The sequence below is a fragment of the Hypanus sabinus genome, unplaced genomic scaffold (genome assembly GCF_030144855.1).
Source record: "Hypanus sabinus isolate sHypSab1 unplaced genomic scaffold, sHypSab1.hap1 scaffold_375, whole genome shotgun sequence".
Classification (NCBI taxonomy): domain Eukaryota; kingdom Metazoa; phylum Chordata; class Chondrichthyes; order Myliobatiformes; family Dasyatidae; genus Hypanus; species Hypanus sabinus.
In genome coordinates, this window is record NW_026781268.1 from 384,771 (window position 1) to 454,181 (window position 69,411).

General features: G+C 47.0%; 3 protein-coding genes across 3 annotated transcripts; all 3 read right to left on the minus strand.

Annotated features, from left to right (window-relative positions):
- Positions 1-12,628: 12,628 nt before the first annotated feature.
- Positions 12,629-14,644, minus strand: LOC132388663 (ribonuclease inhibitor-like). The gene is made up of 4 exons (XM_059961040.1): positions 14,523-14,644; positions 13,728-13,814; positions 13,406-13,573; positions 12,629-13,241 (listed from the first exon to the last, which is right to left on the minus strand). The coding sequence occupies exons 1-4, from the start codon at positions 14,609-14,611 to the stop codon at positions 13,130-13,132; spliced, it is 456 nt and encodes a 151-aa protein (XP_059817023.1). The 5' UTR covers positions 14,612-14,644; the 3' UTR covers positions 12,629-13,129.
- A 202-nt stretch (positions 14,645-14,846) lies between these two features.
- On the minus strand, positions 14,847-22,387 carry LOC132388662 (NACHT, LRR and PYD domains-containing protein 3-like). Its single transcript, XM_059961038.1, has 4 exons — positions 22,140-22,387; positions 21,990-22,040; positions 16,134-16,582; positions 14,847-14,903 (listed from the first exon to the last, which is right to left on the minus strand). Exons 1-4 carry the CDS (start codon positions 22,243-22,245, stop codon positions 14,847-14,849), a joined length of 663 nt encoding a protein of 220 aa, XP_059817021.1. The 5' UTR covers positions 22,246-22,387.
- Positions 22,388-46,060: 23,673 nt separating this feature from the next.
- LOC132388658 (zinc finger protein 420-like) lies at positions 46,061-49,053 on the minus strand. Its single transcript, XM_059961029.1, has one exon. The coding sequence runs from the start codon at positions 48,668-48,670 to the stop codon at positions 47,003-47,005; it is 1,668 nt and encodes a 555-aa protein (XP_059817012.1). The 5' UTR covers positions 48,671-49,053; the 3' UTR covers positions 46,061-47,002.
- Between the last annotated feature and the right edge of the window lie 20,358 nt (positions 49,054-69,411).

Consider the following 69,411-nt stretch of genomic DNA (forward strand, 5'->3'; position numbering starts at 1 on the left):
CTGACCCCGGGAGTGAGTGATGGGACGGTGTGGAGGGAGCTTCACTCTGTCCTACCCCGGGAGTGTGTGATGGGTCGGTGTGGAGGGAGATTCAATCTGTGTCTGACCCCGGGAGTGTGTGATGGGACGGAGTGGAGGGAGATTCACTCTGTCCGACCCCGGGAGTGTGTGATGGGACGGTGTGGAGGGAGATTCACTCTATGTCTGACCCTGTGAGTCTGTGATGGGACGGTGTGGAGGGAGATTCACCCTGTGTCTGACACCCGGGTGTGTCTGATTGACGGTATGGAGGGAGATTCAATCTGTGTCTGACCCCGGGAGTGAGTGATGGGACGGTGTGGAGGGAGATTCACTCTGTCCTACTCCGGGAGTGTGTGATGGGTCGGTGTGGAGGGAGATTCAATCTGTGTCTGACCCCGGGAGTGTGTGATGGGACGGTGTGGAGGGAGATTCACTCTGTCCGACCCCAGGAGTGTGTGATGGGACGGTGTGGAGGGAGATTCACTCTGTCCGACCCCGGGAGTGTGTGATGGGACGGTGTGGAGGGAGATTCAATCTGTGTCTGACCCCGGGAGTGTGTGATGGGACGGTGTGGAGGGAGATTCACTCTGTGTCTGACCCTGGGAGTGTGTGATGGGACGGTGTGGAGGGAGATTCACTCTGTGTCTGACCCTGGGAGTGTGTGATGGGACGGTGTGGAGTGAGATTCACTGTGTGTCTGACCGCGGGAGTGTGTGATGGGATGGTGTGGAGGGAGATTTACTCTGTCTGACCCCGGGAGTGCGTGATGGGACGGTGTGGATGGAGATTCACTCAGAGTCTGACCCTGGGAGAGTGTGATGGGACGGTGTGGAGGGAGATTTACTCTGTCTGACCCCGGGAGTGCGTGATGGGACGGTGTGGAGGGAGATTCACTCTGTGTCTGACCCCGGGAGTGTGTGATTTGACGGTGTGGAGGGAGATTCACTCCGTGTCTGACCCCAGGAGAGTGTGATGGGACGGTGTGGAGGATTCAATCTGTGTCTGACCCCGGGAGTGTGTGATGGGACGGTGTGGGGGAGATTCAATTTGTGTCTGACCCCGGGAGTGTGTGATGGGACGGTGTGGAGGGAGATTCAATCTGTGTCTGACCCCGGGAGTGTGTGATGGGACGGTGTGAAGGGAGATTCAATCTGTGTCTGACCCCGGGAGTGTGTGTTGGGACGGTATGGAGGGAGATTCAATCTGTGTCTGACCCCGGGAGTGTGTGATGGGACGGAGTGGAGGGAGATTCACCCTGTGTCTGACCCCCGGGTGTGTCTGATTGACGGTATGGAGGGAGATTCAATCTGTTTCTGACCCGGGGAGTGTGTGATGGGACGGTGTGGAGGGAGATTCACTCTGTCCGACCCCGGGAGTGTGTGATGGGACGGTGTGGAGGGAGATTCAATCTGTGTCTGACCCCGGGAGTGTGTGATGTGACGGAGTGGAGGGAGATTCACTCTGTCCGACCCCGGGAGTGTGTGATGGGACGGTGTGGAGGGAGATTCACTCTATGTCTGACCCTGGGAGTGTGTGATGGGACGGTGTGGAGGGAGATTCACCCTGTGTCTGACCCCCGGGTGTGTCTGATTGACGGTATGGAGGGAGATTCAATCTGTGTCTGACCCCGGGAGTGAGTGATGCGACGGTGTGGAGGGAGATTCACTCTGTCCTACCCCGGGAGTGTGTGATGGGTCGGTGTGGAGGGAGATTCAATCTGTTTCTGACCCCGGGAGTGTGTGATGGGACGGTGTGGAGGGAGATTCACTCTGTCCGACCCCGGGAGTGTGTGATGGGACGGTGTGGAGGGAGATTCAATCTGTGTCTGACCCCGGGAGTGTGTGATGGGACGGTGTGGAGGGAGATTCACTCTGTGTCTGACCCTCGGAGTGTGTGATGGGACGGTGTGGAGGGAGATTCACTCTGTGTCTGACCCTGGGAGTGTGTGATGGGACGGTGTGGAGGGAGATGCACCCTGTGTCTGACCCCCGGGTGTGTCTGATTGACGGTATGGAGGAAGATTCAATCTGTGTCTGACCCCGGGAGTGAGTGATGGGACGGTGTGGAGGGAGATTCACTCTGTCCTACCCCGGGAGTGTGTGATGGGTCGGCGTGGAGGGAGATTCAATCTGTGTCTGACCCCGGGAGTATGTGATGGGACGGTGTGGAGGGAGATTCACTCTGTCCGACCCCGGGAGTGTGTGATGGGACGGTGTGGAGGGAGATTCAATCTGTGTCTGACCCCGGGAGTGTGTGATGGGACGGTGTGGAGGGAGATTCACTCTGTGTCTGACCCTCGGAGTGTGTGATGGGACGGTGTGGAGGGAGATTCACTCTATGTCTGACCCTGGGAGTGTGTGATGGGACGGTGTGGAGGGAGATTCACCCTGTGTCTGACACCCGGGTGTGTCTGATTGACGGTATGGAGGGAGATTCAATCTGTGTCTGACCCCCGGGTGTGTCAGATTGAGGGTATGGAGGGAGATTCAATCTGTGTCTGACCCCGGGAGTGAGTGATGGGACGGTGTGGAGGGAGGTTCACTCTGTCCTACACAGGGAGTGTGTGATGGGTCGGTGTGGAGGGAGATTCAATCTGTGTCTGACCCCGGGAGTGAGTGATGGGACGGTGTGGAGGGAGATTCACTCTGTCCTACCCCGGGAGTGTGTGACGGTTCGGTGTGGAGGGAGATTCAATCTGTGTCTGACCCCGGGAGTGTGTGATGGGACGGTGTGGAGGGAGATTCACTCTGTCCGACCCCGGGAGTGTGTGATGGGACGGTGTGGAGGGAGATTCACTCTGTCCGACCCCGGGAGTGTGTGATGGGACGGTGTGGAGGGAGATTCAATCTGTGTCTGACCCCGGGAGTGTGTGATGGGACGGTGTGGAGGGAGATTCACTCTGTGTCTGACCCTGGGAGTGTGTGATGGGACGGTGTGGAGTGAGATTCACTGTGTGTCTGACCGCGGGAGTGGGTGATGGGACGGTGTGGAGGGAGATTCACTCTGTGTCTGACCCCGGGAGTGTGTGATTTGACGGTGTGGAGGGAGATTCACTCCGTGTCTGACCCCAGGAGAGTGTGATGGGACGGTGTGGAGGATTCAATCTGTGTCTGACCCCGGGATTGTGTGATGGGACGGTGTGGGGGAGATTCAATTTGTGTCTGACCCCGAGAGTGTGTGATGGGACGGTGTGGAGGGAGATTCAATCTGTGTCTGACCCCGGGAGTGTGTGATGGGACGGTGTGAAGGGAGATTCAATCTGTGTCTGACCCCGGGAGTGTGTGTTGGGACGGTATGGAGGGAGATTCACCCTGTGTCTGACACCCGGGTGTGTCTGATTGACGGTATGGAGGGAGATTCAATCTGTTTCTGACCCGGGGAGTGTGTGATGGGACGGTGTGGAGGGAGATTCACTCTGTCCGACCCCGGGAGTGTGTGATGGGACGGTGTGGAGGGAGATTCAATCTGTGTCTGACCCCGGGAGTGTGTGATGGGACGGAGTGGAGGGAGATTCACTCTGTCCGACCCCGGGAGTGTGTGATGGGACGGTGTGGAGGGAGATTCACTCTATGTCTGACCCTGGGAGTGTGTGATGGGACGGTGTGGAGGGAGATTCACCCTGTGTCTGACCCCCGGGTGTGTCTGATTGACGGTATGGAGGGAGATTCAATCTGTGTCTGACCCCGGGAGTGAGTGATGGGACGGTGTGGAGGGAGATTCACTCTGTCCTACCCCGGGAGTGTGTGATGGGTCGGTGTGGAGGGAGATTCAATCTGTGTCTGACCCCGGGAGTGTGTGATGGGACGGTGTGGAGGGAGATTCACTCTGTCCGACCCCGGGAGTGTGTGATGGGACGGTGTGGAGGGAGATTCAATCTGTGTCTGACCCCGGGAGTGTGTGATGGGACGGTGTGGAGGGAGATACACTCTGTGTCAGACCCTCGGAGTGTGTGATGGGACGGTGTGGAGGGAGATTCACTCTGTGTCTGACCCTGGGAGTGTGTGATGGGACGGTGTGGAGGGAGATTCACCCTGTGTCTGACCCCCGGGTGTGTCTGATTGACGGTATGGAGGAAGATTCAATCTGTGTCTGACCCCGGGAGTGAGTGATGGGACGGTGTGGAGGGAGATTCACTCTGTCCTACCCCGGGAGTGTGTGATGGGTCGGCGTGGAGGGAGATTTAATCTGTGTCTGACCCCGGGAGTATGTGATGGGACGGTGTGGAGGGAGATTCACTCTGTCCGACCCCGGGAGTGTGTGATGGGACGGTGTGGAGGGAGATTCAATCTGTGTCTGACCCCGGGAGTGTGTGATGGGACGGTGTGGAGGGAGATTCACTCTGTGTCTGACCCTCGGAGTGTGTGATGGGACGGTGTGGAGGGAGATTCACTCTATGTCTGACCCTGGGAGTGTGTGATGGGACGGTGTGGAGGGAGATTCACCCTGTGTCTGACCCCCGGTTGTGTCTGATTGACGGTATGGAGGGAGATTCAATCTGTGTCTGACCCCCGGGTGTGTCTGATTGAGGGTATGGAGGGAGATTCAATCTGTGTCTGACCCCGGGAGTGAGTGATGGGACGGTGTGGAGGGAGGTTCACTCTGTCCTACACAGGGAGTGTGTGATGGGTCGGTGTGGAGGGAGATTCAATCTGTGTCTGACCCCGGGAGTGAGTGATGGGACGGTGTGGAGGGAGATTCACTCTGTCCTACCCCTGGGAGTGTGTGACGGTTCGGTGTGGAGGGAGATTCAATCTGTGTCTGACCCCGGGAGTGTGTGATGGGACGGTGTGGAGGGAGATTCACTCTGTCCGACCCCGGGAGTGTGTGATGGGACGGTGTGGAGGGAGATTCACTCTGTCCGACCCCGGGAGTGTGTGATGGGACGGTGTGGAGGGAGATTCAATCTGTGTCTGACCCCGGGAGTGTGTGATGGGACGGTGTGGAGGGAGATTCACTCTGTGTCTGACCCTGGGAGTGTGTGATGGGACGGTGTGGAGGGAGATTCACTCTGTGTCTGACCCTGGGAGTGTGTGATGGGACGGTGTGGAGTGAGATTCACTGTGTGTCTGACCGCGGGAGTGTGTGATGGGATGGTGTGGAGGGAGATTTACTCTGTCTGACCCCGGGAGTGCGTGATGGGACGGTGTGGATGGAGATTCACACAGTGTCTGACCCTGGGAGAGTGTGATGGGACGGTGTGGAGGGAGATTTACTCTGTCTGACCCCGGGAGTGCGTGATGGGACGGTGTGGATTGAGATTCACTGCGTGTCTGACCGCGGGAGTGTGTGATGGGACGGTGTGGAGGGAGATTCACTCTGTGTCTGACCCCGGGAGTGTGTGATTTGACGGTGTGGAGGGAGATTCACTCCGTGTCTGACCCCAGGAGAGTGTGATGGGACGGTGTGGAGGATTCAATCTGTGTCTGACCCCGGGAGTGTGTGATGGGACGGTGTGGAGGGAGATTCAATCTGTGTCTGACCCCGGGAGTGTGTGATGTGACGGTGTGGAGGGAGATTCACCCTATGTCTGACACCTCGGTGTGTCTGATTGACGGTATGGAGGGAGATTCAATCTGTGTCTGACCCCGGGAGTGTGTGATGGGACGGTGTGGAGGGAGATTCAATCTGTGTCTGACCCCGGGAGTGTGTGTTGGGACGGTATTGAGGGAGATTCAATCTGTGTCTGACCCCGGGAGTGTGTGATGGGACGGAGTGGAGGGAGATTCACCCTGTGTCTGACCCCCGGGTGTGTCTGATTGACGGTATGGAGGGAGATTCAATCTGTTTCTGACCCGGGGAGTGTGTGATGGGACGGTGTGGAGGGAGATTCACTCTGTCCGACCCCGGGAGTGTGTGATGGGACGGTGTGGAGGGAGATTCAATCTGTGTCTGACCCCGGGAGTGTGTGATGGGACGGAGTGGAGGGAGATTCACTCTGTCCGACCCCGGGAGTGTGTGATGGGACGGTGTGGAGGGAGATTCACTCTATGTCTGACCCTGGGAGTGTGTGATGGGACGGTGTGGAGGGAGATTCACCCTGTGTCTGACCCCCGGGTGTGTCTGATTGACGGTATGGAGGGAGATTCAATCTGTGTCTGACCCCGGGAGTGAGTGATGGGACGGTGCGGAGGGAGATTCACTCGGTCCTACCCCGGGAGTGTGTGATGGGTCGGTGTGGAGGGAGATTCAATCTGTGTCTGACCCCGGGAGTGTGTGATGGGACGGTGTGGAGGGAGATTCACTCTGTCCGACCCCGGGAGTGTGTGATGGGACGGTGTGGAGGGAGATTCAATCTGTGTCTGACCCCGGGAGTGTGTGATGGGACGGTGTGGAGGGAGATTCACTCTGTGTCTGACCCTCGGAGTGTGTGATGGGACGGTGTGGAGGGAGATTCACTCTGTGTCTGACCCTGGGAGTGTGTGATGGGACGGTGTGGAGGGAGATTCACCCTGTGTCTGACCCCCGGGTGTGTCTGATTGACGGTATGGAGGGAGATTCAATCTGTGTCTGACCCCGGGAGTGAGTGATGGGACGGTGTGGAGGGAGATTCCCTCTGTCCTACCCCGGGAGTGTGTGATGGGTCGGTGTGGAGGGAGATTCAATCTGTGTCTGACCCCGGGAGTGTGATGGGACGGTGTGGAGGGAGATTCACTCTGTCCGACCCCGGGAGTGTGTGATGGGACGGTGTGGAGGGAGATTCAATCTGTGTCTGACCCCGGGAGTGTGTGATGGGACGGTATGGAGGGAGATTCACTCTGTGTCTGACCCTCGGAGTGTGTGATGGGACGGTGTGGAGGGAGATTCACTCTATGTCTGACCCTGGGAGTGTGTGATGGGACGGTGTGGAGGGAGATTCACCCTGTGTCTGACCCCCGGGTGTGTCTGATTGACGGAATGGAGGGAGATTCAATCTGTGTCTGACCCCGGGAGTGAGTGATGGGACGGTGTGGAGGGAGATTCACTCTGTCCTACCCCGGGAGTGTGTGATGGGTCGGTGTGGAGGGAGATTCACTCTGTGTCTGACCCTCGGAGTGTGTGATGGGACGGTGTGGAGTGAGATTCACTGTGTGTCTGACCGCGGGAGTGTGTGATGGGACGGTGTGGAGGGAGATTTACTCTGTCTGACCCCGGGAGTGCGTGATGGGACGGTGTGGATGGAGATTCACTCAGTGTCTGACCCTGGGAGTGTGTGATGGGACGGTGTGGAGGGAGATTTACTCTGTCTGACCCCTGGAGTGCGTGATGGGACGGTGTGGAGTGAGATTCACTGTGTGTCTGACCGCGGGAGTGGGTGATGGGACGGTGTGGAGGGAGATTCAATCTGTGTCTGACCCCGGGATTGTGTGATGGGACGGTGTGGAGGGAGATTCACTCTGTGTCTGACCCTGGGAGTGTGTGATGGGACGGTGTGGAGTGAGATTCACTGTGTGTCTGACCGCGGGAGTGTGTGATGGGACGCTGTGGAGGGAGATTTACTCTGTCTGACCACGGGAGTGCGTGATGGGACGGTGTGGATGGAGATTCACTCAGTGTCTGACCCTGGGAGTGTCTGATTGACGGTATGGAGGGAGATTCAATCTGTGTCTGACCCCGGGAGTGTGTGATGGGAAGGTGTGGAGGAAGATTCACTCTGTCCGACCCCGGGAGTGTGTGATGGGACGGTGTGGAGGGAGATTCAATCTGTGTCTGACCCCGGGAGTGTGTGATGGGACGGTGTGGAGGGAGATTCACTCTGTGTCTGACCCTGGGAGTGTGTGATGGGACGGTGTGGAGGGAGATTCACTCTGTGTCTGACCACGGGAGTGGGTGATGGGACGGTGTGGATGGAGATTCACTCTGTGTCTGACCCCGGGATTGTGTGATGGGACGGTTGGAGGGTGATTCACTCTGTGTCTGACCCTGGGAGTGTGTGATGGGACGGTGTGGAGGGAGATTCACTCTGTGTCTGACCCCGGGATTGTGTGATGGGACGGTGTGGAGGGAGATTCACTCTGTGTCTGACACCGGGAGTGTCTGATTGACGGTATGGAGGGAGATTCAATGTCTGTCTGACCCCGGGCGTGTGTGATGGAACGGTGAGGAGGGAGATAAACTATATGTCTGACTCCGGGAGTGTGTGATGGGACTGTGGGAGGCAGATTCACTCTGTGTCTGACCCGCAGTGAGTGTGAAGGGACGGTTTCGATGCAGCTTTACTCTTTAGCTGACCCGGAGAGTGTGTGATTGGTCGGTGTGGAGGGAGATTCAGTTGTGTCTGACCCCGAGAGTGTGTTATGGGACGGAGTGGAGGGAGATTCACCCTGTCTCTGACCACCGGGTGTGTCTGATTGACGGTATGGAGGGAGATTCAATCTGTGTCTGACCCGGGGAGTGTGTGAATGGACGGTGTGGAGGGAGATTCACTCTGTCTGACCCCGGGAGTGTGTGATGGGACGGTGTGGAGGGAGATTCAATCTGTGTCTGACCCCGGGAGTGTGTGATGGGACGGTGTGGAGGGAGATTCACTCTGACCGACCCCGGGAGTGTGTGATGGGACGGTGTGGAGGGAGATTCAATCTGTGTCTGACCCCGGGAGTGTGTGATCGGACGGAGTGGAGGGAGATTCACTCTGTGTCTGACCCTGGGAGTGTGTGATGGGACGGTGTGGAGGGAGATTCACTCTGTGTCTGACCCCTGGGTGTGTCTGATTGACGGTATGGAGGGAGATTCAATCTGTGTCTGACCCCGGGAGTGTGTGATGGGACGGTGTGGAGGGAGATTCACACTGTGTCTGACCCCCGGGTGTGTCTGATTGACGGTATGGAGGGAGATTCAATCTGTGTCTGACCCAGGGAGTGTGTGATGGGACGGTGTGGAGGGAGATTCACTCTGTCCGACCCCGGGAGTGTGTGATGGGTCGGTGTGGAGGGAGATTCAATCTGTGTCTGACCCCGGGAGTGTGTGATGGGACGGTGTGGAGGGAGATTCACTCTGTCCAACCCCGGGAGTGTGTGATGGGACGGTGTGGAGGGAGATTCAATCTGTGTCTGACCCCGGGAGTGTGTGATGGGACGGTGTGGAGGGAGATTCACTCTGTGTCTGACCCTGGGAGTGTTTGATGGGACGGTGAGGAGGGAGATTTACTCTGTCTGACCCCGGGAGTGCGTGATGGGACGGTGTGGATGGAGATTCACTCAGTGTCTGACCCTGGGAGTGTGTGATGGGACGGTGTGGAGGGAGATTCACTCTGTGTCTGACCCCAGGAGTGTGTGATGGGACGGTGTGGAGTGAGATTCACTGTGTGTCTGACCGCGGGAGTGGGTGATGGGACGGTGTGGAGGGAGATTCAATCTGTGTCTGACCCCGGGATTGTGTGATGGGACGGTGTGGAGGGAGATTCACTCTGTGTCTGACCCTGGGAGTGTGTGATGGGACGGTGTGGTGTGAGATTCACTGTGTCTCTGACCGCGGGAGTGTGCGATGGGACGCTGTGGAGGGAGATTTACTCTGTCTGACCCCGGGAGTGCGTGATGGGACGGTGTGGAGGAAGATTCACTCTGTCCGACCCCGGGAGTGTGTGATGGGACGGTGTGGAGGGAGATTCACTCTGTCTGACCCCGGGAGTGCGTGATGGGACGGTGTGGATGGAGATTCACTCAGTGTCTGACCCTGGGAGTGTCTGATTGACGGTTTGGAGGGAGATTCAATCTGTGTCTGACCCCGGGAGTGTGTGATGGGACGGTGTGGAGGAAGATTCACTCTGTCCGACCCCGGGAGTGTGTGATGGGACGGTGTGGAGGGAGATTCACTCTGTCCGACCCCGGGAGTGTGTGATGGGACGGTGTGGAGGGAGATTCAATATGTCTCTGACCCCGGGAGTGTGTGATGGGACGGTGTGGAGGGAGATTCACTCTGTGTCTGACCCTGGGAGTGTGTGATGGGACGGTGTGGAGGGAGACTCACTCTGTGTCTGACCCTGGGAGTGTGTGATGGGACGGTGTGGAGTGAGATTCACTGCGTGTCTGACCGCGGGAGTGTGTGATGGGACGCTATGGAGGGAGATTTACTCTGTCTGACCCCGGGAGTTCGTGATGGGACGGTGTGGATGGAGATTCACTCAGTGTGTGACCCTGGGAGTTTGTGATGGGACGGTGTGGGGGGAGATTTACTCCGTCTGACCCCGGGAGTGCGTGATGGGACGGTGTGGAGTGAGATTCACTGTGTGTCTGACCGCGGGAGTGGGTGATGGGACGGTGTGGAGGGAGATTCACTCTGTGTCTGACCCCGGAAGTGTGTGATGGGACGGTGTGGAGGGAGATTCACTCTGTGTCTGACCCCGGGATTGTGTGATGGGACGGTTTGGAGGGAGATTCACTCTGTGTCTGACACCGGGAGTGTCTGATTGACGGTATGGAGGGAGATTCAATCTGTGTCTGACCCTGGGAGTGTGTGATGGGACGGTGTGGAGGGAGATTCACTCTGTGTCTGACCCTGGGAGTGTGTGATTGGACGGTGTGGAGGTAGATTCACCCTGTGTCTGACACCCGGGTGTGTCTGGTTGACGGTATGGAGGGAGATTCAATCTGTGTCTGACCCTGGGAGTGTGTGATGGGACGGTGTGGAGGGAGATTCACTCTGTGTCTGACCCCGGGAGTGTGTGATGGGACGGTGTGGAGTTAGATTCACCGTGTGTCTGACCCCCGGGTGTGTCTGATTGACGGTATGGAGGGAGATTCAATCTGTGTCTGACCCCACGAGTGTGAGATGGGAGAAATGGAGGTAACTTCTCTCTGAGTCTGACACCAGAAGTGTGTGGTGGGACGATTCAGAGGGAGATTCACTCTATGTCTCACAACGGGAGTGATGTTGTGATAGTGTGGAGAGAGATTCACTCTGTGTCTGAGCCCGGGAATGTCTGATGGGATGGCTTCAAGGGATCTTCACTCTGTATCTGACCCCAGAAGTGTGTGAAGAGGCAATGTGGAGGGTGATTCACTGTGTGTGTGACCCTGGGAGTGGTCGATGGGAGAAGTTGTGGGAATATCTCTCTGTCTGTACTCGGGTGTGTGTAATGGACGATGTGGAGGTAGCTTCATACTGTCTCTGACCCCGGGAGTGTGTGATGGAACGGTGAGGGGGGGGGGGTGGAGATTAAATATATGTCCGATTCCGGGAGTGTGTGAAGAGACTGTGGGAGGCAGATTCACTCTGTATCTGACTCGCAGTGAATGTGAAGGGACGGTTTCGATGCATCTTTACTCTTTGGCTGACCCGGAGAGTGTGTGATTGGCCGGTGTGGAGGGAGATTCACTTGTGTCTGACCCCGAGAGTGTGTTATGGGACGATGCGGAAGGAGCTTCACTCTCTGTCTGCCCCGGGAGTTCGTGATGGGATTGTTTTGAAGTAGCTTCACTCTGTGTCTCACCCCAAGAGTGTGTGATGGGACAGTGTGGACGGAGATTCAATCTCTGTCTGACCCCGGGCGTGTGTGATGGGTGGAGTGGAGGGAACTTCTCTCTGAGTCTGAGAGCAGGTGTATGTGATTCGACGATGTGGAGGTAGCTTCAGACTGTGACTGTGCCAGGACAGTGTCTGATGGACGGTGTGGAAGGAACTTCACACCAGGAGTGTGTGATGGTACAATGCAGAGGGAGATTCACTCTGTGTCTCACCACGGTAGTGTGTATTGTGACTGTGTGGAGGGACATTCAGTCTGTGTCTGACCCCGGGAGTGTCTGATGGGACCGGACATCTTGGCCCTTCTCGTCCGTGCTAAACGCTGACTCTCTACCATGTCTCACCGACCTGCACTCATCCCATAACCCTCCATTCCTTTCCTATTTTCCTATCCCGTTTTGAAGAAACAAAATCGAACCTGTGTTTCCCACTTCTACTGGAAAATAATTCCTCACTGCTACCGCTCTCTGAGTAAAGAAGTTCCCCCTCCTGTTACCCCTAAACTTTTGCCCCCTATCTCTCAACTCGTGTCCTCTTGTTTGAATCTCCCCTACACTCAATGGGAAATGCCTATCCACGTCATCTCCATCTATCTCCTTCATACTTTTAAAATCCTCTATTAAGTCCCCCCTGAACCTTCTACGCTCCAAAGAGTAAAGACCTAACTTGTTCAACCTTTCCCTGTAACTTAGGTGTTAAAACCCAGGTAACATTCTAGTAAATCTTGTCTGTACTCTCTCTGTTTTGGTGACATCTTTCCTATAATTCGGTGTTAAAAACTGTACACAATACTCCAAATTTGGCCTTACCAATGCCTTGTACAATTTTTACATTACATCCCAACGCCTATACTCAATGCTCCGATTTATAAAGGCCAGCATACCAAAAGCTTTCTTCTCCACCCTATCCACATGAGATTCCGCCTTCAGGGAAATATGCAGCATTATTGCTAGATCACTCTGTTCTACTGCATTCCTCAATGCCCTACCATTTACCATGTATTATTTCAGTTCATCAGGTACAGGGGGCAGCAGTAACCCCAGGTCACTGTTTCCTCTCGAATGAGACCAAAGTCTGACACCAAGACAGGAAGTTGCAGCGGTTTATTGATTTCATCATGGCAAATGTAAATCGATTCACTCAGAGTCACACACAATTAACTGACCGGCGACAACGAGTGACAGGTTGAATAATCAGTCCCCTTTCTCACCGTCATTCTGCATCGGGGAACCGAAGATTATAAAATCACACTGCAGGGCCGTGTCCGAAATCGCTGCAGATCCAGGGTCACTACCGAGAATTTTTCAATTTAACATTATGATATTAGCTGGACTGCCGAAAGCACCGTCTTCTGTCCAAACTGAGCAACAAGGATTCTCTCCCCAGATAATCCCACCCTGGAAAACTGGTGTCTCAGATTGCGACCCGTCCCCGGGATATTCCTGTCTGTAATTCCACAAGCTCTGATTTGGGGGAGCTCAGAACCCGGTCACCCGGAGGAAGAAGCGCCACTGGGCAGGAGGCCAACCTGCGTCTGACGTACCAGAATGCTCGGCCGGCGCCAAGGAGTCCGTTAGAACCGTCGTGAAGTAAACCTGGAGAGCAGCATTAAAGGGGAGGGCGGGGAATAAGCCAGAATGTCTCCATCTCACGGGCTGGTATGGTCACACATTCAGATGACCACAGATCCACTTTCATTCAGAATCACAGTCAGTCGGGGTCTTTGTTGCTGCAGAGATCTCAGTTCCTTCATCCCGGTCCGACTGAACCGATTGTCCCACAGGCTGAAACAGATGGAAGAATAAAGATGAAATAAACAGATTACACAACAGTCTCAGTAACAAGGGCCTGGGGTTAATGTTTCAACAACACTCACAGACAAATATCACCAGAAAACCCGCGGATCCGCTGATATTTTATCACATTGATCATTAAAACAAACACTCACCCGATGCGCTCCAGACTCGGGAGAGCCAATATGAGGTGGTGGAGAGCGGGGACAGATCGGTCCGTGAGCGAGTTTGATACCAGGTCTAGCAACGTCAGTGATCGGCTTGCAGTGAGAGTGGAGAGGAGATCCTCGGCACCAGAATCTGTGAGACCGACATTGTCCAGCCTGGAGGGAGAGAGAGTGAGGGTGAAGGACACAGAGAGACAGGAGGCGGTACAAATCCCCAGAGTTTATCAGTGACACAATTACTGATAACATTAATGTTTAGTGTCAGACACCCAGTGACTGTGAACACAATCTCCCACAGTCTGGTACTTACCACAGTTTCTGTATTTTACACTCCGGGTTCCTCAGAGCCGCAGACACCAGTTTCACTCCTGAATCTCCCAGTTTATTCCAGTCAAGTCTAAACAGAAAACAGACAAATTTATAAATAGAGTGATTCAAACGTTGAGTGTGAGGGAATATCTCTCACTCGGATAATTCAGGAAACATTAATCCATTTAGTAAATCACTGATCGGAGTTCCCATCACTGTCAATGTCCCTCACTGACCAGCTCCAGGATATTCACCGAATGTCAGTAAGTTAGTCTGTCGATGTGGCCCTGTAAACTCCACATATTCTGTCCCATTCCCGGATGGTTAGAAAAGTACTGACTTGAGAGTATCGGAAGGGGCAGGGTCAAATGCTGGGAGATTGTGGAATAGAATCCACCTGAGGAAAGGGGATAGGAACATAGAACTTGCAGGTACAAGGGGACTGGGGAATACAGATCCATCAGGAGGAAGGATTACGAGGATAAGAGGTCCCACAGGAGGATACCGATGGGAAAAGTTAAATAAGTAAAATTCAATAAGATGCGATGATCCAGAAATAGATAGCACCGGAGGGATGGGTCTGAACTGAGGCTCACAATCGGGAGAGGAGATGCCCCCAGTGGTTCTGGGTATCTGGTAGTGACCACAGTCACAGAGGTGAAGTGATGGTGATAGTCAAACACGGAGATGGGCAGGGGAGGACAATCTCTCAATGGTATTTCTCTCCTTCTCACTGGGACAGTCTGCTGACGGTCTCGTGTCCTTCTCGGGAAGGGGGTCTGAATCTCTGACCCACCTGCTGCAGTCAGTGTGGGTCTGGTTGTCAGTAACAGCGAGAAGGAACAATGTCAATGGACGTGTCACAGGCAGCGAGAAGCTCGGCATTCCTGTGATTTTCCACCATTAAACCAATGGCCGTTGTTCACTGATCTGATGAAGTCTCCAACATCCCTTCACAAGAAATCACAGAACCCTCGCGTGCTTGGGGAATGACTGACTGACCGGGTGGGCATTTGTCACATTTTTCACAATCTGATTTACTACAGTTTTACCCTAATTAATTTACATTGAAACAACACAATGGAACAGTTTCACAGTTCAGAGTGCGAGATAAGTCAAGTTACTTCAAATCCTGGCACTTGTGCAGCCCGGGTCCCAGCCGCTGAATTCCTTCGCACTGAAGGTGACAGTTCCACAGGTCGAGGTGTTTTATTGTATCACAGAGTCCGATGACATGAGACAGGACCGCGCAGTCAACCGGGGTCAGTTTCATTCCACTGAATGAAAGTTGTTCCACTGGTCCCAGCGCGGCCTGAGCCAGTCCACTATTCTGAGACTCAAACAGGTAGTGCAATGTGTTCAGGAGGTTCCTTTTACCAGCTTCGCTCCATGTGTTTCCACTCTGACGTTTAACCTCCTCCTTCACCCAGTCAATCACCCGGCAGGTTGTTTCATGATGAAATGGGCCCAAAAACTCTTCCAGGACCCGAGCAGTCATTGGGTTGGAGAGACCAGCAACAAAACGGAGAAATACCTCAAATCGCCCATCTGCCGTGTTGTGGGCTCCAGTGAGGAATTTCAGGATATCCCCGGGATGTGGATTCAGGAATTGTGCGACTGCAGCTACAAACTCTTGGATGGTGAGGTGTGGGAATGTGTACATCACACACCGGGCAGAAACCTCTCTCTCCAAAAGCTCCATCGGGAACTCTGACAGGAACTGGGAAGGCTGCAGATTGTTGTTGATCAAATCTCTATCTGTAAACACAATCCTCTTCTCGGTCACTCCGGTGAAGGCCATCTGACCACCCCTGAGAAACACATCACGGTGGTTCTCAATCTCAAGGCCGTGGTTTTTCAGGATGTTGTAAATATAGTAGGAGTACAGTTGAGTGATGGTCTTGGGAATTTGCTGTGAGTCACTGACTCTTTGTGTGAAGAAGGGGCCCAGTGCTAGAGCGAGGATCCGGCAGTAGGAGGGGTTGTAGCTCATGGTGTACAGGATCTCGTTCTCCTTCACGTGTTTGAAAACAGCTTCCGCCACTGTCTGATCTTCAAAATGCCTGCTGAAATATTCCTTCCGTTCCTCACCAACAAATCCCAGGATTTCAGCCCAGACACTGATCTTCGATTTTTCCAATAAATGTAACGCAGTGGGACGGGTGGTCACCAGCACTGAACACCCTGGGAGCAGCTTGCCCTGGATTAAACTGTACACAATGTCAGACACCTTGCACTGGAATTCAGGGTCTGTGGATGTGCATCGAGGTTCTCTGCATCTCCGACTGTCAGTAAAATTAATTCTGTCCTTGAATTCATCCAAACCATCAAATATAAACAACAACACCTCTGGGATCTTCCACAGTGATTCCAGAATATCCCTCAAGTAAGGATAATAAAACAGCACCAGGTTCGAGAGGGTTATTATACAATTGATCGTGTTTAACTCTCGGAATTTGAAACTGAAGATGAACTGGAATCGTTGGTATATTTTCCCTGTGGCCCAGTCATAAACAATCTTCTGTACCATTGTTGTTTTCCCGATTCCCGTGACTCCGGCCACTGCTGCCGAACATGCAGGCTTGGTATTACTCCGGGAAAAGCTGCTCTGGAATAATTGTTCAGGTGTGATTTTTTCCAGGAGTCCACAGAGAAGTTTTTCTCTCCACTCCTCGTGGTCTCTGCCTCTTGTTCCATGTTCCAGCAGCCTCCGATCTCGAACAGTAGAAATGATCGTGAGCTCAGCGTATCGATCAACCGGCTGGAAAAACTTCTCCTTCTCCCTCATCAGGATCGTGTTCACTCTCAGTGTTTCAGTTTGTGCCCGCAGGGTCTCCTTGTGTTTCTGTTGAACATCTGCCAAGGGAACAAATCGTGGTCAATCTGTTAGATGCCGCAAGTTAGCACTGAGCATTTAAGTACACAAGAGTTAGCACAAAGCTACTGCATTACATGAATTCATCTATGGATGTTGGTACTGTAAAGTAAATTTGGTTAACAGTGCCTTGACTGGACAGTGTATCATGGCCTACATGATTTGGATTTGGAGCTTCTTTCCGAGGAACGTGCTAAGACGCTAGCGCGATATTAATACGCAGCAGCCTCTCCGGACTCTGGATTGGGGATTGCCAAACGTTACGGGGATTGTCTGGTGTAGTTTGTTTTGTCATAAACTTTTGTGATATCATTCTGGAGGAACGTTGTCTCATTTTTTTAACTGCATTGCATTTGTGGTTTCTAAATGACAATAAACTTAATGTGAATCTGAATCTGAACATAAAGATCAGACCCTCACATTCCACTTTAACTGTGCTGTGAAAGTGAGTATTTCCCTGTTAGTCTGGTGACCGACTGTCCCGTACGGGACACCCTCCCATTGCAGCAAAGGCTACCGTTGTTCTTGTGGAAGCGTCTTCTAATCCCCCAACAACTCTCGGAATATCCCTCCCCACGTTGATTAATATAAAATACCTTGCTTGCCGATTAGCTCGTATACACGAGGGGGAGTCGTTGTCAGCATCTTGGAGAGAGTCAGTGTTTCTACATCACACTAAATCCAGGGCACATCAAACATTGATATTTCTTTCCCTTACAACAGCACAGATGCTGCACAACTCATTTAGTTGCTAAAATAGATAGTTTGACGCTGCAGAACTTCATCTCTTGTCTCCTAAAGGGTATGTGTAGAAATACCCAATAGGTCAGGCAGCATCTACGGAGAAAGAGACATAGTGGATGCTATCGATCTATGTGGCAAATGGAACAAAAAAATTTGTAAAGCAGGATAACTTCTAATCCTGACAGCACTCCAGTAAATCCCCTTGTACTCTGTCCAAGGCCGCCTCATCCTTCCCGTAATGTGGGACAGAATTGCCTCCATAATCCAGGTGCAGCCAAGCAGAAGTTTTACACAGTTGCAATCCAGTGAAGGGGGTTATATGGCAATGTCCTCACTGACGTGTTGTCACATTCACAGAACTATGGTGATTGACACCAACATTCCTCTGTGCATCTACTTATCCATTTCCGGTGATCGTGCATGACCTGCAGTGCTGCTCCAGCACTTTTTTGTGTGTGTTTCTTTAGATTTCCAGCATCTGCAGAAATTCTGAAGTTTAACCTTTTAAAAGTCTGTCTTCAGTTGTAATGTAGCTGCAAGTAACTGTTCTGACACTTCATCCAGACCCCGCCTTATATTGACATCTGCCTTCCGCTAATTCAGGACCTCAATATTCAGGGCATTTCCATCCATCCGAGGCCCATGATTTCCATGTCCAGAATGTTCTCCACAGACACTTCAAACACTTCAAGTGTTGTTTGTCCTGACATTTACTCCATACTTCCCCAATGCATTTCACCTGCTGAAGAGCAACATCTCACACTGTTCTACTTTGAACTCCATTTTCCAGTGCATATCTGAAACTGATTACATTTCGCTCGATTCCTTGTCCAACCAACTCATTCTCCACAACTCAGTCTCACTTTAGCTTAATAGACCCTTTCTTCCTTCTTCTGAGTACATTCACAACATCTCTCGCAAATCACAGAATGTTTCCGTCTTGTAATTAATCCCTGTTGGTACATGTAGGTCCCAAATTCTGACGAACTGGTATTTAGTCGATTCCCACATGCAGGGGGAAATTTGCTCAATAACAGCTGCTCCCAATCTAAACCCTATCATTTATTCTGCCTTCCCCCAATTTAACTTCCCCACAACCCCATACTGCAGACTTATTAATTTCCATATCCATCTCAGAACTGGAGTTGTGCTTACTGCTCCCAAAAGCTCTTCCAGTGAAACCCGAGCACCATGCAGGTTCATGTCCCAATACCTGCTTCAGGATGGCTTCCCCTCTCGTAAGGAGCAATGGGACATGATATTTTAGGTCCTCAGTCACACATGGAAAGTTAAAATTACCCACTACAATAAAATTGCCGCGTTTGTATCTTTCCAGACTTCGCCTACATATCAGTTCCTCTGTCCCCTGATGAGTACTTGGAGATGTTTAGCAAAAACCCACCAGTAATTGCATCTGTCTTATTGTCGACCTTTTCCCATATGTATAAGTACTTGAACTCCCCAGCGCGTCGTCTCTGAGCGCAGCTTTGAAATTCCCCAGGTCAGTTATTAAGCCTCTCCAACAACGTTATCTCACCCTCAAATCAAAAACATCAGAACTCTGGAATATCAGGCTGCCAATTCTGTCTTTCTCAACCAGGTTCTCATAACAGCACATTTGACTGTGTATCGCCACCCACAGCTCCAATCTACGCAGTAGTTTTATCGGCGAAAGTACAGTGGTTGGCCAAATCTCAAATAATAATGAAGCAGCCTACAGAGAAGTCATCACCCTGACATAGTGGTGTCAAGAAAACAATCTCTCCCTCAACATCGCAAAAACAACGGAGCTGATTGTGGACGACAGGAGAAATGGATACAGGCTAACCGCGATTGACATCAATGGATCCGGGGTTGAGAGGATGAACAGCTTAAAGTTCCTCAACATAAACATCACTGAGGATCTCACACGATCTGCACATACCGGCAGTGTGGTGAAAACGGCATAACAGCGCCTCTTCCAACTCAGACGGTTGAAAAAAATTCGTATGCCCTCCCTCCAAAACCCTAATTTTTTTTTATACGGGCACAACTGAGAGCATCCTGACTGGCTGCCTCACTGCCTGGCATGGGAACTGTACTTCCTAGAGTCGCAGGACCCTGTAGAGAGTGGTGTGGACAACCCAGCGAATCTGTAGATGTGAACTTTCCACTATTAAGGACATTTACAAAGATAGGGTTTTTAAAAGTCCTGAAGAATCAATGGGGATCCGATCCATCCAGGAAAACGTACCACAGCATAAAAATCAGGACCAACAGCTCTGGTACAGTTTCTTCCACCAGGCCATCAGACTGATTAATTTGTGCTGACGCAACTGTAATTCTACTTTATATTGGCTGTCCTGTTGTACATACTTTTATTATAAATTGTTAAAAATTGCACATTGTACATTTAGATGGAGATGTATTGTAAAGATTTCTACTCCTCATGTAAATGGAAGCCATAAGTAATAATCAATTCAATTCAATTCCATGTGCTGATCCACTCTCCAGGTTCAGCTCAAGTTTCTCTCCACCGAAACAACCGCAGACAGAACCAGAAATCCCATCGTGTTCATTCACCCTGCTCTGTTCATTAGCAGACCCTGTACCTTCCTACGACCCTACTTCACAGGAGATCATACAGCTGGACAAGTGTTTGAAGTGTCAGTGGAGAACATTCTGGACATGGAAATCATGGGCTTCGGTTATGGAAAAGGATGGAAATGCCCTGAATATTGAGGTCCTGAATTAGCGAAAGGCAGTTTTCAATATAAGGCGGGGTCTGGATGAAGTGTCAGAACAGTTACTTGCAGCTACGTTACAGCTGAAGACAGACTTTTAAAAGGTTAAACTTCAGAATTTCTGCAGATGCTGGAAATCCAAAGAAACACACACAAAAAGTGCTGGAGCAGCTCAGCAGGTCATGCACGATCAACGGAAATGGGTAAGCTTTCTGACAATCCAATATGTCAGGATCCTACCAGGAGTATGCGGCATCTAACAGTGTCTGAGGAACCTGTCCGGGTGGTGGTGTCTCAGTGTTTCAGACCCCGCCAGGGGCGTACGGGGTCTCACAGTGTGTCGGGAACCCATCAGGTATGTGTGGTGGTCTCACAGTGTGTCAGAACTCTGCCAGGTTTGTGTGGGCTCTTACAATGTGTAGGACCCTGTCAAGGGTGTGTGGGCTCTCTATTCAATGTATTTGGATGAGGTTGGGAGAGTAGGAAAACTATGATTTACTTTAGAGAACTACTTTAGACTACTGGAAAACTACTTTGGAGAATGTGAGTCATAAAAATGATGTTCTTCAACAGTCAGGGAGCGAATCTGTTTTGTATTGAGAAATAGGTGTTGGTGTTTCACTGCCGTGTCGCATCCCTTGGCAAACAACATGAAGAACAGTGAAGAAGAAGTCTGCTGGCAAATTGTACAGAATTACCAAATCCATGGTGCAGGGATACTGGGAGGTGGGTGGGTTATTGTCTGGAAGAGCATTTACAGAGGTGAGAGAAACATGAACAGTTTGTAAACTTCATGATTCATCTATCTCCGGTTCCATATGTAAATTAACATTTTTGGAAGTTGTTCTTGGAAATGTAAGGCGCTGAACCAGAGATCTATCCAAGGTTTTCTTTATGTATCTGTTCAAGAGCTTCAAATAATCAGATAAAACATGGGCTACTATAAGATTAATAACTTTTGCAATAACTGTCTTGCTTTCGCTTTTTCCTCTGTTAATTGTGCAGCTGAGTGATCCTACTCATTCTGCTATTATGACAAATTACAATCTCTAAGCCCATGCTCTGCCCTGGGCTCCATTTTCACCGACACAAAGTGCTTACGGTTGCAGTGAGTCTCTTATCCAGTCGACCACAATTTAATTAATTGCAATATTATTTATAGATATGTTGTCCTTTCCACCTTCCTTGCCGCAATTCCACAACACTTGGTTTCTCTGTCCTAATTCCCATCTATTATCCTTCCACAGGGTCCATCATACAAACTGGCAGACATGAACTTCAGATACTCTGGACTGAGCTGAGGATTTTGTCTGCTAGCTCACCCTCACTAATACCGTTTCCTGATGGAATTCCCAGGATTATTGAGTGGGATATTGAACTGGATAACTGTAGCAGTGTTTGCAGTAGGGGAGTGCAGGTGTGAACTGAGTGGGTTCATATGCTGCTCCGCGTTGAACAGACTAGTGTACTGTTAGCTGATTTTCAAATTAAATTGTTGCTATCATTGGTATTCTGTGAAGAAGACTTCAATGGACTCTCGGTTCGAAAAATGATTACCTGTAGGTTCTGAGGGATTTTAGAAAAGTGATTTAGGATAAGGGCTGTGCCGGGGGCTGGGTGGTTGTAGGAAAAGTGATTCACCTTTCGGAGGAAGAAATTTCCCATTGTTTCGCTCCTCAGATCGTCCTCTTCTACATTCTGACCCCTGTGGAAGGATCGGTAGTTGCCGGACTTAGAGAGGAGTGATCCCTTTCAGCAAACTCCCACAAATCTCTGCATTGCTCTGTATAATGTCCTTTGAAAACTCTCACTCCACGAAAACATTTCCCATGTCACGCAGCCAACATTTTACTGGTGGCACAACAACGATATGACCCTGCATAGGATCAGCCATTGATGGAAACAGCGATTTCTCACTTACCCTTCAGCTCTCTGGGAATCTCTGAAACGCGTAGACGAACCGGAACACAACCTGTTCGGATTTAAACAATTTGAGGAATTGAAATGTATAAACTCATAAAGTGTGTAAGGTTTAAATCCAAAATTAAATTCATCTGTGATACTATCTCACCATGTTCCTGTATTTCTTTCAGAATTTTGTCAAACTGGGTGACACCAATCCGCATTTTAACAAAGGTTTCCCACATCACCCTCCGGGCGCGGGAGCCTCTCTCCATCACCAGGCTCAGGAGGAGTTTAGAACTGTCCGCCAGCTCTCCCTTATCAGCGAGATCAGAGATTTTCTGTGAAGAGTAACAGTGAACATATTGGGGACTGACAGATTCACACAGAGAATGAGAAGTAAATGATGTGCTCTGTAACGGGATCACACTGAGCAGTCATCCGGACGGGTGCTGATCCTGTCTGGACATGGACTGTGCATTCTGAGTGCAGAGTACACGGAGGGACATTCACCGTGAACCTGGTCCACCAGTCAATGAGATTCTGGCTGGTCTGTGACCGCTCCATTGACGTGGCTCCAAATCCATAAATAACCGGATTTGATGGTGTAAAAACAGAAATCAGAAAATAATGATCACAGATGAAGAAAGAATTCACTCCTCACTGACATCCTGCCGTCACGCCGCAAACCGAAACCTGCTGTCATATTTCCATTTAATACTGTAAGCCCACACAACTGTTAGCTGCTCAACTCCCTCTGAACACTGAGCAGCTACCCACCAGTCCGAGGGGTCTTTTCACCCCTTTCCATCACTGGTTCAGATTCTAGTTTTTATGGTATTTATTTCCCAGTTGTTCAATTATCTATTCTAATATCCAATGAGTCAGAATTCCTACACCCAGTGTCCGGTGATGTTGAAAAACTCAAACTCATTCTCCCTCCCACTCACCCGATGTTCCTCTCCACTGAATTGATTCTCGGCCGTTAACGCCAGGCTCACTCCGTGCACCCCTCCTTCCATCGCCTGTTCCAGCCTGTCCCGGTAGAAGTCCGTCAACTGCAGCAGCTGGAAATCGCCCCAGCTTGCCAGGAGCTCGGTGATCATCAAGCCCGAACCTGAGATGGGAAATAGGGGAGGTGGGGGGGGGAATTACCAACGTTCAATTAGACAGCAACTTTCTCTCAGGAAACTAAAGATGGTGCATGATCCGAGATGTATTTGGCGAGGATGGGGGGAGGGGGGACGAGAGGGGGGAAGAGACAGGCGCGGGACTCAAGATGGTAGAGCATGGATGCGGCCTGGGGAGATGGGGCGCCGATGGATGAGGTTAGGGCAGGGTGTATAGTTGCATCTGTTGAGGGCTGCTCTTTCGTGTCCCTGAGAATATACCTCTCTGTTTGGAAAGGACTCTGCTTATTCCTGAGACTATAGTAACCCATCACCATCACTCTCCTGGTACTGCCCATCACCACCGCTTTGCTCTGGGTTACTGTCTGCCTGCCTGCTCAACCCCTTCCTCAGCAAATCTCTGGGATTTCTCACAAAATGCTGCAGGTACTCAGCAGGTCAGGCAGCATCTATGGAGGAGAATAAACAATCAACGTTTTGGGCCATGGCGCTTCATCGGACTGGAAATGAGGGGACAGAAATTCTCGATATTGCTTCATTTCTATTCCTTGTGGTTCTGATACAAAACGTCATATATTTAGCCCTTTTTATGGATGTTGCCTGACCTGCTGGGTTCTGCCAATATTTTGTGTGCCTTTGTGTTTCTTTAAACTGTCTGTATCTGCAGAATGTCTTGTCTTCTGGAGTAACTCGCTCTTTTAATGTGCATCACAATCTGTTAAGAGGAGCAGGAGCGGACAGTAACTCTACTCCTTCCACGTGTGACTGTGGCTCCCCCAGAGATGTTAACTCTCTGCTCAGTTTTCACAAATATTTTGTGAATTGCTGATTTTGAATTAAACCCAGACGCAGAATCAGCAGAATATTTATAAATTAAAATAATTAGTCAACATACCCGTGTCCTTTCCGCATGTTGACGTCATTGGAACTCCTCCACTGCTCGCACTTTGATCCATTTTGTGGACAGCTGTGATCAGTTTTTGCTGCTCTGTAACAAAAACAAATAACAGGAAGGTCAAACATTCATTGGGATTTAAAGGAGAACACTGTTTTGTTTGTAAACTAAGGCAAACACTTCGAAACATCTTGGGCCTGTCCACTGAAGCCCTGACATGGTCTGGTCCAGCTGCAACAATCTACTCACACGCACACATTGTCTATTTCCGCTCTCTCCATGGAATATACACTGGGGCAGGATTCTTCAGGGTATCCACTCGCTATATTACTCGCTTTTTGGAACCAATCTTGTGTCCTGGGCCAGGAGTGATGCGTCTACGGAATGGCAAGGCAGATTGAGCAGGCAGCGCCCACTGTTTTGGCCCTCCTACCACTGATGGCGCTATGGACAACTGCTACACCATTTCTGCTGACGTTGAGACATCTATTCCTCTCGTCACAACAGATTCTCATCATCTTCTTTCAGGTGAATATCGCCTGGCACTGACACCTATGGCAATATATGATTTGTATCGAGAGAGAAACACTCTGACAACCTCAACAACGCAATGTCGCCCATAGCATCGTGACATCTGGTCCTGAATCACTATAGTCTTTTTTCCGGCAGGACTTCAGGAGCATTATTAGCAGCAAAACTCGGTTAAGATTTCTTTGAGCATATCACCTGGCTATTATCAGATAGTTAGTTATATGACACCTTGATAAGCACAATGTCAACATGCCATACATCCAAAACAACAAGTTGGGAAAAGTCATTAACATAAATAAAATAAGATGCTGGAGTTATTCAACAAGACAGAGAGTATGTTAATATTTCAGGTGGAAGACCCTGGATCAGAGCTGAGCCTGTGTGTAGGAGCCATGTATCAGCATTGTATTCTGCGTTATGTATTGATGATACTTTTTATGTTAACGAGTCGCATCAGTGGTGGTGGGGGGGGTGCTAAACACAAAGGGAATCGGTTACATATTTCTGCTTTGTTAGGTGCCGTACACAGCTGGGGGCTGATGAATGTCATATATGGCCATTATCCACTCAAATACGAAAAACTTAAACTTGGGTGCATTTTAGTTTCATCGCCTCACGATTGTATGTTTGCAATCAGGATAATAAAGGATCGAATACATATCACCGACTTTTGTAACGATCAGCATTGGAACTGAGGGCATGTCATGCAAGTATAACAAATCCGTGGGGGGTCGCCAGCAATGGCAAATTGCTTGGTTAAATTTCACTGTTACAGTCGAAGCAGATGTTTCTGAACCTACCGATCATGTAAATATTCTGAGATACTGAGTATTTTGATTGAGCATTCACCAGCGAACAGGACCTTGGCAATTGTGGGGATGGCTTCCAGCAAACTGAAACGCATGACTGTATGGACTTTGAGAAAGAGCATGTGCTGGATCTTTTGAAAGGTACTAAGTTAGATAAGTCACCGGGATTGTACGAGATCTACCCCATTCTACTGTAGTAATCGAGGGAGGAGATTGCTAGGCTTCAGACGATGATGTTTGCATCATACACTAGGTGGGGAGAAGTACCAGAGGATTAGAAGGTTGCGAATGTTACTCTATTGTTTAAGAAAGAGAGTAGAGATAACTCAGGAAATTATGAACCACTGAGTCTCATTTCAGTGGTGGGCAAGTTTTGAAGAAGATCCTGAGAAGCAGGATGTATGAACATTTGGAGAAAGATAACCCGATTGGAGATAGTCAGCTCGGCTTTGCCGAGGGCAGTTCATGCCTTGTGAACCTGACTGAATTCTTTGAGGATGTAACAAAACTCATTGATGAAGGTAGAGCAGTGGAAGTACTGTATACGGATTTCAGTAAGACATTAGCTAAGGTATCCCGTGGAAGGGTCATTCAGAAAATAATAAGGTATGGGATCCAAGGAGACCTTGCTTTGTGAATCCAGAATTGGCATGCCAATAGACGGCATAGGTCGGTTCTAGATGGTTCATATTCAGCATGGATGATTCTGACTAATAGTGTTCCATTGTAATAGTGTTCCATCTGTTCTAAGACATTGATTAGACTCCATTTGGGAGCACTGTGTTCAGTGCTGGTCACCTCACTACAGGAAACAATATGGCTGATATAGAGAGGGTGCGGAGGAGATTTACAAGAATGTTGTTTGAATTGGGGAGCATGCCTGATGAGAATAGTTTGAGCAACCTTGGCATGTTCTTCTTGATGCAATGGAGGATGAGAGATGACCTGACAGGTGTACAAGATGAGAGGCATTGGTTATGTTGATAGCCAGAGGCTTTTCCCATGGTTGAAGTGCATAACAAGAGGGAACTTAGTATTATGGTGCTTGGAATTAGGTACAAGGGGGATGTCAGGGGTACGATTTTCACACAGATGGGGTGGGTGCGTGGAATGCACTGGCAGCGACGGTGGCAGAGGCAGATACAATAGGGGCTTCCAAGAGACTCTTAGATTGGTTCATGCTTATAAAAATAAAGGGCTATGCTGCAAGGAAATTCTGGTCAATCACTAGAGTAGGTCACATGATCAGCACAACATTGTGGTATGAAGGGCCTGTAATGTGCTTTATATTTCTAGGTTATTTGTTCTTTACATTTTATCTACCGAGCTGCCAAGATGGTCATCACTAATCAAATCTCACTGAGATTTCTCAGGTCCTGTTGAATTTCTCCAGGTGATCAAGTACGGGAAGGTACAGGTACAGAGAAACACTGACGTGTAGCAACATCACAGGCAAGTACATTCAGATAATTCACAGAGCATTAATGATACAATTCTGTGTCACTAACAATATGAGACTACTGTCTCCCACAGTTAGCCCACCGAAGTGGTGAATATCTCCTATTGCCACCTTCCTGGACTCTCACGTATCCATGGACGAGCCCCTCATGCCTCTTCCCCGCTGTCAATGGGCTCCTTCCCCCATCCTGCTCCCTAATCCACGACCGGTATAAACAATCTCTCAGACCCTATCCTATCGATCCCCTCACACCATATTTATCATCTCAGTTAATTCGCTCTCCCTCCTCCTTCTGCTGGGTTCCCTAACTCCCCAGGCAGCCGGTATCAAGTCACTGGGCCGAGCAGTCCCCTCCTACCGTTCAGCGATACTTCAGACTACGACCGCAGGAGATGCTTCATAAGCACCCCCAACTTCCCTCGGAGGGAAAGGGAAATAATTCAAGTAATTCAAAAATTACGTTGGGATTTGTTCCGCTTTGACGGAGCGTTCGCGGCAGGAGTATGAGATGTACTCAGCGGCCCTCTCAACGGCCCACTCAGCTGGCCAATCGCTATTAGGTGTAAAAAGTAACTGACAATGCCCCGCACCAATGGGAAGAGTGTAACAGTGTAACTCCGCTGCTGACTGTGGAGTTGGTGAGTGCTTCAGTTAATTGTTCCCTTTGCCGATAAAACTCAACCGTCTCAGCGCCAGAGTGGCATAAATAAGTGCACACGTGACATCATATCCAGGTCAGGTGTGGGGAACGAACACGTGACAGCAGGCAGGAGGGGGCGCAGAGTGGTGTCAGATCCCGGTCTGGAACAGGCTCGGGTTAGGGTGTTGCATCTGTTGAAGGCTGCTCTTTCTCGTCCCCGGGAATACACCTGTCTTTTCCAGTCTCTGCTTATTCTTGGGAATATAGTAACCCTTCATCATGACTGTCCTGTTACTGCCCATCACCACCACTTTGTTCTGGGTTACTCTCAGCCTGCCTTGTGAATCCTTCCTCAGCAAACCTCTGGAACATCTCATTAAATGCTGGGAGAACTCATCAGGTCAGGCAGCATCTATGGAGGGTGATAGACAATCTACGTTTCAGGCCAGGGCCCTTCATCGGACTGGAAATGAGGGGACAGAAATTCTAGATATTGTCACATTACTTTCTCAGACGTCAACTGTTTATTCCTGTCCATGGATGCTGCCTGACCTGCTGAGTTCTGCCAATATTTTGTGTGTCTTTTTGTTGCCCAAAACATTCAACATCTGCAGAATATCTTGTCTACTGGAGTAACTCGCTAGTTTAATGTGCATCACAATCTGTCAGAGGAGCAGGAGCAGACGGTAACTGTACTCCTTCCACGTGTGACTGTGTTTCCCCCAGAGATGTTAACTCTCTCTCTCTCATCTCTCTGCTCAGATTTCACAAATATTTTGTGAATTGCCGATGTTGAGTTAAACCGAGACGCAGAAACAGCAGAGTATTTATCAATTAAAATAGTTCGCCAACTGCCCGTGATTTGTCCCGATGTTGACGTCACTGGAAATCATTCACTCCCCTTTTGCAGCTGTGTTGATAAAAGTAACAGGACTGTCAAACATTAATTGAGGATTAAGGGAAAACACCGTTTTGTTTTTAAACTAAGGCTAACATCTCCAAATGTCTTGGACCTATCCATTAAAGACCACACGGCCGGATCCACATGCGCCCATCCACCCACAGTCACACAATGACCATTTTCGAGCTCTTCATGGTTTGTACACTGTGCTGTGTTTCTCCGGGGTATCTACTCGCTATATTGCAGGCAAAACCCTTTTAGGAAACAATCTTTTATCCTGGACCGGCAGTGATGTGTCTACTACGGGATGGCAAGGCAGATTGAGCAGACAGTGCCGACTGCTGTGGTCCTCCTACTACTGGTGGCGCTCTGAACAACTGTTAGAGCAGTGTGGCCTGAAACATTTCTGCTGACGAGGAGACTTCTATTCTCTCGTGACTGGATTATACAGATTTCTCAGTCACACCTGATTCTCACCGTCTCCTTTCAGTTTAACATACCCTGGGTTAACAATTGATTTATATCAATAAAGAAATACTCTGACATCCTGAACAATGCAATGTCACAAAAAGCATCGTGACATCTTGTCCTGAACAGCTATAGTTCTTCCGGTAGGCCTTTAAGACCATTATTAGCAACAAAACTCAGTTAAGATTTCTTTCAGTGTATCACCTGTCTATTATCAGTTAGTTCTTTATATGACACCATGTTAAGCAAAATGTCGACATGCCATACTTCAAAACAGCCTGCTGGGAAAAATCGTTAATTAAATAATATAAAATGCTGGAATTATTCAGAAGACGGAATGTTAATATTTCAAGAGGATGACCCTGAATCGGAGCTGAGCCAGAGGGTAGGAGCAATGTATCTGTTCTATATCAGCATTGTAATCTGCGTTGTGTATTTATGATGCTTTATATGATAACTAGTCGCAACAGTGGCGGTGTGAAAAACGCAAAGGGAATCAGGTACATACTTGTGCTTTGTTCCGGGCAGTACAATGCTGGGGACTGACGAATGTAATTTAACTTGTTATTATCCTCTCAAATACGATGAATGTACACCTGGGTACACTTCAGTTTCATCGCTTCACTGTTGTATGTTTGCCGATTGGTAATAAAGGAACCAATACATATCACCGAGTTTTGTAACAATCAGCATTGGAGTTGAGGCCGCGTCATGCAAGTATAACAAATCCGTGGGGAGGTCGCTAGCATTGGCAAATTAACTTGGTTAAATTTCACTGCTACATTCTCAACAGATCATCATTTAAATATGTTGAGATACTGAGTATTTTGCTTCAGTATTCAGCAATGAATATGAGCTTGGCAATAATGAAGATGACTTACCGCGGAATGAATCGCATGAGCGTATAAGAAAGAGCATGCGCTGAAGCTCTTGAAATGTATGAACTTAGATAATTCGCCAGGACTGAACGAGATATACCCCATGCGATTGTAGAAATCGAGGGAGGAGATTGCTAAGCTTCTGACGATGATCTTTGCATCATCAATTATGAGGGGAGAAGTACCAGAGGATTGGAAGTTTGCAAATGTTGCTCCCTTGTTCAAGAAAGGGATTAGAGATAACTCAGGAAATTATAGACCTGTGAGACTCTTCAGTGGTGGGAAAGTTTTGGTGAAGATTCTGAGAGGCTGGGTTTACGAGCATTTGGAGAGACATAATCTGATTAGAGATAGTAGTTATGGCTTTGCCGAGGGCAGGTCATGCCTTATGAACCTGATGGGATTCTGTTAGCATGTTACGAAAGACATTGATGAAGGTAGACCAGTGGAAGTACTGTATATGGATTGCAGTAAGACATTAGCTAAGGTTCCCCATGGAAGGCTCATTCGGAAAATAATGAGGTATTGGATTCAAGGAGATATGATTTGTTAAGCCAAAATTGGCATGCCCACAGAAGACAAAGGTCGGTTGTAGATGATTCGTATTCTGCATGGATGATGGTGATTAATACTGTTACATTGGGATCTGTTCTGGGACCCCTTCTCTTTGTGATTTTTACAAATGACCTGGATGAGGAAGTTGAAGGATGGGTTAGTAACTTTGCTGATGACACGAAAGTTTGGATTGTTGGGGAGCATCTGCATGATTGTCAGATGGTATAGTGCAACCCTGATAGGATGCAGAACTGGGCAGAGAAGTGGCAGATGGAATTCAATACTGATAAGCGTGATATGGTTCATTTCGGTAGGTCAAATTTGAAAACAGAATGTAATATTAATGGGGAGACTCTCGGCAATGTGGAGGCTCAGTGAGATCTTAATGTCTGTGTTGATAGAACACTCAAATATGCTGCACACATTGACAGTGTTGTTAAGAACGCAAGTGGTGTGTTGGCATTCATCAGCAATGGGATTGAGTTCAAGAGCGTGAGGTAATGTTACAGCTCATTAAGCCTTTGATCAGACTCCACTTGAGAGTACTGTGTTTAGTTCTGGTCATTTCTCTACAGGAAACGAAAGGGATGCAAAAGAAAGAGTGCAGAGGAGATTTACAAGGATGTTGTCTGGATTAGGGAGCATGCCTGATGAGAACAGGTTGAGGAAATTGGTATTTTCTCCTTGAAGCGATGGAGGACGAGTGGTGACCTGACAGAGGTGCATAAGATGAGAGGCTTTGATTGTTTCGATAGACAGAAGTTTTCTTTTTCCTCCCAAGGTTGAAATGGCTATCATGAGGGAGCATTGTATTAAGAGATGTAGGTACAAGGAGCATGTCAGGAGTAGGTGAGTGCGATGGTGACAGAGGCGGATACAATAGGGTCTTTTAAGAGACTCTTGGATAGATACATGGAGCTTATAAAAATAAAGGGCTATGATGCAAGGAAATTCTAGTCATTTGTTAGAGTAGGTTACATGGTCGGCACAACATTGTGAGCAGAAGGGCCTGTAGATTTCAATGCTCTATGTTCTTTATATTTGACCTACCGAGGTGCCAAGATGATCATCACTAATCAAATCTCACTAAGTTTTCTCAGGTCCTGTTGAATTTGTTACCAAGTGAGCAAGTCCGGGAAGGTACAGGTACAAAGAAACACTAACGTGTAGCAGCATCACAGGCAATTACATTCAGATAACACACGGAACAGTAATTATACAATCTATGAAACTAACAATATGAGAATACAGTCTGCCATAGTTTTCCCACCGAAGTGGTGAATATCTCTTCTCGCCACCTTCTTGGGCTCTCACATTTCCATAGACGAGCCCCTCATGTCTCTTTCCCGCTGTCAATGGGCTCCTTTCCCCCATCCTGCTCCCTAATCCACGACTGGGACAAACAATCTCTCAGACCCTATCCTATCCAAACCCTCACACCATATATATCCTCTCAGTTAATTCCCTCTCCTTCCTCCTTCTGCTGGGATCCCTATCTGCTCAGGGAGCCGGCATCAAGACAATAGGCCGAGCGGTCTCCTCCTACCGCTCAGCGATACATCAGATTCCGGCCGCCCGATGTGCGTCATAAGCACCCCCAACTTCCCTCGGAGGGAAATGGAAATATTTCAAAATGCAGGTCAATTTCTTTGAGGTTTGTTCCGGTTTGACGGGGATTCAGGCGCGAGCGTGATATGTGCTCAGCTGGGGTAATGCCCTCTCGGCTGGCCCGTCTCCGCTATTGGGTGTAACCAGTGACTGACATTGCTTCGCACCAAAGGGAATAGTGTAACTCCTCTATTGACTGTGGGGTGGTGTGGGTGCTTTAGGTAATTCTTCCCTTAGCCGGTAAAGCTCAACCGTCACAGCGCCAGTGTGACGTACTGAAGTGCACACGTGACGTCATATTCCGGTGCGGGGACGCACAGGTGACACCAGGCAGGGGTTGGGGGTGCAGACTGGTGTCAAATCCCGGTGTGGAACGGTTTCGGGCAGCAGTGTTCTGTCTGATGGAGGCTGCTCTTCCTTGTCCCCGGGAATATACCTCTCTGTCTGCAAAATATTGCTTATTCCTGGGAATATAGTAACCCATCACCATGACTGTCCTGGTACTGCTCTTCACCATCGCTATGCTCTGGGTTACTGTCTGCCTGCCTTGTGAATCCTTCCTCAGCAAACCTCTGGAACATCTCATTAAATGCTGGGAGAACTCATCAGGTCAGGCAGCATCTATGGAGGGTGATAGACAATCTACGTTTCAGGCCAGGGCCCTTCATCGGACTGGAAATGAGGGGACAGAAATTCTAGATATTGTCACATTACTTTCTTAGACGTCAACTGTTTATCCCTCTCCATGGATGTTGCCTGACCTGCTGAGTTCTGCCAATATTTTGTGTGTCTTTTTGTTGCCCAAAACATTCAACATCTGCAGAATGTCTTGTCTTCTGGAGGAAGTCGCTATTTTAATGTGCATTACAATCTGTTAGAGGAGCAGGAGCAGACGGTAACTGTACTCCTTCCACGTGTGACTGTGTTTCCCCCAGAGATGTCAACTCTTTCTCTCTCATTTCTCTGCTAAGTTTTAACAAATATTTTGTGAATTGCCGATATTGAATTAAACCCAGATGCAGAAACAGCAGAATATTTATAAATTAAAATAGTTCGGCAACAGACCGGTGTCCTTTCGCGATGTTGACGTCACTGGAACACTTTCCTTGCTCGCCCGTTTACCCATTTTGAAGACAGGTGTGATCAGTTCTGCTGCTCTGTAGCAAAAAAAAATAATACTAACATGATGGTCAAACATTAATTGGGGTTCAAAGGAGAACACTGTTTTGTTTTTAAAGTGAGGCAAACATTTCCAAATATCTTGGACCACCTGCGCCCATCCACTGTTTCCAGGGTACAGTCCATCAGAGCTGCAGCAGGTATTACAATTTTTTTTATCGCTTGTGGTCACCGCTTCTCAGGGTAGAGACAGTGACCTCGGGAGCATATGTAACAGAGTGATAGTGGGAGGAAAGGATTGTATGGGATGTATCACACCAGGGTCGCAATGAACTCAGAACTTTCAAATTGGTTAGGGTGGCGTGGCATTTCTAGTCTAGAGTGGCAATCAGTTGCGATCTGTGCATTAAAATGAAGGAGAATATACTACAGTTGCAGGAAATTTGTAAGGAGGAGAAAATACTGGCAAATGCTCAGCAGATCGGCAGCACCTCGGACAGTCTCAGTTCTGGAACTGGGTCTTCCACCATTTGTCCTTTCAGAGATGTAGTCTGATGTACTGAGTTCCCAGCATTTTCTACTTCATAATTTTACATTTTGTTCCTGCTATGCTGCTGGAAATATGGCAGCCAGCTGTGCTGGGCAAGATCCCACACAGCAGGAAGGTTGTGATCAAATGTGCTCGGTTTAGCTGGTGGGATCAGTCTGAAGTATATCCGCATCCTCTATACAGACCGGGGAACCAGCTTGAGCACCGGCCCCGGCAGAGGGTCATTCGGTTCCAATTCCACCTCAGACTGTGAATCGGAAATGGCAGGAACACCACGGCAAATCACCGGCAACAAAGCGTCTTTGTACGGGTGATGATATTGGGCTGGTGACTCTGAGGATACGGAACTGGCAGTATACGGGCTTCAGTCCAGGTTGGTAATTCTGCAGCCGGATCAGAATTTTCTCAGTCTGCAGTGAAGCTGAAGTCTCGGGCGGTGCGGCATTGGTTATGTGGAAATCACCGTCTACACTGTCCAGTAGGACATCATATCTGTCAAGTATTTTGGAGATTATTTAAGAGTAAACTAGGGAGTTGGGTGAAGTTGGGCAGTGATGTTGTTCATCTGAACTTCCGTAAAGTCTGTAACAAGATCTCGCATGGCAGCTGATTGGAAAGGTTCGGTCACGTGGGATTCACTGTGAGGTAAAAACAAATCATTTTGTAGAGTAGAATATGTCATTTTCTACTCTACAAGCTGTAACAATTCACCGCAGAATGAATCTCATCCCGATACTTCTCATCTTCATACGGATACTGCTCTTCATTTAACTGTTTGAAATAGCGGAGAACTGTGGACTCAGCTGAGCACATCATAGAAACGAACCTCCCCTCCATGGACTCTGTCTACACTTCCCACTGCCTCAGTAAAACAGCCAATATAATGAAAGATTCCCACAAAACTGAACATTCTCACTTCTCACCCTCCCATCGGGGCGAAGATAAAATAAAACAGAAACATGCCACCGGGCTCAAGGACGGTGTCCATTCTGCTGTTAGAAGCGAACAGTGTGATGAGTGGACTCCTGACCTCACAGTCTAAATCGATGTGACCTTGCACCACATATCTACCTGCACTGCACTATCTCTGTAACCAGAATGATTTGTTTTACCTCAATGTACTGTTGTAATGTATTGATCTGCGTGGAGAATACAGGACACACGATTTTCATTCAACCTCTGTACATGGAAAACAAAATAAAGATTCCCCATTTCAATCGTGTAGGAATATTAGACAGCCTGGGTTGCTCCTTTGGAAATTCTGGATGGAGTGTACACATTTCCGGGAAACCCAGATAAATGAACAAGACTTAATTCTCGCATTAATGGGACCGGATATCGGGAAACACTGTCAGCATTTCGGCAAGTCGTAGCAATGAAAAGAAGATAGAAATAAACTTCCCAGTCCACCGAGAGGAAGTGAGAGATCTGGATCTCACTGTTCTGTCTGAACGGTAAAAGATTAAGCTACTCATACACGTGGAGCAGTGTCCCGAGGGTGCGATTACTCTGGTTAACCCTCTCTGTCTGCAAGTACACAACAGGCCGAACAACCGCTTCCATTGTGCTGGAAATATGTAAAACAATTATCGGCCCCAGGAGTCGATCCAGGTGAAGTTTGGATCCGGTACCGGGCCGGGTGATGGAGGTAAAGTTCAACAGGTACATCTTAATGGATGGGTTCAGTCTCGGCATCAACACCTCATCCCGCTCCTGGGACCAGAACACCGGGGGCTGAGCGGCAGCTCATCTCAGGCGGTTCGGTGTGAAGGTCCCATAACCCGGATCGACCACGACAGGTTGTGTCCAGGAAGCGGGACGAGGCCGCCAGTTCGAGGAAATTAACGTGACTCTCTGCCCAAAATGAGGTTCCCCGCCCCCGGGATCGGCTTCAGTACTCACCGATGGGAAATTTTCGGTTGCGTTCAACCCAGTGACCAGCCTCAATACTGACCGATGAGAACATCATCAATTTGTCCGGAGAGCAATGAGATCCTTCCACCGGCTCCCCACAGACGATCAGCTTCAACTGAGAACGGAAAGAAAACCCCCGCCCATCCGGAGACTGTGAAGAGCGGGGGCGGGGCCTCGGAAGCGAAAACATCGGATGCTGCAGATCTGCGTTTGAAATGGGAGCGAGAAACCGGTGACTCTGCTCCTCGCTCCTCACACGCTGCCCGACCTACCTGCCGCATTCCCTGTATTATTTCATACTCAGCTCTGCTACATTTTTAATCTCTCCCTCTGCATCTTCCCCGTCCCCATCGCTCCACCACTCGATTCTCAGAGTTACTGGATCAATTCTCATCCCGGTCCGACACTGAATTCCCACCCGAAGAAGAATTGTGCAGGTTTCATTGAAATCACTTTTACGTTTATAAACACTCATTTCTATTCACATTCCTCCGGAGCCTCACTGGACAGGAACACTGAAACATCAAGTGAGAAACAGGAGGAGGAGGCCATTCAGCCCCCATAACCATCAACAAGATGGCGGCTGCTCTCCCATTTCAGCCACATGTTCCTGTCCGATCCACATTCCCTCGATCCCTTCCGTCTCCACACATCTGCCGGCCTTTGTGTTTGTTTTATGTGAAGACGATCACTAAGGTGTTGCTCCTCCACCCGGAGGGCGGTTTCATCTTTCTCAAAAGGAGGCCATTGATCGAAACGTCGGAATGGGAATCAGAATTAAAACGTTTGGCCACTGCAAATTCCCCCTTGTGGCAGATGATACAGAGATGCTCGATGAAACGGTCTCCCAATTGATGGCGGGTCTCACCAATGTAAAGGAGGCCGCATCGGGAGCACGGGACACAATAAATGACCCCAGCAATAGGTTCACAGATGAAGTGTTGCCTCACCCGGAAGGACTGTTTTGTGTCTCTGAATGGAGGTGAGGGAGGATTGGTACGGCAGGTGTAGCACTTAGGCTCATGCAGGGATAAATATCTGGAAGAAGATTAATGAGGAGGTATGAATGAACAAGGGAATCCTGGAGGGAGTGATCGCTGCTGAACCCTGTTTGTGACATCCTAAACAGATTTGCATGAATGCAATCCCTACATTCATTAGTTATCTCTTTACTGCGCCAGAAACGTTATATATTCCATACAGTGAATGCTCAAGGCATCCGGGCACCCACACCGGTTCCTGAGGTCACTGAGGGGCGGTGTCCAGAGAGCGATAAATATGTTCAGGGCTGTCACCCTGGTGATGGAGGAACTGGCTCAGCAGAACTAACTGAAAATAGGAAATAAGGCAATCAACTTCACATGCTCTGTTTCATGAATTTATGAACATTTGGAGAGGCATGAAATTATTACGAATAGACAGCTTGGCTTTGGCAAAGGCAGGTCGTGCCTTACCGGCCTGATTGAATTTTCTGAGGATGTGACGAAACACATTTACAGAGGTAGAGCAGTAGATGTAGATGTAGTGGATTTCAGCAAGGCACTTGATGAGGAACCCATGCAGGGCTTATTGAGAAATTAAGGAGGCATGGGATACAAGCGGACATTGCTTTGTGGATTCAGAAATGTATTGCTCACAGAACGCAAAATTGTTTGTAGATGGGTCATATTCTGCCTGGACGTCGCTGACTAGTGCTGTTCCTCAGGGATCTGTTCTGGCACCACTTCTCCTCGTAAGTTTTATAAAGGACCTGGCTGAGGAAGTGGAGGGATAGGTCAGAACATTTTCTGATGACACAAAGCTTAGGGGTATTGTGGATAGTTTGGAGGGCTGTCGAGGTTGTAGCGGGACCCCGATTGGAAGCGAAACTGGGCTGAGAAGCGGAAGATGGAGTTCGACCCAGATAGGTGTGAGGTGGTTCACTTTAGAAGGTAAATATGATGGCAGAATATAGTATGAATGATAAGACTCTTGGCAGTGAGGAGGATCAGGGGGATCTTGGGGTCTGAGTCCATAGGACACTCAAAAATGCTGCGCAGCCTGACTGTGTGGTTCAGAAGGCATACATTGTATTGGCCTTCATCAACCTTGAGATTGAGTTCAAGTGCCAAGAGGTAATGTTACTGTTATATAGGACCCTGTTCAGGCCCCACTTCAGGAGTACTGTACTTGGAGTGCAGTTCTGGTCGCCTCACTACAGGAAGGATGTCGAAGCCATAGAAAGGGTGCACAGGAGATTTACAAGGATTTTTCCGGATTGAGGAGCATGCCTTATGAGAATAGGATGAGTGAACTTGGCCTTTTCTTCTTGGACAGATGGAGGATGAGAAGTTACCTAATAGAGGTGTATAAGATGATCAGGGACATAGATCGTGTGGATAGTCAGAGGCTTTTTCTCAGGGCTGAAATGGCTAACGACAGCGCACAGTTTTAAGATGCTTGGGAGAAGGTACAGAGGTGATGTCAGGAGTAAGTTCTTTTACGCAGAGAATGGTGAGTGCGTGGAATGGGCTGCCGGCGACGGTGGTGGAGGCGGATACAACAGGGCCTTTTAACAGACTTTTGCATAGGTACATGGAGATAAAAAGAAGAGGGCTGATGGTTAACCCCAGGAAATCTCTAACGTCTGTTCATGTTTGAGAGAGCACTGTTGGACGAAGGGCCTGTGTATTATGTTATGGGTTCTCTATGTTTCTCTGCTTCTGTGTTCTCAGTTCATCCCATACAGTCAATGCTCACAGCATCCTTTCCTCCCACTATCATACTGCTGCATTTACTCCCGAGGCCACTCTCCCTACGCTGAGAGGCAGTGAACACAGAGCGATAAAAAATGTGGAACTCTTCTTGCAGCTCTGGTGGGCCGTTACCCTGGAAACGGAGGAAGTGGCTCACCGAAAATAACCGAAAAGGGAAATAACAAACTCAACATCGTATGCTGTGAGTTTCGTTATGACAAAGTTTAACACTGCAGCCATTTTGATTCGAAGAAGTTAAAATTGTAAAGTCTGCTTTTAACGTGCTGTTTTCAATAATACTCTGATAGTTCTGGTTAACAAAACATGACAACAGTTAGCGATCAATAATATATTAACCTCTGCCGTGAATATACCCAGTGACAGCCCCAATCACCATCTGTTGCAACAAACTCCACAGATCGATCACTCTTTGGCTGAAGAGGTTTCTCTGAGTTTTAAAGGGAAGCTTGTTTATTCCGAGGCTTTTTCTCAGACCCCAGACTGTCCATCTGATGGAAACATCTTGCACGTGTCCACTGTATCCAGCCTGTTCAGTATTCTGTGGGTTTAGATAAGATCCCGTCCACCCCTATACTTCTGAACTCTATAGAGTACAAGCTCAGAGTCATGAAATGCTTGCCATACGAGCGGTGATTGATACGTTCGTGACCCTTGGTTTAGAAAACCCAGCACATTTATTTTTCAACATAGTCCCCGCCTACATTTACAGGTTTAGTCCAGAGGTCGTGGAGCAAACGAATCCCTTCTTTGCAGAATTCGACATCTTGGACCTCCAGAGTTGGTCGACAGTAAGGGTGATTGATAAGTTCATGTCCTAAGGTCGAATGAGACGAGTTAGACAGCTCTTGTTACATGCACATTCAGATCAACTCTGATATGTGATTATATGTGATTATCCATAAAGTTTGAATTCCTTCCACCATAGGCCACGGACTTATCAATCACCCCTCGTACAGAAACCCTCTCGTTCCTGAGATTACTCTTGTGAACCACTTGAGCCACAGTTGTACTGAACACATCTGCTTCATTTCGAACGACTGACAGACAGGAGACAATGAGGGGCGATTTCCAAGCACAGTTTGAAAACCAAACTCACGGGTCTATTTCTACTGTTGCAAACACGCTACAGCCCAGTTACTCACAACCTGTCACTGTGAGGGATGGGATGGTAACTCATCCTCTCCTCGGTATGACAGTCACTTCTTCCAAAGAAACTCCCGAAACAAACATCTGAGCACAGAACAGAAATACTGGCTCAACATCTCATAAACCTGGGCAGCTTGAACCCCGGGTCCATTGTACTTGGATCTAAAACTGTGATATCTCAGGACCTAACCTCACAGGGTCACACTGCTGGATTTGCCACTCACCAACCCCCGAAACCTCACACATCGTCCCCGCATCTCACACTGCGTGGAGTATTTAGAAAGTTCCCCACAACCAATGCCCAGCACCCCGATGTTTTTGATTCAGTGTGAAAGGAGGAATATCCAGCCGCCATCTGTGGAAGTACTGACCTGGGCCAAATCCCCGATACTGACAGCTACATAGGCCCCGTGTTTCCCAGGGTTACAGCTCAAGCAGCAACTCGCCCAGGAGTCCTTGTTGCCAGTAATATGCTGAGGTGTCTCGGCCATTCAGACTTCAAACACCAACACTCCGACATCAGCCTGTGTCAGAACGGGAAACTGATGAACCTCTGACTGGGCCAAAGAGCGGGCTGGAAAACCTGTGCTCGGGGCAACAGCAGGCGGGTATAACGTTTCACATTGTCTCCACCAGCTAAACTGAACACATTTTATCATTATCCTATTGTTCAATGAGATCTTGCCTAGAACAATTGTCCATCACATTTCCTGTCGGCTAATAGGAATAAAACGTTTTAAATATAAAATTGAAAGTAAAGTGCTGGAAACTCGGTACATCAGATTGGATCTGTGGAAACAGAAACTGTGGAAGACCCGGTATCAGAACTGGTACTGTCCAAGATGTTGCCCGATCTGCTGAACGGTTCCAGAATTTTCTCTTTTTACTTTAAATTATGCACAACTATTGACTGATTACAAGATATTTGTGACAGGCTGAACAAAGCAGCACAAATGTAATACCCACATTCATTCGTTTTCTCTTCAATCCAATACAGGGATAACGCAGTCAATGCACACAACATCCTTCCTACATCACTATCAATCTGTTGTCTCTGCTTCCAAACCTCCTTCCGACAAAGATTAAATCAGCGGATATTTTAACGTTGAAGCTAAAATCGTAATGGATGTCTTTACCCTACCGGGTGCTGTATTCAATAAACCCTCCGTTAGTTCCAGGTAACAAACACTGATTTCCGAATTAACTAGGTGAGGCAAAATACGTCACAATGAAGACAACTGTAGAGGAGAGATGGTTGATATATAATCATTGAGGTGGTGAGATACAGACTGCACAGAGATTGAACAAGATGGTTGATATATATCATTGAAGTGGTGGGATACAGCCCGGACAGAGATTGAGCAAGATGGTTGATATATATCATTGAGGTGGTGAGATACAGACTGGACAGAGGTTGAACAAGATGGCTGATATATATCATTGAGGTGGTGAGATACAGACTGCACAGAGATTGAACAAGATGGTTGATATATATCATTGAAGTGGTGGGATACAGCCCGGACAGAGATTGAGCAAGATGGTTGATATATATCATTGAGGTGGTGAGATACAGACTGGACAGAGGTTGAACAAGATGGCTGATATATATCATTGAGGTGGTGGGATATAGGTTGGACAGTGGTTATCCCAGATGGGCAAGGAATTGAGTGGACACTATTACTTACATCCTTCATATACTGAGTAACAATCTTTACGTTTCCATCTAAATATGCAATGTGCAATTTATAGTAATTTCTAATACATAGTATGTTCATCAATATAACATAGAAATACGATTTTGTCAGCATGAATTAATCATTCTCATAGCCTGGTGGAAGAAGCTGTCCCGGATCCTGTTGGGTTCCTGGCTTTTATATTGGGGTACGGTTTCCCGGATTGTAGCAGCTGGAACAGTTTCTGGTTGGGGTGACTCGTGTCCCCAGTGGTCTGAGGTGAAAGAGACTCCGCTGTGCCTTTTTCACTACACAGCTGGTTTGTCCTGACCATGTGAGATCCTCGGTGATGTGGATGCTGAGGAACTTAAAGCTGTACACCCTCTCAAACCCAGATCCACTGATATCAATAGGGGCTACCCTGTCTCCGTTCCTCCTTTAGTCCACAACCAGCTCCTTTGTTTTTGCGACTGTGAGGGAGAGATTGTTTTGCTGACACCACTGTGTCAGGGTGATGACTTCTCTGTAGCTTGCCTTATTGTTATTTGAGATGAGGCCAATCATTGTACTATCGTCAGCAAATTTGATTAGCTGTTTGGAGCTGTGGGTGGCCACACGTCATGCGTAAACAGAGTGTAAAGGAGGGACCGAGGAGACAACCTTGAGGGCAATGTGTGCTGAGGATAAGAGAGACAGAGGTGAGGGTGCTCACTCTTACCACCTGCCGGCGATCTGACAGGAATCCAGGATCCAGCTACACAAGGCAGGGTGAAGGCCGAGGTCCCTGAGAATCTTGTCGATACTTCACGTCTTCGTATGGCTGCTGCTCTGCCCATGACTGCAAGGAACTGCAGAGAACTTGGGTCTCATCTGCGAACAGCAGAGAAACAAGCCTGCTTTCCATGGAATCTTCCTACTCTTACCCTGCAACTGAAAAGCAGACCATGCTCTCAAAGATCCCCACAACCTGGGATATTATTGCTGCAAACCAATGCCTAAAGGCATGTACCACCAGGGTCAAGGACGGCTTCCTGTCTGCGGTTATAAGCCAAATGAATGATAAAATGGACTCGCTTCGCAATGTAACTCGACGTGACCCTGCACCATATCTCTATCTGCAGTGCACTTTCTCTGCAGCCATAATGCTTTGTTACTATTATTGTTTTGTCGTATTTCAGCACAATGTACTGTTGCAATGTATCGATCTGTGTGGATGGTACGTCAGGCAAGATTTTCTCTGTAGCTCAGTACGTGATGATGACAAACAAATCCCCCATTTTAATTGTGTGGAAATATTAGACAGACAGAGCTTCTGTTCTAGAACCTCAGAAGGAAACTAAACTGTTGTCATTTCTGTGCACGAAAACACGGAAACAGGCCTTTGGCCGGCCATAACTGTTCTGACCATCCACTCACTGTCTACTCTGGTCCCATTTATCAGCCTTTGGTTCACAGCTGACTGTATCTCGGTAGTTTCAATGCTCATCCTGTTCGTAAATGTTGTGAAGGGTCCTGCCTCCACCACCACCTCAGGCAGTGTGTTCCAGATTTCAGCTACGCTCTGAGTGAAAAATCTCTTCCTCAGATCCCTCTAAAACTCCTCATCCTCTGCTTAAATCTATTCCGTCTCATTGGTGACACCTCTGTCCAAGGATCATGGCCTATTTGGGCATCAGTGAGGCCCTTGATAAGGTTCACATGGTAAGTTCCTGTGGAAAGTCAGATCACACGGGATCCAGGGAGAGCTGGCTCACTGGATGCACAGTTGTCTTGCTGGTAGGAAGCAGAGAGTGATGGTGGGAGGCTGTTTATTGGACTCGAGGCCTGGGCCTAGTGAGGTTCCCCACGGTTACACCCCATTACTCTCATTATTCATTGATATTTAATGATATTTGCATTTGCACAGTTTGTTGAATTAGTGCTCCAATTGATCTTTCATTGATCCTGTTACTATTCTATAGATTTGCTAAGTGTTCCTTTAGGAAAACAAACTCAGGGTTGTATGTGGTGGCATATGTGTGCTCTGATAATAAAATTTACTTTGAACATCACGCATTGCTACTTGTCATCTGGATCAATAATCTGGTTAAGAATGCACAGGATATGGAGAGGAGGTTTGCAGCAAGTTCAAACAATTGTTTTTTTCTGAAAGATATTAAGTATAAACTCTCCACTCTGTTTCCCTCTCCGCACTCGACCAACCCCTCCCCTTACTATCTTCCCTCTCTGCCCCGTACTACCTCTCACCTTGACATTGGACATATGTTCAGGGTGAAAGTGAATTATTTTCGGGGAATCTGAAGGGGAATTCTTCAGTCAGAGGTTGGTGAGAGTGTGGAATGAGCTGCCAGAGGAAGTGGAGGATGTGGGTTTGATTTAGACTCTAAAGAGGAATTTGGGTGAGGACGTGGATGGGAGGTGTATGGAGGCTCTGGTGTAGGTAGCTGGAATCAGGCAGTAACAACAAAAACAGGTCAGCATTGACTGGAAGGGCTGAAGGGCCTGTTTCAATGCTGCTTGGCTCTGTGACTCTAATAATATTCTGATTTGTAATTTCCACATCAGTACTTTGCTGTTTATGACTGATCCCAGACATTTACCCAAACAAGAAAGCGTTTAGAAGCTGTGATACTTGCAAAAGGGGGTGTTACTAAGCACTGACCATGCAGGGTGCCCAAACTTTGCTTCGGGCCCTTTTACTTTTTTGTTATTTTGAAACTGTAAAAGATGTAAATAAAAATGTAATCTTGCTTAAAATATATTAAAAAATGTGTCATCTTTGACTTTATGCCTTTTGGAAATCAGGTCATCTTTTACTCGCTGAGCTATTCACAGTAATAGAAATTTTGACCAGGGATGCCCAAACCTTTGCAAGCCACTGCTGGATTAAGTGTGTAAATGTAGGACGGGACCACGTTGAGAAATAAATGTGCTAGGTTTTCTAAAATTGACTCCTTCTAACCAAGGCCACGAACATATCAATCACCCCTCAGATATGTTTTCATCCAAAATGAACAGGATTCCGCACTCCATGTGTGTATATGCAATCGTGATAAGAAATACAGACCAGAAAACTTAAATGAGCGGCCAACTCAGAGAAATGAATCACCACTCTGGAAGCAAACATTAACCACTGGAATGAGTACGACCCTCCATGGGAGACATCCCAACGATCTGAGCAGACGAGATGGTGACAAATGAGCCCTGAATAAGGACATTCACTCCCAATGTCATTCTTCCTCAGCCAGAGATTTGAGGGGCGAAGAACATCTCAGACAGAACTACAGTCAGCTCGACTTCTTCAGTCTGCAGGAAATTCAAGGGAAACTTCTTCACCCAGAGTGATGACAATTTGGAACCCATCACCACAGAGGTGGACATCAGGGGAGGATTTGAAAGATCTGTTGTGGAACAGAATCAGGTCCAGCCGGCCTGAGTTGACTCTCTACTGTACACTAGGTGTGTTATAAATTCACTAAGTACCAGAGACAGTGTTTAAATACAACTGATTTATTTGTCACAGATCTAGTCCCATTAAAGATGAATATGCAGCAGATGAAACTCCTCCCGTGCCCAGTGGCCAGGGTGCAGAACTGGGTGTGGTGAGCAGCAGCAATAATTGCAGAGTTCAGCACCGACAACTGCTACGAAGGATGAACAGCTCTGATGGGCAGGAGGGTGCAGAGTTGCCCATGCCCCCCCCCGGGGAGAATCACAAACTGTTATTGTTACCACGCTGCTAATGAGAGAGAAAGAGAGACAAAGGGAAAACATACTGGGACTGGAACATTTGCTTCAGATAAGGGAGAGACAACACCGGGAGTGAGAGACTTGTTGTTCCACCATATTATGACTCCTGCAAGAATTATGGCTCCGGAGAGGGCTGTTTACTTGGTACTATTCTGTTCATTAAAATTCCTCAGTGGACAGCCGGAGTGGGCTGGTTTGATGGACACAGACATTCAAATCTGATTGACACCTGAGACCCCGTGAGTGGGGATAAAAGTGAGGTCTGGGGAGACACCCCTCAGACACTCCAGACACACTAGTGAGCACTGCTTGAGTGTTGGAACCCACGGGAAGGTGTGGGGCATCGGGGACCGAACAAAAAATCGGTCAGTTTAACTCAGTGTTATAGCAGGGCCGGTGGGGGCTTGTGTGTGTGTCCACCCTTGCCTGGGTGACGAGTCCACCGCAGAAGAACGGTCTAGCTGAAGGACAGAGGGGTCATACCTGAATGGCCACAAAACATCGACGGATCGAGAATGTAAAGGAAGGTTTGACTGACTGTAGCTGTCACTGTTCGCTCGCTCTCTCTTTCTCTCTCCAACAACTAAAACACAAGAACCAACAACTACCTCAGCACGTATGAACTGAACTGAACTTTATATTCACATATGACAATTCATTATCCTCTAGACATCGATAGAGCTTGTTTATTATTGATTATTATTATACCCACACATTTAGGTTTAGTATTGCTAACGTGTATTATCTATATATTTGCATTATTGATATTGATTTGTATATTTTACTAATAAACAATGTTTGAAAATAGTACCCCCAGACTCCAACAGATTCTTCTATCTTTGCTGGTCAGACACCCAGTTATGGGGTACGTAACACAACCACTCTCGAAATTGCATTCAGCAATGGTGATGGACAAATATCCAGCATGCAGCTTATTGAAACTTACTCCGCAGTGTGAACCCGGTAGTGTGTCACAAGTGTAATGCGCTGTAAGGTTTCACTGCTGATGCAGTGGACTCTCTGCAATGTTACACTGTTGAGGTAATGGCTTCTCTGCAGCAGCAATGTTTAGGGTACAACTAGAGATAACAGGGTTTTGGAGTGTGGGACAACCCAATGACAGAAATGATCTTCCTTGTGAGTCTGGAAGAGAGATTTTCATGGTCTTTTGCTGGGGAGAGTTGAGAAGAAGAGAGAGTGGGCCCTTTTTCTTTCTTTTTCGTTACTTCACTAACCATCTAGTCAGAGTAAGAATTATACATCTCAGTCGTTTAATCACATATTGTGTATCGTTTGTTACTGCAGGGATACTGATTTGTAACAGGGGATACATCACACAGCATCCACCCAAACAAGATTTCTTACGTTTGGCCGGGCTGAGGGATATCACCCCCTATATTTAGCTGCTAGCCGAAGTAAGAGTTGCACAGGGTTAGATTACTGAGTGAATCGCTTCTGAAATACACAGCAGGTGAACGATCTCTCCCCAGTGTGAACTCAATGATGCACATTAAGTTGATTTTGCTGAGGGAATATCTTCCCAAAGTCTGAGCATGAGATCGGCCTCTCCCCAGTGTGAACTCACTGGTGTCTCTGCAGTTGAGATGTCGGAGTGAATCACTTCCCACACACTGAAGCCTGAATTATGCTTCACTTTACGCTCCGCGTAGCCGCGTACCCGACACGGCACTCCAGGCCATACCGTACGCCGTAGCCTAAAGCACACCTTACGAAAATGTAACTGTGTGTCACAGACCGCGAGAACTGTGATTGGTCTGCTTGGTAACAGCACATTTCCTCCGAGAGATTTCCTGTTGCTTCAAAGTTGGAAAATGGACCAAATCGAGGAGAGTTTAAGTCAGGAAGTCAGAAAATATCTACTTTTGTACGACTCTTCATTGGTATATAATAAAGACTTGCAAATGGTATGAAATGTGTGCAAAGAAGTTTCCACAAACATCAGTTTGGACGTCACGGACTGCACAAAGAAATGGAAAAACTTCTCTCTTTTCTGCGCTGCAGTAATTTCAATAACTCTTATTCAGCATCTATTAGCTCCAAATCCAACAAGATGAACTCAGCAGTCGCCATCATTCCCAACTCCACAAGTCAATTCAACACAGTAGCATAGAACCCCAATGCCGACTAGCGTTTTGCCAGAGCAACACAGACACACGAACTCACAAGTAAAAATGCACACAATGGCATAGGCCACTTGCGTGGGCTACTGTGTATCATACACTGTAGCGTCTACACAGAGGTATAATTCAGGCTTGAGTCTGTGAATGGCTTCTCCCCAGTGTGAACTGACCAGTGTTTTTGTAGGTGGTGTGATTGAGTGAATCCTTTCCCACACTCTGAGCAGGTGAATGGCCTCTCCCCGGTGTGAATTCGCTGATGAACCATTAGGTGAGATGACCGAGTGAATCCCTTTCCACAGTCTGAGCATCTGAACTGCCGTTCCCCAGTGTGAACTCTCTGATGTACCTTCAGGTCAGTTGAACAAGTGAATCCCTTCCCACAGTCCGAGCAGGTGAACGGCCGCTCCCCAGTGTGAACTCGCTGCTGAGCCATTAGTGTGGATGACTGAGTGAATCCCTTCCCACACACTGAGCAGTTGAATGGCCTCTCGCTAGTGTGAACAGACTGGTGTCTCAGTAGCTGCGATGACAAAGTGAATCCCTCCCCACAGTCTGAGCAGGTGTATGGCTTCTCCCCAGTGTGAACTCGCTGATGTACCTTCTGTTTAGATGACAGAGTGAATCCCTTCCCACAGTCTAAGCAGGTGAACGGTCGTTCCTCAGTGTGAACTCTCTGATGTACCTTCACTTGAGATGAATGAGTGAATCTTTTCCCACAGTCTGAGCAGGTGAATGGCCTCTCCCCTGTGTGAACTCGCTGATGCACCTTCAGTTGAGATGACCAAGTGAATCCCTTACCACAGTCAGAGCAGGTGAACGGCCTCTCCCCAGTGTGAGCTCGCTGATGAACCATTAGGTGAGATGACCGAGTGAACCCCTTACCACAGTCTGAACAGGTGAATGGCCGGTCCCCTGTGTGAACTCGCTGGTGTGCCAATAGGTGGGATGAATGAGTAAATCTCTTCCCACATTCTGAGCAGGTGAACGGTCGCTCCCCTGTGTGAGCGCGCTGATGAACCGTTAGGTGAGATGACCGAGTGAATCCCTTCCCACAGTCTGAGCATCTGAATGGCCGTTCCCCAGTGTGAACTCTTTGATGCACCTTCAGGTCAGTTGAACAAGTGAATCCCTTCCCACAGACGGAGCAGGTGAACGGCCGCTCCCCAGTGTGAACTCGCTGGTGAGCCATTAGCGTGGATGACTGAGTGAATCCCTTCCCACACACTGAGCAGGTGAATGGCCACGCCCCAGTGTGAACAGACTGGTGTCTCAGTAGCTGCCATGACAAAGTGAATCCCTCCCCACAGTATGAGCAGGTAAACGGCCTCTCCCCAGTGTGAACTGACTTGTGTGCTTGTAGGTGGGATGACTGAGTGAATCCCTTCCCACAGTCTGAGCAGGTGAATGGCCTCTCTCCAGTGTGAACTCGCTGATGTACCTTCAGTTTAGATGACAGAGTGAATCCCTTCCCACAGTCTGAGCAGGTGAATGGCTTCTCCCCAGTGTGAACTCGCTGATGGACCTTCAGTTTAGATGAGCAAGTGAATCCCTTCCCACAGTCTGAGCAAGTGAATGGCCTCTCTCCAGTGTGAATTCTTTGATGTACTTTCAGTTGGTATGAGCCAGTGAATCCTTTTCCACAGTCCGAGCAAGTACACGGTCTCTCCCCAGTGTGAACTCTCTGATGTAGCTTCAGTTTAGATGACTTAGTGAATCCCTTCCCACAGTCTGAGCAGGTGAACAGCCTCTCCTCAGTGTGGACTCGCTGGTGAACCATTTGGTCAGATGACTGAGTAAAACCTTCCCCACAAATTCTTCAGATGACCAGCCTCTGCCCAGTGTGAACTGACTGGTGTGTCAACAGGTGGGAAGACCAACTGAATCCCTTCTCACACACAGAACAGGTGGATGGCCTTGTCCCAGTGTGAACTTATTGATGTCCCTTCAGTTGAAATGTCCATCTGAATCCATTCCCACTGTCTGAGCAGATGAATGGGAATTGCCTGTTCAAAATGACAGCCGTGGCAGTTGGTCAGATCATAGAGTGAATCTCTCTCCGCAGTCTGAGCGGGAATGATGATCGAGTGAATCCCTTGCTCCACTTCTTAAATACCTGGACAGAGACAGCAAAACTGGTGTGTTGTGTTTTAGATTTCCGGAGAGAAATTCCTTGCGATTTGTAACCTGTAAAAAGATGAACAAAATCCATCAGTGGGTGCAGGACAACATTTCAGATGAGATCACTGAGTTGTCAAGCTGTGAATTGATATCACACTGTTACAGTGAGATTCAACTCAAGTTGGAGAGAGAATTCATCTTCTAACTGGGCACAGTGCTGGCATCTGGAATGACCATCAAACTCTCTGATGCTCTTCCTGTCTCTATAAGAATGGGGCATTTCTGCCATCTCCGATCTGTGACCTGGCTTAGTTTGACTCTCTCCATTGGCATTATTCCCTGTTCCCACTGAGCTGCATGGGGTCCTGGCCCCACAGTAACTGAAACACTCTCACCGAAAAAGCCGGCAGTGCATTCCACACATTTCAGCCCTGGGAAAACAAACCTCTGGCTGTGCACACGATCAATGCCCCTCATCATCCTGTACACCTAGAAAAGGCACTAAACATAAACAAGGAATTACACATTGCTTTGAGGATTTGTCAGATGCACACAAAATGATGAAGGAGAAGATTGGGTAAATAAATGCAAGTGGCTTTTTCCACCGAGGTTGGGTGGGATGACAATCAGAGGTCATGGGTAAGTGGGGAAGGTGAAAATGTAATGGGAACATGTGGAAAAGCTCTTTACTGAAATGGTTGTGAGAGTGTGGATTGAGATGCCAGCACAAGTGGTGAATATGAGCACAGTTTCACCATTTAAAAAAAGTTTGGATAGCAGCCTGGTTGGTAGGGTGTGGATTTGTGTAAAAATGGCCCAAGGGATATCAGGGACCAAATTCACCACAACCACAAACTGTTCCTGCTGCTCCCATCCAGGAAACGGTACCACAGCAAAAGGACCAACAGGCTCCGGGATATCATCTTCTATCAGGCCATCCCACTGATTAATTGATTTCTATGTTTTCTTGACTGGCCTATATACAAACTAATTATTATAAGTTAATTTAAATTACACATTGCACATTTAGATGGTAACGTAATGTAAATATTTCTACTCCTGATCTGTATGAAAGGTATTTGTAATAAAGTCAATTCAATTCACCCTCTCCACTATATGTTCTGTCATTCTAGCTCCCATTCCTCCTACAACTTATTTAAACCACATCACGCCCCCCCCCCCCCCACGCTACCTCTTGCAAGCCTTATCACTAGGATATTAGTTGCCTCTTGGTCTGTTCCCCTAACTAACAAGTCTCCTATCAACCCTTCAACTTTCCTCTGTAAAGTAATTGCCCCCAACAGTGTCTGAAGTGGTCCACCTGCTGTTGTGCGGGATAGCAACAAAGTACTCTGCGATGGCTATTTAACCTCATTCCCCTTCCTGACTCTCACACAGTTTCCTGTGCCCTGCACCTTGGGTGTAACTCAACTCTCTTCATGTCATATCTATCACCTCCTCCAACTCCTGGATGATCTGCAATTCATCCATTTCAAGTTCCAACTCCTTAAAGTTCAGGGTTACAAGCTGCAGCTGGATGCACATCTTGTAGGTGAGGGCATCAGGGACACTGGATGACTCCCCTCCTTCCCTCCAATATCCCCTCTAATTTGTAATAACAGTTGTGCAGATAAATCTTGTACTGTGCATTTTTTACCCAGTGACAAGATGTGCACAGTGAATTTTATATAGAGAGGTATTCATTTTCACAGCTGGCAAATCACTGTCAATAGGAACTTTGATCTCCTCTGGGTTTGATCCAGTTCATCTGCACTCTCACACAACCTATGTAGCAGGCCTGTAACGGGTAATGAAGGATTTTCTCACCAAAGCATTTGCACACTGTCCATATGTGATTTGCTTGCTAAATTATGCTTTAAAAAGTCAGGTTTCCAATTAGCACTCCATTTCTTCCCACTTGCAAATTCTCCAGCAACTTTAGCATCAACACAATGCACACAGATAACACCAGTTTCTGTATGCTACATAAATATTTCCCCTGAACCCTCCCTCAAGTGACAGACGGTGGTGAACTCAGTGATGGCAATGCCAATGAATATGAAGGGAAGGGCAGTAGTTTGTCTCATTGGAGTCTGGCACATTTGTGCACTGAAAGCTACTTGTTGCCCAGGGCAAAGGTGTTTGATATCATTATGTACCCAGAGAGAATGGGTCAAAACATATTCTCACCGCTAGAAAAGTCCAGAGCAAGAACACACACAAAATGCTGAAGGAACTCAGCAGGCCAGACAGCATCTATGGAAAACTGTACTAAAGCTGAGTTCATCCAGCAATTTGTGTTGCTTGGATTTCCAGCATCTGCAGATGTTCTCTTGTTTGTAATTGGGGAAAGAACAAAGGTGATTTTCTCAACTGGTGATGTAAAAGATTTTGTTCCCTTTCTCCGAGTTCCTAATCCTTGCATTTAGATAGTTGGAGCTCAGCTCTATCTGAGAGATCCATCGGTTCCCATTCCCTCATCAGCCGGAAGCTCCCCGGGGCCCGTGTACGGATCGTGGGGCTGAGAGAGAGGGAAGAGGGCAGGACTGTCCCGGGATTCCGGGTCACGGTGCCCGCAGATCACAGGAATCGTCCCTCAGTCGGTGTTTAAGATAAAAACACAGAGAATCGATCTTACCTGCAGACGCTATTTCCAAGGCCTTCTGTGTACCATGCGCATGCGTCATGCTTTGCGACGTCATTGGCCCTGATGCCTGCGCATCTGTTCGGTGCTTCAGCGCCAGCGAAATTTTAAACGCACCGCCTTATGGGTAATCCCGGTGCCATTAAATATTTCTGCAGGCTCTGGTTCAATATTCATAACTCATTTTTTTCGTGTGTGTATAGAAAAATCTGCATCTGTTTTAACGCAGAAAGCTCCCATAAACAATATACTCAATATCAATGTGTATCCAATGCCAAAGTAAAATGCAGATATAAAACACAGAAGATTCTGCAGTTGCTGGAAATACAGAGACACACACACACTCAAAATGCTACATTTTCGAGTGGATTTACAAACCTCTCCTCTCACTCACTTATTCCGTGGATTACTGAACTTTTCCACTTTACCATCTTAAGACTTTAAGCATTGTTTCCTAAGCTTGATAGTTTGGGAGTTTTTATACTCACAGCACTGTTAACTTCTGTGTATTTCGTTTAATCTTTTATATTTGGAGTAGATACAGATAAAGATAGTGGTTTTCACATCGAAACCAGACTCCATTAGTGATCTATTGCTGCTGGTCCGTAACAATTGTGCTGTCTGAGGCACAGTCCTTTAAAATTGGTGAAAATGACCCAAAACGTTGAAAAGAGCGGGGAAGAAGGAGTTTAACCAACTTCGTCCGGAGCCCTGAACAACGTCACAACCACAGTGAGCTCATCGTCTTGTTCAGCCCGGAGACAATCATGCAGGAAATTCATGCAGGTGTATAAGATGATGAGAGGCATTGGACGTGTGGATAGCCAGAGGCTTTTTCCCAGGGCTGAAACGACTAATACGAGGGGGAATAGGTTTAAGCTGCTTGAGAGTAGGTACAGAGGACATGTCAGAGCTAAGGCTTTTAAGCAAAGAGTGATGTGTGAGTGAAATGCACTGCCAGCGACGTTGGTAGAGGCGGATACAATAGGGTCTTTTAAGAGACTCTTGGATAGGTACATGGAGCTTAGGAAAACAGGTGGCTATGCGGTCGGGTAATTCTAAGCAATTTCTAGAGTAAGTTACATGGTCGGCACAACATTGTGGGCCAAAGCGTCTGTAATGTGTTGTGGATTTCTATGATTCTATGATATTCAAAGGAAATCTCCTATCCCACGGAGTGATGACTCGTTGCAACGTGTCACCTCAGGGAGAGTGATAGGGGAACGGCAGGGAAAGATTTTGATATTCTGATATGAAACAGAAACATGGGCAGAAACCAGATGGGCTGAATGGCCTCTCTAGTGTACACAGTGAGTGTGGTAGAGACTGTATGTACCTGACACACGGGATTTGAAACAAAACTGATTTATCTTTCACAGATCCACAATATTAAACACCAGTCTAGTTTAAGGCTAACATCAGCAGAACAGACTCCTCCAATGCTCAGTGACCAGGGTTCAGTCCTGGGTGCGATGAGCAGCCGCAAGAACTGCAGAATCTGACAGTAACAGTCCCTCATGAACCTGCAGCTGCCTTCAGTCACCATGATGGTTAAACATTTAACACGGAGCTGATTTGAACTTCCTCCCTGATGTGAAGTTGCTGGTGTTGCAGCAGCTGGGATGAGTGAGTAAAACTCTTTGCTCACTCCGGACAGACATGTGGCCTCTATTTATTGCGAACTCACCGGAGCATCACAAGGTGGGTTCACTGAATGAGTCTCTTCCCACACACGGAGCAGGTGAACGGCCGCTTCCCAGAGCGAAGATGTTGGTGTATCTGCGATAGCCGACGGAATCCCTTCCAAAATGAGAGCCAGTGAATGACGTCACACTGCTATCAACGTCATGGCAGTGTATCCAATCAGACACGGGCATGGACACATGTTCGGGCTCTCCTTGTCGCAAGAGGGAGCGTTGTCTTCTCCGCCACCTCCGCCTCCACATTCAAGGATCGGCGGCATTCAAGCGCTGGTGAACTGACAGATACAACGGAACTATCGTGCTGTTGTGTTTGTGATTCCCATACACAAATCCTTTGTCTTTTCTACACTGTTAAAAGTTTACAAACCACGTCAGTGGGTGAAGGACAACATTTCCACTCAGATTATTTAGTTTCCATGGTGCCTTCTGAGAAAAACACTGTCACAACTCAAAACAAGTTGGAGGAACAAGACTTCATCTTCTAACTGGCCACAGTTCCGGCATCAGGCAGAACATCAAACTCTCTGCTTCCCGCTCTGTGTCAAAATGGATCATTCCTCCCCTTCATCAGTCTGTGACTTGGCTCAGTTTGTCTGTCTCCTTCGCATTCTGAGCATGCGCCACACACCTACTGAGATCACATTTTATTTACGCGGCTGTGACTAGAGACTTTCTGATTATTATGTCCCTCCCGGGTGGTGAACTCAGAGTCAGCAATGGTATTGACCCTCAGGAGTAGGTGATTAGGCATTTTCGTTGGAGATCGATCTGCCGGTAGTGTGTGTCTGGATGAGTGGGTCGTTTTCAGACTGGAAGGAGGTAGCGTTTGGAGTTCCCCAGAGATCAGTCCCTGACCACAGTTGTTCACAGTTTAATGTCCTGGCGGAGGCAGCGAGATGTAAGATGTCCCAGTCTGCTGGTGACGCAGAAAGAGTGGAGTTGGGGGAGGGGAGTTTATTCACATGCAATTTCGTAGCTTTGCAATCAGTACATAGTGCACTGTGGGGCTGCAGTGGCGGGTTCCAAACTGCTAATTAGATTTGCTGACGGCACTACATTGATCGGCCGAATCCCAAACAATAACGAGGCAGCCGACAGAGAAGAAGTCATCACCCCGACACAGTGGTGTCAAGAAAACAACCTCTCCCTCATTGTGACAAAAACACAGGAGCTGGTTGTGGATTACAGGAGGAATGGAGACAGGGACCAAATTCAACATGTCCAAGTATGTTATTGACACAAAATGCGCATTTTAATAGTGATCATGATGCAATGTATTTTATATATTGTTGATGACATAAAACATATTTATAGATTGTTACTGACAGAGAATCGTATAACTTGTGTTCCGTGTGTTATCTGAATGTACTTGCCTGTGATGCTGCCACAAGTCAGTGTTTCTCTGTACCTGTACCTTCCCGTACTTGTGCACTGGGCAATAAATTCAACAGGACCTGAGAAATCTCAGTGAGATTTGATTAGTGATGATCATCTTGGCAGCTCGGTAGGTCGAATGTATGCGACAGTACACTGTTAAATGCAAAACCCTGAATAGTGTTGATGATCAGAGGGATCTTAGACTCCAAGTGCATCGCTCCCTGAAAGAGACTGCACAGATTGATCGGGTGGTTAAGAAGGCAAATGGCATGGTTGTCTTTATTTGTTGAAGCACTGAGTTCAAAAGTCGGGAAGTTGTGTTGCGGCCGTTACGAGCCTGCGGTCGTACTGTGACTGTTTCTTTAAGAGCGCCGGCGTGAGGAGGCGGGACTGTGACGTCAGTCACAGGCTGACAGCGCTAACTGTGGGCTGAACCATAAGAGAGAGAGAGAGAGAGAGAGAGAGGGTGGAGAGAGAGAGAGGGAGAGAGAGAGAGAGAGAGAGAGAGAGAGAGAGAGGGTGGAGAGAGAGAGAGAGAGAGAGAGAGAGAGAGAGAGAGAGAGAGAGAGAGAGAGAGAGAGAGAGAGAGAGAGAGACTGGAAAAGCTGATCGCTTCAGTTAGTCGCAGCTGAGGCTTGGAACTCTCCTATGTCCACAAGAGTGGGTTGATCATCGGTACACGGAACCACAACGAACGTGTGTGGCTGTCACTTCGCATAATCCATAGGAGTGGGTTTTGGAATATATTCTGTTAACCCTTGCCTGGGTATGTCGTGTGGTATCCCCTGGAAGAGGGTATTCCTTTGACAGGTCACTTTCGCTGATAACTCATATGTGGACGGATTCAACGGATAAGAGCCGTCGACGGTTATTTTGAAGTAACGGCCTTTTCTCTACGTTTTACCCTGGATTACAAATATCGCTCTCCCATCATTTATTCCGTGGATTACTGAACTTTCCTGCTTTACCATCTCGAGACTCTAAGCTTTGTTCCCTCAGTCCCGATAGTCTAGGAGTTATATTTACACACATATACCCATAATACTGTTAACTTTCCTTTATTTCGTTGTTACAATATTGTAAGTAGATAGTAATAAAGAGAGTGGTTTAACATCAAAACCATACTCCAGTGTGAACTCTTATTGCTGCTGTTTCGTTTCTAAAACGTTTCAGTTCGTAACACAGTTTCATAAAACTATTTAGACCACATCTGGAGTGTTTCATACAGTTCTGGTCGCCCCCATTCTCGGAAGGATGTCGGGGCTTTGGAGAGGGCGCAGAAGAGGTTTACCAGGACCCTGCCTGGATTAGAGGGCATGAGCTATAACGAGAGACTGGACAAACTTGTGCTGTTTTCTTCAGAGCGGCGCAGGCTGGGGTGAGACTGGATGGACGTTTATAAGATTACAAGACGAATAGATATAGTGGACATACGATATAATTTTCCGGGGGGTTGAAATGTCTAATACATTTAAGGTGAGAGGAGATGTGAGCGGCAAGCTTGCTTCTTGAGAGTAGTGGGTAACTGGAGTCACTGCCTGCGGTGGGAGACCAAAATGGTCACGCGATCCAGTTTCCTTGTCACGTTTTTCTGCAGATCTGCAGCATCTGCGGGTCACTGCTCCACCTATACGTGTAGCTTCATCTTTCCCCGTTCAGACAAGGCAGTGAGATCCGGATCTGTCACATCTTCTCGTTGTGCTGGACAATATGGTTTTTTTCTGCAATATTTTCAGCATGTTTCATTCCACTGTTTTTATCTGCTGAAGTGCTGCCGATGTTTCTGGGTGTCTGACCCATTTATGTGAGAATTTAGCCTTTTCTATTTCTCTGAGCTTCTCATAAATGTCTACAGTTCAGTTAAGCTTCACTCCACTACTTCCAAATCAACAACCCGGTCAGTCAAAAAGTTCCACACAATTAAAATAGTTTATTACATCGTTTTTTTTTTTCCATTTTGTCCTATTTATATAATTTAACTATGTAATATTTATATTCTTATATTAAATCATAATTGTTAAAATCTATAGTTATGAATTAAGTTCTATTGCTGCCGCAGAGACAACGAATTTCATGACAAATGCCGGTGTTATTAAACCTGATTCTGATATTGATCTGGGAGACCCACCACCGGTCACCTGATCCCAGTTACTGCAGATCATAGTGAGAGATTGAATCCTTTTCCATTTATTTCCTTTCCACAGAAATGACAACAGTTCAGTTTCCTTCTGTGGTTCCAGAGCAGAAGCTCAGTCTGTCTAATATTTCCACACAATTAAAATGGGGAATTCGTTTATTATCATCATGTACTGAGCTACAGTGAAAATCTTGCCTGACGGACCATCCACACAGATCGATACATTACAACAGTTCACTGAGTTGATATACGACAACACAATAACTGTAACAAAGCATTATGGCTGCAGAGAAAGTGCAGTGCAGATAGACATATGGTGCAGGGTCACGTCGAGTTACATTGTGAGGCCGAGTCCATTTTATCATTCATTTGGCTTTTAAACACAGACAGGAAGCCGCCATCGAGCTTGTCATTCCTAATAACTGCAGGTCTTCTTTTTTTCTCACTTTCTCGTGGCACTAGACAGGGATGTCCATTAACCCCTTTATTATTTAATCTTGTATTGGAGCCTTTAGCTATAACACTACGTGAAGCTAAAAATATTCTTGGTATCTCTATGAATGGAACCATACATAAGATTTCTCTTTATGTAGATGATCTTTTGGTTTTTATTTCAAATTTTGAGGAATCAATTCCTAAACTTTTGGAAACACTTAAAGATTTCGCTAAATTTTCTGGATTTAAACTTAACTTGAATAAAAGAGTAGTTTCCCATTAAATGTCCCTGTAGTGTATATAATGATATTCCTTTTAGAACTGTTAATACATTTAGGTATTTAGGTATTATAGTTACTAAAAAATATAAAGATCACTGTAAAGCGAAGATAGTTCCTTTAATGGACTTCATGAAACAATTTTCTAGATGGAATCCACTTACGTTTTCTTTAATAGGTCGTATTCATGTTGTGAAAATGATTTTACCTAGATTTTTATATATTTTTCAAAATATACCTATCTTTTTAACTAAAAAAATTTCGATCAAATTGACTCACTTATTTCTTCCTTTATTTGGAACAATAAATTAATAAGTATCATTTACAAAAATCTGAAGAAGATGGTGGACTTGCACTTCCTAATTTAAGACTGTATTATTGGGCTGTGAACATTAGACAATTATGTTTTTGGTTATATTGTCTTGATAGGAACCAAAATCCATTATGGGTTGATTTGGAATTAAAAGCAGTTAAAGAATTTCATTTAACTTCAATATTAGGAGCTCCATTAGCTTTACAGCTCTCTAAAATTCCAAATTTAAATCTTTACCCGGTTATTAAACAATCCGTACGGATTTAGGTTCAGTTTCGTTTCTTTAACAAATTTAAACAAATTAAGATGACTAGTTTTTTACATCGAAACTTCTTATTTATACCTTCAACAACTGACCCCATTTTTCTCCTATGGAAAAATAAAGGGATCCATTCTTTTACAGATTTATTTTGTGATGGTCCATTATGATCTTTGAAGAGTTCATTGACAAATTTTCTCTCGCTCATACACATTTCTTTGCAATATGTTCAGTTTAGACTTTTTTACAACAATATTTACCTAAGATTCCATGTTTACAAGAATCTGATTTGTTGGATACAATTTTGAAAGTGAATCCCTTCGTGAAAGGTTCCATTGGCAGAATTTATAATTTATTTTTGTTACAAAACGAGAACCTATCACTAAAGACTAAACAAGATTGGGAGAGAGAACTTATTATGACCTTTGTTAATGAAGATTGGCTTCGAGTTTTGAAAAACGTAAATTCTTCTTCTATTTGTGCCAACCATTGTTTAATTCAATGTAAAACCGGTCATCGTTATTATTTAACAAAGGAGAGACTATCTAAAATATTTCCTAGTATAGACAATTGCTGAGACAGATGTAGAACTGAAGTAGCTACTTTGTCACATATGTTCTGGTCATGTTCTTCATTAAAAGAGTTCTGGAAATCTTTATTTTCTACAAGTTCTACAGCTCAGAAGATAAATTTACAACCTAATAGATTGACTGTTCTATTTGGAATAGCTCCACATCATATTCAGGGTATTTCATCTTCAGATCAACATGTAATTGCATTTGTTACACTACTGACAAGAAGGGCTACTTTAGTAAAATGGAAAGATATTTCATCCCCTACATTAATTGAATCGTTTTCTCAAGGAATGTTATGTCTTAGTTTGGAAAAAAAATAGTAGAACCTTTGATCCTCGATTCGAATTTGGGAGAAGATGGAGTTCTTTTGCCAAATATCATTTAATTTGAATTATGCTATATGGTTTCCTTCCATTATTTTATAAATATGAAATGACGGTTGATGATTCTTTTTTTAAAAAAACTTAGATGATGGTCAAACGTATTGCTCCGGAGGGGTCATTCCTAATGGATTTTTCCCCTTTTTTTGTGGTTACTGGGTTTTTTTCCGAGTTAGCTGGGGTACTTTTCCCCCTTATTTTTCTATATATTTTTTTTTTTCCATTTTTGTATTTTACGATCAGTTTTTGAATCATTTTACAGCTGCAGAAGATTATGGACCAATAAAAAAGATACAAAAAATGAAAAAATGAAAATTACAAAACAACCACTGTAACAAAGCATTATGGCTGCAGTGAAAGTGCAGTGCAGATAGACATATGGTGCAGAGTCACGTCGAGTTACATTGTGAGGCCGAGACCATTTTATCATTCATTCGGCTTATAACCACAGACAGGAAACCGTCCTTGAGCCGGGTGGTTCGCGCTTTAAGGCTTTTGTATCTCATCCCCGATGGGGGAGCGTGTTTGCAGCGAGAATGCCCAGGTTGTGAGGGTCTTTGAGTACATGGCCTGCTTTTCCGAGGCAGGGGAAGTGTAGGAAGAGTCCATGGAGGGGAGGCTTGTTTCTCTGATGTTCTCTGCTCTCCAAAGTTCTCTGCAGTTCCTTGCAGTCATGGGCAGAGCAGTAGCCATACGAAGGCGTGAAGTATCGACAAGAAGCTCAGAGACCTCGGCCTTCACCCTGCCTTGTGTCGCTGGATCCTGGACTTCCTGTCAGATCGCAGGCAGGTGGTAAGAGTGGGCTCCATCTCCTCTGTCTCTCTGACCCTCAGCACACATAACCCACAGGGTTGTCTCTTTGGCCCCCTCCTTTACTCTCTGTGCACCCATGACTTGTGTTGCCGCCCACAGCTCCAATCTGCTAAATTAAATTTGCTGACAACACGACACTGACTGGCCTAATCTCAAATAATAACGAGGCAGTCAAAGAGAAGAAGTCATCACCCCGACACAGTGGTGTCAAGAAAACAACCTCTCACTCACTGTGACAAAAACAAAGGAGCTGGTTGTGGATTACAGGAGGAATGGAGACAGATAGCACATTCAACATTTCCAAACCTGTTATTGACACAAAATGTACATTTTACTACTGATCATGACACAATGTATTTTATATAACGTTAATGACATGAAACATTTTTACAAATTGTTACTGACGGAAAATCGTATAATTTGTGTTCCGTGTGTAATCTGAATGTACTTGCCTGTGATGCTGCCACAAGTCAGTGTTTCTCTGTACCTGTACCTTCCCGTACTTGTGCACTTGGCAATGAATTCAACAGGACCTGAGAAATCTCAGTGAGATTTGATTAGTGATGATCATCTTGGCAGCTCGGTAGGTCGAATGTATGCGACAGTACACTGTTAAATGCAAAACCCTGAACAGTGTTGATGATCAGAGGGATCTTAGACTCCCTGAAAGAAACTGCACAGATTGATCGGGTGGTTAAGAAGGCAAAAGACATGGTTGACTTTATTAGTTGAAACATTGAGTTCAAAAGTCGGGAAGTTGTGTTGCGGCTGTTACAAGCCTGCGGTCGTACTGTGACTGTTTCTTTAAGAGCGCCGGCGTGAGGAGGCTTATAACCACAGACAGGAAGCCATCCTTGAGCCGGGTGGTTCGCGCTTTAAGGCTTTTGTATCTCATCCCCGATGGGGGAGCGTGTTTGCAGCGAGAATGCCCAGGTTGTGAGGGTCTTTGAGTACATGGCCTGCTTTTCCTGTGACGTCAGTCACAGGCTGACAGCGCTGACTGTGGACTGAACCATAAGAGAGAGAGAGAGCGAACTGCAGACAGGCAGTCGGCCAGTCTAAAGAGAGAGAGAGACTGGAAAAGCTGATCGCTTCAGTTAGTCGCAGCTGAGGTTTGGAACTCTCCTATGCCCGCAAGAGTGGGTTGATCATCGGTACACGGAACCACAACGAAAGTGTGTGGCTGTCACTTCGTATAATCCATAGGAGTGGATTGTGGAATATCTTGTGTTAACCCTTGCCTGGGTGTGTTGTGTGGTAACCCCTGGAAGACGGTATTCCTGTGACAGGTCACTTTCGCTGATAACTCGTCTGTGGACGGATTCAGCGGATAAGAACTTCGACGACGGTTATTTTGTAGTAACGGCCTTTTCTCTACGTTTCACCCTGGATTACAAATCTCTCTCTCCCATCATTTATTCCGTGTATTACTGAACTTTCCTACTTTACCATCTCAAGACTCTAAGCTTTGTTCCCTCAGGCTCGATAGTCAGGGTGTTATATTTACACATATATACACTTAACACTGTTAACTTTCCTTTATTTCGTTAAGTTACTGTATTATAAGTCGATACTACTAAAGACAATGGCTTTAACATCAAAACCAGACTCCAGTGTGAACTCTATTGCTGCTGGTTCGTTTCTAAAACGTTACAGTTCGTAACACAGTTTTATTGAACTAGATAGGCCACATCTGGAGTGTTTCATACAGTTCTGGTCGCCCCCATTCTCGGAAGGATGTCGGGGCTTTGGACAGGGCGCAGAAGAGGTTTACCAGGACACTGCCTGGATTAGAGGGCATGAGCTATAACGAGAGGCTGGACAAACTTGTGTTGTTTTCTCCAGAGCGGAGCAGGCTGGGGTGAGACTGGATGGACGTTTATAAGATTACGAGTGGATTAGATAGAGTGGACAGACGATATATTTTTCATGGGGGTTGAAATGTCTAATACACTTAAGGTGAGAGGAGATGTGAGCGGCAAGTTTGCTTCTTTCCACAGTCGCTGGAGTCTCTGCCTGCGGGAGGGGGGGGGGGGGTCCCCTTCAATACCGACACGTGATCCCGTTTGTCCCGCCCATTTAACCGCAGATTGGCATCGTCTGTTTCCGAGGCCCCGCCTCCCGATGATGTAACAATCTCTTCGCGCATGTTCACAGTCTCCGGGTGGACGGTGTTATCCTCTCCGCTCAGAGCTGAAGTTGGTCGGCTGTGTTATCGGGAAAGACTTTCGTCTCTTCCGTCGGGATCACTGTCTGCGGGCCGAAGATATCACTTTCCCATCGGTGAGTATTGAGACCGGTCCCGAGCGGGGAGATCCGATGTTGGCCGTGAGCCCCGAACTGAGGGCCAGGAATTCAATTGTTTCCCAACTATCTGGGCTCGTCAGAAATGTGTCGACTTCACTTAATCTGCATTGAACGATTCAAACCAGGAGCCCAGGCTGTCTGTTTCCGCAGAATTGAAATGGAAGTCCCACCGACAAGTCACGTGAGGCTGTGTGCCGCAGATTCGCCCCGCCCTCCGCTTTGTGACGCCAGATCACGTGGTGTGATTTTGGCCACTGAGTCCCATTAACTTCCCGAACTCGTCTCGCTTCCTGAAGCTTCTCGCGTTTGTCCTGGAGCTTTATGGCTGTCGTGTCTTCTCCCGGACTGGGGTGGGTGAGAAAGGAGAACGTCCCAGGTTGTGGGGATCTTTGATTTCACTGCCTGCTTTTCCGAGGGACTGGGAAGTCTCGGGGGAGAATGGTTCGAGCCTCAGCACGCAGTAGAGCTGAGCCACACATTACTCCTGCAAGTTTGTAGTCCAGCGACGGCGGTCGGTCCAGTATAGACAAGACAGGATCTGTAATACAAACTTCCTGAAATGGTCCTGTTTTAGTCTGGAAATGGAGTGATAGTATAACAGTAAAGGAAGCACAACTTTTCCTTGTAAATTATCCTGGAACCATTTTGTCTGTTATTCCTGGAAATGTGTCCGGTGCAATTGTTGCCAAGGAGGTTCACGTGAATAATCTCAGGAATGATCGGCTTTATGTGTGAGGAGCATTTGATGGTTCTGGACCTGTGCTCGATGGAGTTCAGAGGGACGGTGGGGGTGGTGGAGGGATGTATGGTTAAGTAAACCTACCAAATGCTGAAAAGTCTGGATACAGTGGACATGGAGAGGATGTTTCCATTAGACGGAGAGTCTGTGATCTGACAGCACAGTCTCAGAATAAACTTGCTTCCCTTTAAAACTGAGATGAGAAAACTTTTTTGGCCAAAAGATGTCTGATATTTGGAATTTGTGAATTTGTTTGAGGCTGCCATTTGTGTATATTTGTGACAGATTAATATACTGATGATTACTGAGTAGCTTCAGGGTTACAGGAGGAAGGCAGGAATATGGTGTTGGAATAAAAATCAGCCGTGGTTGAATGGTGGGACAGACCAGATGGATTGAATCACCTGATTCTGTTCCTGGGTCTTATGTCTTACCGTGACTGAATGATGGCTCCTTCTTATCCTGTATCGCCTGTGACACGTGAGGGACAATAAAAGATTGTTCACTGAGATCAGTATATTTGCCTTCAATGTTTAAATTTCAGTGAGTTTTGTTCCTAGTAACATTAAACAGATATGTTTGGTTCTCCTTTGTATTGTTAACATGCTTCATTATCTTACATGTTAAAGTTAGACCTGCAGTGAGAGATTTATTGGAAGAAAAACCACGACTGAACACGAGGGAACAGCAACAAGTGAACCAGCCCGAGGATTGAGAGCACTGATTGGAGAGAAACCAATCTGACTCGGAGATTCCGGTGATTCAGTCAGGAGAAAGTTTGGTGAGTCTCATTCACTCAAACACTGGTCCTTTAGACATTACGTACCTGCACAAAGGAAGGTAGGAAATAGTTGGGAGTGGTACTGAATGTGCCCAAAAGAACCAGTTATGCCAGTTTCAGTCAGACCCAGTTGTGAAGAAGCCCCCACCCCCCGATATTCCCTTTAAACTTTTTGCCCTTCACCCTTAACCCGTGTCCTCTGTTTTTTTCTCTCTCCCCTAGCCTCAGTGGAAAAAGCCTGCTTGCATTCACTCTATCTATACCCATCATAATTTTATATACCTCTATCAAGTCTCCCCTCATTCTTCTACACTCCTAAGAATGAAGTTCTAACCTATTCAACCTTTCTTTGCAACTCAGTTTCTCAAGTCCTGGCAACATCCTTGTAAACCACTACACTCTTTCAACCTTATTAATATCCTTCCTGTAATTCGGTGACCAAAACTGCACACAATACTCCAAATTTGGCCTCATTAATACCTTATACAACCTCACCATAACATTCCAACTCTTATAATCAATGCTTTGATTTATAAAGGCCAATGAACCAAAAGCTCTCTTTACTACCCTATCTACCTGTGATGCCACTTTTAGGGAATTTTGTATCAGTATTCCTAGATCCCTCTGTTCTAGTGCACTCCTCAGTGCCCTGCCATTTATCTTGTATGTTCTACCGTGGTTTTTCCTTCCAAAGTGCAATACCTCACACTTGTCTGTATTAAACTACATCTGCCATTTTTCAGCCCATTTTTGGTCCAGATCCCTCTGCAAGCTTTGAAAACCTTCCTCACTGTCCACGACACCTCCAATCTTCGTATCATCAACAAACTGACTGATCCAATTTACCAAATTATCATCCAGATCATTGATATAGATTACAAATAACCATGGACCCAGCACTGATCCCTGTGGTACACCAGTAGTCACAGGCCTCCACTCAGAGTAGCAATCCTCCACTACCACTCTCTGACTTCTCCCGTTCTCAATTCCCAATCAAATTTACTACCTCACCATGTATACCTAGTGACTGAATCTTCTTAACTAACCTCCCATGCGGGACCTTGTCAAAGGCCTTACTGAAGTCCACTACATCCACTGACTTCCCTTCATCCACTTTCCTTGTAACCTCCTCGAAAATCTCCAATATAATTGTTAAACCTGACCTACCATGCACAAAGCCATGTTGACTCTCCCTAATAAGTCCCTGTCTGTCTAAACAATTGTCAATCCTATCTCTTAGTACTCCTTCCAATAATTTACCCATGACTGACATCAAACTTACCAGCCTATAATTTCCTGGATTACTTTTTGAGCCTTCTTTAAACAACGGAACAACATGAGCTATCCTTCAATCCTCTGGCACCTCACCCGTAGATAACAATATTTAAATATATCTGCCAGGGCCCCTGAAATTTCTACACTAGTCTCCTTCATGGTCCGAGGGAATACCCTGTCAGGTCCTGGAGATTTATCTATTTGCCTCAAGGTAGCAAGCACCTCTTCCTCTTCTATCTGTATAGTTTCCATGACCTCAATACTTGTTTGCCTTATTTCCATTGACTCCATGCCAGTTTCCTTAGTAAATTCAGACACAAAAAAAACATTTAACATCTCCCCAATTTCTTTTGGTTCCATGCATAGTCGACCACTCTGATCTTCAAGAGGACCAATTTTATCCCTTCACTATCCTTTTGCTATTAATATACCTGTGGAAGCTCTTACTATCCTTCAGCTTGAATGCCAACGCTACATCATGTCTTCTTTCAGCCCTCCTGATTTCTTTCTTAAGTATTTTTTTGCACTTTTTATACTCCTCAAGTACCTTATTTGCTCCGTTTCTTACACATGTCATACATCTCTCTCCTCTTTATCAGAGTTCCAATATCCATCGAGAACCAAGGTTCCTTATTCTTATTCACTTTGCCTTTAATCCTGAGACTTTGGTCCCAGGGGGTCCTCATGGGGCGTCTAGAAATGATTTCAGCTGGTGACAACCCTGTTTTCCCCTGTGGGGTAACCCTCATGTGGAATCGGGCTAATGGTCGGACCTTCAACCAAGTGAGTCCAGTCTCCGTTGTTAGTTTGGCCAATTTAATCTTCAGAGTGCCATTGGCTCTTTCCACTCTGCCAGCGGCCCGTGGGTGGTGTACACAGTGGAATTGTTGCTTGATAGCTAGTTTGTTACATATCCATTTGTATACTTTCACCACAAATTGTGGGCCATTGTCAGAGCTCAGCATCTCTGGCAGGCTGTACCTGGGAATTATTCCCCATAATAAGACATTCACAACAGTCACAGCAGTATTAATGGTAGTTGGAATAGCTTCAATCCATCTACTAAGTACATCTATAATATCTAAGCAGTATCTATAGCAATGTACTCTAGGCAATTCAATAAAATCAACTAGTAGACACGAAAAAGATCCACCTGGCAAGTGAGTCGTACCCGGTGTGCAGTGTACAGGTTACCAACCATTCCCTCCTTTCCCAGGTGTGTACAATCATGTTTCTGATCGACCAATATTGGTAAAAACTGTGTAGGAACACAAACCTGTCCCGCTGGGTGATCCAAAAACCTAGGCCGGGGACTTTCTGGCACCTCATATGGGACCACAGTTTGCACTCCTCGTCAGAGGCAACCCCCTGAAAACTATGTACCTCCCTCATGTCCGGCAAACCCGCTCTGCTTTAGTCAAGGAAGGTTGGTTTGACGGGAACCCGAGCAGACTACAACTACTGAGGATTTTGCCACAGTTTTCGCAGTCTAATCTGCTAAAGCATTGTCTTTAGTGACCAGGTTAGACATGCGGGTGTGGTCTGCACATTTAATAATAGCCAAAACTCGAGGAAGCTGCAGAACGGTGAGTAAGTTGTTTACAAAGGTGGCATTACTAATGGGGGCGGCCAGAGGATGTCAGGAATCCCCATGTTCCCAGAGAGCCCCGTAGTCACGTACAATCCCAAATGCATAACGGGAGTCTGTGTGAACGTTCCCACTTTAGTCTGTTGCTGGGATACAGGCACGAGTCAGAGCAAACAGCTCAGCCTTCTGGGCAGAGACAGCTGCTTCAAAAAAGGCCTGCTCAATTACTTCACTGTCCGTCATTATCGCATAGTCAGAATATCGTTTTCCTGCTGCATCCACAAAAGAACTTCCATCCTCAAGAAACGCTGTCTCAGGCTAGAGGGGGTAATGCAGAATGGATGGGAGAGTCTGTCCTTCTTTCACTCTGATCCAGACGGGGGCAGTCGGTGCAGACAACCATGGCCTGAAATTGCCCAGAGCTGTGGTACAACGTCTTGCGTTCGGTCAATATTAAAAGAGTGTCTTCACCTCAGATTCCTTTCAGTATTGAAGTCGGACCGCAGCCAAGTCTTGCCAGTCTCCCTTGGTGATGGAGGCTTGTTTCCTCAGGGTGTGGGCAAGGAACCATCGGCTCCTTGGCTTGAACCCAGGGCAAACCCTGACTGACGCTGGTATGGGGAAACACCAGTCCTGTCTGTCGCCAAAGGAAATCCGAAACTTCAGCCAGTAATACACTGCCCTCTATTCCTTTAACCTCTCCAATTACCGTGACTGGGAACTTCTGTCCCTCAAGGGGTGCATAATATTGGCTTTCCTCAGTGACGCACCCCGTAGGGTCATAGCACAGAGTCACATGAGGGTCAGCCGCTGGCGGAAGGTGTTCAAACTCAGTGGAGTCCAGATTAAGTGCCCACCACTGGGGGGGTTTAGAAACTGGGGAAGCTGTCGGTTGTTCACTAGCCCCAGGGTGACACCCTTGCCTGTGTCTCCACTCCTCCTGTCCTCCACAATCAGCTCCTTTGTTTTTGTGACAGTGAGGGAGAGTTTGTTTTCTTGACACCAGTCAGATGTTGTACAGTCCTCAGATAGAATCAGCAATCAAATGGTTGAGCATGGTGCGATGAATGTGCTGAGCTGTGTATAGCACAATGCAAGAAGCATTGTAGGAAAGGCGGATGAGCTCAGGACAGGGAATTATGATATTGTAGCCATTATTGGGACGTGGTTGCACCCAATAGTCTGAGGCAGTTAGAGGAACAAATTTGGAGAGAGTTCGCAGACCATGCCAAGGAACAAAAGTTATTCAGTAAGTAATTTTAATTTTCCATATTTTGACTGGGACTCCCATACTGTAAAAGGACTAGATGGGGTAGAGTTTCTCAAATGTGCCCTTAATCGGTACGTAGAATTCCTGACGAAGAAGTGTGCTATAAGCTGTTAGGCAATGATCAGGGCTGGTGACAGAAATTAGTGATCATAATGCCATGAGATTCAAAATAAAGATGGAAAAAGAGAGGTCTGGACCATGGGTTGAGATTCTAAATTGGAGAAAGGTCAATTTTGATGGTATCAGAAAGGATCTGACAAGTGTGGATTGGGACAGGCTGTTTTCTGACAAAGGAGTACTTTGTAAGTGGGAGGCCATGAGAAATGAAATTTTCAGGGTATAGAATTTGTACATGCCTTACAAAATGAAAGTTGAAAAGTAACTGGTTCAGGGAAACTTGGCTTTCAGGAGATATTGAGGCCCTGGATATTTTGTTCCTCTATATGCCTCAGACTGTTAGGTGCGACCAAGACTCATTAATGACTGACTCATTAATCATCATTCCACGCCCTGAGCTCATCTGACTTTTTTTAATTGTCTTCTGTTGGTTTCTAGCTTCCCAATAGCTTTTGCTCTTTTCTTTACCCTCTCCTTGGCTTTTATGTTGGCTTTGGCTTCTCATTCCAGCCACAGTTGTGTCCTCCTGCCTTTCCAAAGCTTCCACTTCTTTGGGATGTATCGATCACTCATCTCCCGAATTGCTCCAAGAAATTCCAGCCATTGCTGCTCCATTGTCACTCCTACCTTTTCCCTTCCAAACAAGTTTGGCCAGCTTCTTTGTTATAGAAACGTGGAGCAGTTCAGTACAGAAACAGGCTATTGACTCATCTGGTCAATGCCGAAAAAAAACCATTTAAACTGTCTAATGCATCTACCTGCACCGAGACCATCACCCTCCATACCCCTCCCAACCATGCTCCCATCCAAACTTCCTTTCAATGATGAAACCAAGCTCATATTTGCCACTTGTGTTGGCATCTCATTCCATGCTCACACTACCATTTCAGTAAAGAGCTTTTCCAAATTTTCCTGTTAAATTTTCACCTTCCTCACTTATCCATGCCCTCTAGTTGTCATCCCACCCAACCTCAGAGGAAAAAGCTGCTTGCATTTACCCTATCTGTACCCTCATAATTTGGTATACTTCTGACAAATCCTCAAAGTAACGCATAATTTCATTCTTTATGTTTCGAGCATTTTTTTAGGTGTTTAAGATGATGAGGGGCATTGACCTTGTGGATAGCCGGAGGTTTTTTCCCAGGGCTGAAATGGCTCACATAAGGGGGCACAGTTTAAGGTTATTTGAAATAGATACTGTGGGGATGTCAGGGGTAAGTTTTCTACACAGAGAGTGGAATGCACTGTCAGCTATTTGTGTGAGAATGTTTCAGTTACTTTGTGGCCAGGAACCCATGCAGCTCAGTGGGAACATGGAATAATACCAATGGAGAGAGTCAAACTGAGCCAGGTCACAGACTGGAGATGGCAGAAATGCCCCATTCTTATAGAGACAGGAAGACCATCAA

Excerpts from the sequence above, each read along its gene's own strand:
- LOC132388663 (XM_059961040.1), bottom strand. The coding sequence starts at position 14,611 with ATGCCGAGCTTCTCGCTGCCTGTGACACGTCCATTGACATTGTTCCTT. Across the intron at positions 13,574-13,727 it reads TGTAAAATACAGAAACTGTG|GCTGGACAATGTCGGTCTCA; the intron begins GTAAGTACCAGA and ends CTCTCCCTCCAG. Across the intron at positions 13,242-13,405 it reads CCGAGTCTGGAGCGCATCGG|CCTGTGGGACAATCGGTTCA; the intron begins GTGAGTGTTTGT and ends CATCTGTTTCAG.
- LOC132388662 (XM_059961038.1), bottom strand. The coding sequence starts at position 22,245 with ATGGAGAGAGGCTCCCGCGCCCGGAGGGTGATGTGGGAAACCTTTGTT. Across the intron at positions 16,583-21,989 it reads GATTCCCAGAGAGCTGAAGG|ATGTTCAACAGAAACACAAG; the intron begins GTAAGTGAGAAA and ends TTCCCTTGGCAG. Across the intron at positions 14,904-16,133 it reads TAATAACCCTCTCGAACCTG|TGCGAAGGAATTCAGCGGCT; the intron begins GTGCTGTTTTAT and ends TGTCACCTTCAG.
- LOC132388658 (XM_059961029.1), bottom strand. The coding sequence starts at position 48,670 with ATGGTTCACCAGCGAGTCCACACTGAGGAGAGGCTGTTCACCTGCTCA.